This window comes from Triticum urartu, chromosome 5A (genome assembly GCF_056163025.1).
Source record: "Triticum urartu cultivar PI428250 chromosome 5A, HENAU_Tu73, whole genome shotgun sequence".
NCBI classification, from domain to species: Eukaryota; Viridiplantae; Streptophyta; class Magnoliopsida; order Poales; family Poaceae; genus Triticum; species Triticum urartu.
In genome coordinates, this window is record NC_141877.1 from 508,982,426 (window position 1) to 509,054,057 (window position 71,632).

The 71,632-nt window shown below is 47.2% G+C and overlaps 4 protein-coding genes across 6 annotated transcripts; 3 read left to right on the plus strand and 1 right to left on the minus strand.

Moving 5' to 3' along the window:
• Window positions 1-15,081: 15,081 nt before the first annotated feature.
• On the plus strand, window positions 15,082-15,868 carry LOC125507259 (putative germin-like protein 9-2). Its single transcript, XM_048671900.2, has one exon. It carries the CDS (start codon window positions 15,127-15,129, stop codon window positions 15,781-15,783), a length of 657 nt encoding a protein of 218 aa, XP_048527857.1. The 5' UTR covers window positions 15,082-15,126; the 3' UTR covers window positions 15,784-15,868.
• Window positions 15,869-15,995: 127 nt separating this feature from the next.
• HAP2 (hapless 2) lies at window positions 15,996-26,378 on the minus strand. 3 transcript variants are annotated; one of them, XM_048675310.2, is made up of 18 exons: window positions 26,050-26,378; window positions 25,819-25,962; window positions 25,170-25,258; window positions 24,806-24,845; window positions 21,265-21,322; window positions 21,120-21,180; window positions 19,470-19,548; window positions 18,939-19,073; window positions 18,666-18,863; window positions 18,453-18,533; window positions 18,273-18,373; window positions 18,093-18,210; window positions 17,724-17,756; window positions 17,469-17,580; window positions 17,287-17,375; window positions 16,890-17,008; window positions 16,693-16,793; window positions 15,996-16,603 (listed from the first exon to the last, which is right to left on the minus strand). In XM_048675310.2, the coding sequence occupies exons 1-18, from the start codon at window positions 26,257-26,259 to the stop codon at window positions 16,173-16,175; spliced, it is 2,199 nt and encodes a 732-aa protein (XP_048531267.1). In that variant the 5' UTR covers window positions 26,260-26,378; the 3' UTR covers window positions 15,996-16,172. The 3 variants fall into 3 exon arrangements, with proteins under 3 accessions (XP_048531267.1, XP_048531268.1, XP_048531269.1); XM_048675311.2 differs by having other exon boundaries at window positions 17,469-17,562; window positions 26,050-26,377; XM_048675312.2 differs by lacking the exon at window positions 25,819-25,962.
• A 1,274-nt stretch (window positions 26,379-27,652) lies between these two features.
• LOC125556484 (acyl transferase 1-like) lies at window positions 27,653-29,789 on the plus strand. The gene is made up of 2 exons (XM_048719212.2): window positions 27,653-28,197; window positions 28,679-29,789. Exons 1-2 carry the CDS (start codon window positions 27,661-27,663, stop codon window positions 29,594-29,596), a joined length of 1,455 nt encoding a protein of 484 aa, XP_048575169.2. The 5' UTR covers window positions 27,653-27,660; the 3' UTR covers window positions 29,597-29,789.
• Window positions 29,790-49,756: 19,967 nt separating this feature from the next.
• LOC125556485 (acyl transferase 1-like) lies at window positions 49,757-52,090 on the plus strand. Its single transcript, XM_048719213.2, has 2 exons — window positions 49,757-50,208; window positions 51,170-52,090. Exons 1-2 carry the CDS (start codon window positions 49,771-49,773, stop codon window positions 52,088-52,090), a joined length of 1,359 nt encoding a protein of 452 aa, XP_048575170.1. The 5' UTR covers window positions 49,757-49,770.
• Window positions 52,091-71,632: the final 19,542 nt, after the last annotated feature.

The following is a 71,632-nucleotide window of genomic DNA, read 5'->3' on the forward strand; positions in this document are numbered from 1 at the left end:
GCAGGGGGGCGCGCCCACCCCCTGGGCGCGCCCTCCACCCTCGTGGGCCCCTCGTGGCTCCCCTGACGTACTTCTTCCGCCTATATATCTCCATATACCCTAAAAACATCAGGGAGCACAATAGATCGGGAGTTCCGCCGCCAGAAGCCTCTGTAGCCTCCAAAAACCAATCTAGACCCGTTCTGGCACCCTGCCGGAGGGGGAAATCCCTCTCCGGTGGCCATCTTCATCATCCCCGTGCTCTCCATGACGAGGAGGGAGTAGTTCTCCCTCAGGGCTGAGGGTATGTACCAGTAGCTATGTGTTTGATCTCTCTCTCTCTCTCTCTCTCGTGTTCTTGAGGTGATATGATCTTGATGTATCGCGAGCTTTGCTATTATATTTGGATCCTATGATGTTTCTTCCCCCTCTACTCTCTTGTAATGGATTGAGTTTTCCCTTTGAAGTTATCTTATCGGATTGAGTCTTTAAAGATTTGAGAACACTTGATGTATGTCTTACCGTGCGTATCTGTGGTGACAATGGGATATCACGTGATTCACTTGATGTATATTTTGGTGATCAACTCGCGGGTTCCGCCCATGAACCTATGCATAGGGGTTGGCACACGTTTTCGTGGTGATTCTCCGATAGAAACTTTGGGGCACTCTATGAGGTTCTATGTGTTGGTTGAATAGATGAATCTGAGATTGTGTGATGCATATCGTATAATCATACCCTCAGATACTTGAGGTGACATTGGAGTATCTAGGTGACATTAGGGTTTTGTTTGATTTGTGTCTTAAGGTGTTATTCTAGTACGAACTCTAGGGCTGTTTGTGACACTTATAGGAATAGCCCAACGGATTGATTGGAAAGAATAACTTTGAGGTGGTTTCGTACCCTACCATAATCTCTTCGTTTTTTCTACGCTATTAGCGACTTTGGAGTGACTCTTTGTTGCATGTTGAGGGATAGTTATATGATCCAATTATGTTATTATTGTTGAGAGGACTTGCACTAGTGAATGTATGAACCCTAGGCCTTGTTTCCTAGCATTGCAATACTGTTTACGCTCACTTTTATCATTAGTTACCTTGCTGTTTTTATATTTTCAGATTACAAAAACCTTTATCTACTATCCATATACCACTTGTTTCACCATCTCTTCCCTGAACTAGTGCACCTATACAATTTACCATTGTATTGGGTGTGTTGGGGACACAAGAGACTCTTTGTTATTTGGTTGCAGGGTTGCTTGAGAGAGACCATCTTCATCCTACGCCTCCTACGGATTGATAAACCTTAGGTCATCCACTTGAGGGAAATTTGCTACTGTCCTACAAACCTCTGCACTTGGAGGCCCAACAATGTCTACAAGAAGAAGGTTGTGTAGTAGACATCACCCGTCCTCCGCCCTCCGCCTCCGTCCTCTGCCCCTGCCTCTGCCCCTCCGCCCCTCCTGTTCCCGTACGACACCGGCGCCCCCAGGCGCGCACTCCGGCGGCCGCGGCACCGGTCGTCCCACCTGCCATGGATGGCGATGGTTTCAAAGGGTGGGGTTCGCAGCCCTCTACAAGCGGCCCAGGTACCCACGCCGATCTCGACCTCAACTCGCAAGCTTTGTCGTCGGAAGGGTTCCCAAGGCTTGGGCCGTACGGAGCTTTCCTCTAGAGCGACAACGAGCAGCTCCTCCCTGGGGGCGACAGGGGCTCCGGGCTCCCTCACTATCGCCCACCACGTGCTGGAGCAGGAGATGGATGGGCGAATCCGTCGCCACCCTTCATTCGGCAACTGAACTTTGGTGGCTCCTCGTCAGCGGCAGCCGGTCGTGGAGGAGGAAATGGTAGCGTGTTCCTCAGCGGGTCATCCATGGGGGCATGCGGCGGCTCCTCATCAGCAGGTGCCGGTCGCGGAGCAGGCGGCGTCGTTCGACAGCAAGCTAACTCGGCCGCAGCGGCACCCGGCCGCCGTAACCAATGCACCGGCACGACGAGCCGTGGCAGTGGTGGCGGCTATCGCGTACCGCCTCCCCGGGCACCGCGGAGTGCCCTTCGTGGGCAAGCATCCGGCTCCGGCGCTCCCTTCGACAATGGTGATGAAGAATTGGAGGACGATGTGGAGGAGTTAGCGAGCTCCGGAGGTCCCCTGGTGAGCCAAAGCAATCGAGCCCACTGGAATGATGCTAATAGTACTTACTTGTTAGAATTGTGCATTCAGCAAACGTGCAGCAGGAACGTATAATGGTACAGTGATGAGTGGTGAAGGGTACCAAGCCGTTATCGACGGCTTACATGCTAGAAGGGGGTTGGTATATAGCCGTTTGCAGGTGAAGAACCAGATAGTCGTACTAAAAACACTTACACTTTCTGGCGATACATGCAAGTGCATACAGGGTTGGGGAGGAAACCAGATGGAACCATTGATGCCGACTCTGAGTTCTGGATAACACACACAGAGGTAGAATTTTCACTAAAGCTAGTTACTTGAATTTTGATGTGTGCTCTCAGATCTTAAATAGTTACTTTCGCAAAAATAATAATATCATAACTAGTTTATTTGTTCACTATCCCATAGAAGAAACCATACCTACGGAAGCTGCAGTGGGGTCCTCCAGCAAACGAGGAGTTGCTTGATCAACTGTTCAGAGGTTACATTATGGATGGAAGCACAACCTTTGTGCCTGGAGATGATTATGGTCAGAATCAAGGGCAAGATTTAGGTGCAGGAGAGGAAGAGGAGGAGTTTCAAGGGACACCTACAAGCAACCAAAGGAGCCAGAGATGCAAGAGGTCAACAAGCACTTCGAGCACTTTGACCAGTCCATTGAAGAAGAGCAAGAGCCCAATGGTGAAGATTATGAAGGACATAGCTAGTACCTTCAAGGAGTCTGTCGCAGCCAACACTAAGCAAATGCAGAAACGTGCAAATGAGAAGGCTGCATTTCCTACAAGCAACCAGAGGAGCCAGAGATGCAAGAGGTCAACAAGCACTTCGAGCACTTTGACCAGTCCATTGAAGAAGAGAAAGAGCCCAATGGTGAAGATTGTGAAGGACATAGCTAGTACCTTCAAGGAGTCTGTCGCAGCCAACACTAAACAAATGCAGAAATGTGCAAATGAGAAGGCTGCATTTTCTATGAAGAGGTGTCAGGAGCTAGCATTTGAGTGTGGCATTGAGCAAATAATTGACTCTGTCTATGCTCTGTCCAAGATGTTCGAAACTGAGTACCAAAGGGAGTTCTTCTGTGGCCTATTAACACACGAGCTTAGGTTGGGTTACTTCATGAAATGGCGTAGGGACAACAATTTGGAGTAGTTCTTCTGTGGCTGAATAGTTGCTTGGGAATATGTGTGTTAAAATGTTGAACCTATTTACATTGCTGTATGTTGAACCTATTTACATTGCTGTATGTTGAACCTATTTACATTGTTGTATGTTGAACCTATATGTGTTTGTGAGGTGTTGAACTATTATCTATGTTACGTTCGGGCAGAATTAATTTTATTTGGTGAACCTATTTTATATTATATGCGGGCCGAATTAATTTTATTTGGTTAAACTATTTTATAATATATGCATGCTGAATTATTTTTGTTTGCTTACACTCCTTCAAGTAGTATGCTATGTGCTAACAATTTGGTACATGTGTTTAAGCAGGAAGACAATCATGGCCCCATGACCGAGGAAGAATATGATGGAGGTAGCACAAGTGAGGATGAGATCATATCCATATGCCGCAACAATTTGGTGCAGTCCGGAAATTTAATCTTGCAGTTGGTTCCTATCTTGGGTATGTACTCTGATAACTACTTTGTGAAACTACCTAGGAGGGTCAGTGGATATTCTGGTTTGGATTGGGTGTAGGAGACACTAGCCCGAGATACCCAATGCTACAACATGTTTAGGGTTGAGAGTCCTTTGTTTAACAGGCTACATAATACTTTGGTGCAATCATATGGGTTGAAGTCCAGTAGAAAAATTACATCTGTAGAGGCTCTAGCTATGTTTTTATGGATTGTTGGATTACCACAGTCAGTTAGACAGGCTGAGAACCATTTTAGGAGGCCTATGGAGATAGTAAGTAGGACATTTAACAGAGTTTTGGCATGCCTCCTTAGGTTAGCACAGGACATAATTGTACCCAAGTGCCCAACATTTGCAGAGGTGCACCCAAACTTAGAAAATCCAGCATTCTGGCCACACTTCAATGACTACATATGATCTATAGATGGGACACATGTGAAGGTTGTGGTGGATAAGAGTAAGAGGGTTCCATACTTGAACATGCATAATGAAACCAGTCAGAATGTGCTTGCTGTTTGTGATTTCGACATGAGATTTACATTTGTGATGTCGGGATGGCCTGGTTCAGCACATGACATGAGAGTTTTCAAAGATGCCATAACTACTCATCGTCACAAATTTCCACATCCACCACCAGGTTTGCTACTTGAACCGTCTTGCACTAATTTTTATCCAGTTACACTTGTTCATCTTAGTCTCATTGTGTGCCTTTGACAATATGTAGGAAAGTATTATGTGGTTGATGCGGGGTACCCAAACCGCCCGGGCTACCTTTCACCATACATATGTACAAGGTACCATGTGGAGCAATGGCAAAACGGCCCGCCGCCACAAGGTATGAAAGAAACCTTCAACCGTGCACATGCCAAAGTTAGGAATGTCATTGAGCGATCCTTTGGAGTGTTGAAGATGAAATTTAGGATTTTGTTGAACAAGCCAAAATTTCCAGAGGACAAGCAAAGTAGAATTATTGTTGCTTGTATGGCTCTTCATAATTTCATTCGAGAGAGCAGAATTCCGGATAGGGAATTTGATGTATGTGATGCGGATGAAAACTATAATCCAATGCCTAGTTCTGCTGCATCTGCATGGACAGAAGACGAACCTCTTGTTGAAGATACCAACATGAATGACTTCCGTGAAGAGTTAGCTCATGCTCTGTTTCATGGAATGTGATTTTTTTTTTAAGTTTGATTGAGGACTTGTACGTTTAAGTGGGACGTCTCATTTGTATGGACAAAATAAAATCTTGGGTACTATCTCTCTGGTGCAAATAAGTTACTGCTATACAGTTTTGGTATTCTATTTTGAACACATCTTAGTTTTTTACTGTGAGCAATCTCTGTTTATTTGCATGTGTGTTGCTCCTCCGTCCGCTGATTTTTTTGCACCAGATAGTCGTCTCTCATGCAATGTGAATTATTCAGTACAGGTTATTTACATGATTTTTGGATTGAATCCATCCGGAGTCTACGTTAATAACTGGTTATATACTAACTTTGTGTCGTGCTACGATGATTTTTTTAGTGGAAGGATCAGATACCCAAATTTGAGATACATCGTTGCAAACTGACCATAATGTTTTGTATGGACAAAATAAAATTTATCATGTTTTTGATACTTGATTTGTAAAGATAATTTTTTATGTCATTTCTGAGCGGGAGGAGGCCACACAAGAGCCGACCACAATAAATCCGGCTGAAAAGAGGGCCAAATGATTGAGAAAGTGCATTTATTGTCAATCTAACCCTCTCATCCAAACACCACCAAAGTTAGAGTTAGTTCAGGGTTAGACACAAGTTAGAAACTAACTCTAATCTCTAAGTAAGTTAGAACCTCTAACTAAGTAAGAGTATCCAAACAGGGCCAAGATCAGCCAAAATTAGGCGTGCATCATAGGGGCTATCTTTTTCATCTGACTATGTCCAACTTTATCCAATACCAGTGTCCTATTCATCCGGGCACAAACCACCAGGTGCTATCTTTTCTATATATTATCAGCACATATTAAATTGTTTGAAACAATTACTGTGGTCTATGATATTTTTTCACAGGATCATTATTCCTTACAAAGGTGTCGCATAAAGGGTGCACGCCAGCATTATTTGTGCAAGTCGCTGCCCCCGCTACATCCGCACGCATGACTGACTCATCGTCCGTGTCCACGATTGTCTCGCCTGTGTCCGGGCCGTTTCCAACGCTGTGGCCGTCTCTCGTGACCACAACGGTTTACAACGCCACGGACGACTCGCCCGTCCGCTCTCACGGCTGGTTCACGCGACCGTGCCAGCTTACAACGAGGAGGACAACCTGCTCGTCCGCACCGGCTTACAACGCCGCAGCCGGTTCATTCATCTGCTCCCGTGGCCGACTCACCTGTGGTGATCATCAACTCCGCGGTGGATAATTTCTGGCCTAACATATCACGGTGAAATCTATCCAATCAATTTTTATTAATACATTTTTTATTCTTTAAAAGAACAAATTACTCCGACTTGCGATATTATTTATGCAGGAGCAATTGTTCATTGCAAAAGCTATGGCCGTGTCATGGATGTATAGCTCGCACCACCATTATAATGTGCTAGCATCTGGCCACACCATCAAGCTCAGTGAATATATCTGCAAGCCGACATTCTGCAAATCAGTTTACATCAACATGATGTGGTTAATTCGCCCGTCCGCACCGGCTTACAATGCCGCAGCCGACTCATCTATCCGAGCCGCCTCTGAAGCCGCGGTCGTCTTGGTCGTCCATCTCTCACGGCCTGGTCTACATCAACACACCGGCCGCACCTGTCTGCATGAGCTATTTATTGAGTATAAAGCCAGTCACTTCTCGGGTAGCCCGGTTTTCTTCCAACAACTCTGGAGTAAATTATCATATATTATCAGCCACCGTCTGCACTGGATGGCTCAAAAGTCGCTGCTACTGAAGTTTGTTTAACATCAACAACCAGCTAGCATGAACCGCTGGCCGGATTACTGACACAAATCATATGGAGTCATTTATAACCCGCCACGGTCGACTTCAAGTTCCTGTGGATTCACATCACATTGTCAACGCCAAGGATATACAATGAGTTTTGCGAAGATCATTAACTCGCCACTTTGCTTCCAACTTCAACATATGACACCGTTCCGCTATTCAGCTATATCCGGTTTATATCACAATCAAGTATGAAGAATCTCAAGCCAACTTCTCGAGTCGTCTTGAGACTCAGGGGCTAATGATGACATGACTCAGCAAATGTTGCCAGTTTTCAGCAAAATTCAAGAACACCGGGTCATTGAAAAAAAACCCGGCCCTGGAGGCAACAGCCCTATTTGTGAAAAAAATAAAATTGAAGGTTGTCAGAAAATTTCTGGCTTGAAAAAGTGATTAATAATCATAAAGTTCTGGCTCAATAGAAGAATTCCGGGTTATCAGGAAAGATTCCGGTTCAAAATCCGGTTCAAGGGAAAATTTGTCTCCTACAAAGCTCTGAAGCTCTCAATATCCAGTTTAAAATTCCGGCCCAAGAAGAATATTATCTCTCGCAAAGTTCAAGTTCTCAGAAAAATTAAAGGGACCAAAGAGTCTGTTGCACAGCACAACTCAAACATGGGTACCCAGCGAGCACAGCTCACAAACAAGTCACTTGGGGGCTTCCTGTTCAAAGTAGGTGTATTCACCAAAGAGAACATAGCGTTACTACCCTCTTGACGGGGTTATTTTGTTCAAACATAGGTGTATTCACCAAACAGGACATAACCCTTTCGGGTTATCTTGCCAGTATGCCAGCTGCTTCTCCATCAGTAATCCTGATTGACCCATCGAACTCTTAACAGTCATATCGGAACTTGTTCAGGTTAAAACGATGGATATCATGAGAGAGCACGGTTTTACGGATAGCAAGGATAAGCTCAGGCTATAAAGCCGCCTTCCTTGGAACTTGGATAAATCGGCCTGTGATGTCTGATAGCGACTCTGACCCCGCGTACTCCTGACAAGTCTATCTTTCAATAAGAACTGAACTTTTCCGAATTAAAATGTCGATTGGGTATTGTGAATGCCGGCTCACGGAAAGCGCATACCTTCCAGTGGCTAATGCTAGTTTCATTGAAGAAGATATTTTGGCTTGGCGGCCTATGAAAGCCTTGGATTTTTTCTGTTGTTGTTTGATTTGAATATATTTTTGAAAATTTTCTCTTTTGATAATACCTGGCTGAGAGCCATTAAGGTTTATAAAGCCTTCTGAGTTGTATATGACAATATCCGGTGTTTATTGACCCGGTCTGGTTTTGACTATAAGTCGCCAGTATGAGATAAAAATCCGGTGTTTATTAACCCGGCCTGGCTTTTGACTATAAGTCGCCAGTGTGATGAGAAATTAACCAGTGTTTATTAACCCGGCCTGGCTGTGGATTATAAATCTCCAGTTTATGATGATCTTATATACTTGGAAGCACTGTGCTCTAAGTTTTGGGATATTACCCCTTGCTGCATATGGCGTGATAAGCCGGCGGCGTGACTAAAGTGGACAGGGCGTTGTGCTCTATATCTTCAGGGTTATTACCCTTACTGGCATGATAAGCCAGCAATGTTCATAAGTATCACAGGATTTGCAGAGCTATGACTTACATAAATGATTAAGTTGAAGCTGATCGTCAAAAATTGAAAATGGTGTCTCAAAAGGGTTATCAATTATTGATTTTCACAAAGGCTATAAGCCGTCGGGTTACAAAAATCCTGGATTACAATCGATGCGCATTAAGTCGCCACGGGCCAAGAGCCACTGAGTATTTAAACTCCAGATTTACTTGTCAACCAATAAGGGATTCAAATTTTTAATAGCCAAACTTGGCTAGATTGTCATGATGATATTGAATGATTGAGGTTTTCATACCGGATTATATTATTCAAATCCTTAATAGCCAACATGGCTGGATTTTTATTATGGTTATCAATAACCAATATTATGATTGAGGTTTTCAAAGTCGCTTTAGCGTAATGACTATTATTTTATCAATGGATATGATTCATTCTATAATGGAAGGAATAGTCCCGAGTCGCTGCAGGCTTACGACCCGACACTTGGGGGCTACATTATTCAAGTTGAGATTACATCAAATATGCAAGTCTCATGTCGCTGCAAGAATGCACCATGACACTTGGGGGCTAATGCGAAGTCATTTTTAATGGCCTTATTAAAGACCTGACTCATCACATCATAATGAGCCGGCTCTTGGGGGCTACCAATTGCTCCTGTCAATAATTCAAGGTACACAAGTTTTATTCCATCATATTGAAGGGTCCACTGTTCAATTGGTAAAGCACAAAGTTCTTAACCTTGTGGACGTGGGTTCAAGCCCCATGATGGGGGTTACATCATATGATGTTCTTTTCAAAGAAGTATATATAAAGTCCCAGCTCAATATTATCTTACTAAGCCAGCCCTTGGGGGCTACACATTTTTGCTCAAATCTACATCTATAAAGTCCCTGCTCATTATTGCATAATGACCCGGCCCTTAGGGGATACACTGGTTGAAGTTTTTTGTGAGCATATGACAATTACAAGTCCCAGGCTATTGCAAGCATGACAACCCGGCACTTGGGGGCTACATATGTGGAATATTCAGTTTTTGACGGTTGAATGAGATGAACAACCTGGATTTCTTCAAAGGTTGCAACATTTATATTGTAGCAAGTCTTAAGTCATCACTTTGTTCTGCTCAAGACTTGGGGGCTACAAGTAATACGGATATAAGGGAGAAATATCTTGAAATTCTCAGTTTTGAGCAAACCAGATTGACCCGGCATCGGCAACAATCATGACCCGGAATCATCAGTTATTATAACCCGGCAATTTTGGAGATCATAGACATTTTAAAGCCGGCTGAATATCAGTTGCATATTTGAAGACCAATATTTTTGTCAAATCAGAGCATTGAAGGCCGACTCAAATGGATTCTTTATTTACAATATTTCTTCTACAAGTAAATTGATCATGGAGCTGGTCTATTGACCCATATTTTCTAGAAGAAAGGAAATGACAAGGACTTAAGGATGTTCAGGATCAGTTTAACATGGATAAAATCCAAATTAAACTGGGGGCTAATGTCGGGGATATACCCCGCGGTATGACCCGGCCGGATATATGACCCGGCCGGACTTGGCATTTCATTGGTAACTCGCCAGAGGATTGGCGACTTGTGTCTGGCGGTTCACTAGTGTGACGACTCACGAACCTGAAGACTCATTGGTGATCCGACGGGTGTTTCAGATGGAAGACAAGGCCCAAGGCCCAGAAGGCCGGTTTATGTTAATGATGGGCCGGTTTAAGAGGAAAGACATAAGGAACATTCTCCTACAAAAGGAAGGAAGACTAGGACTCCACTTGTAATAGAGTAATCCTAATCCTAATAGGACTAGTCATGTAAGCCGCCCCTTCAACATATATAAGGAGGGGCAGGGCACCCCAAGAGGGACAAGATTCAGAAGTTCCACGAGTTGGACAAGTTAGGTTTAGACACATAACTCAATAGCTCTCGAGATAGAGCTCCCTTATAATTGTGATCATCATCATCAATATCAATGAAGCAGGACGTAGACTTTTACCTCCACCATGAGGGGCCAAACCTGGGTAAAACCTCGCGTCTCTCGTTCCACTCAACCCCTTTCAAGCTACCACATAGATGCGTTGGCCTCGCGACTAAGTCCTGACACTAAGGACATTTGCCGTGACAATTCCACGACAACATCTATATATCTTATGTATGCATGTGTGTTTGTGCACTTGCAGCAAGCCATGCGTACATGCATATATTTTCAAAGTATAATTAAGGAAGAGCTATGTATGTATGATTCGCTATCATTACGTGCAATATATTAATTGCTGCTATAGTCAATGATGTTATCGTATGCAATACGAGCTGATTCAGATTGGCTCAATGGGGGTATAACCATGTCAGGTATAATCAAATAGGGTTAGACCTAGGGTTTTTCCCCGTAACTTGTGACCAGGTACTCGAGAAGCATCACCGAATCAAATTCATCATGTATTTTCGCCACCACTTTCTGCTATCCAAGCAGCTACATGCATATCATCGTCTTGATGTGAGATTCCACGCAAGCGAAGGCCATGCCAGCACAAGCATACAGTCAAGCTGTAACAAGTGACAATTGCCACCAAAGGCTCGAAATGACGAAAGTCGTGGTCGCCCATGTCACAAAGATTAGTGATAGAGGAAGGTCACCCACATCACCAAAATCTCAATTTTGGGCACTCCGGTTGTCTCATACTGTCCTCATGCTCCGCGTCTCTATTGTGGTGGCTGAATTGGTCGGCAAAACATACTCGTCGTTGCTGCAGGAACTGAAGGTCCAAGACCGTCCAACTTGCTGCGACAACTACCCAACAGCGCAAAACCATGGTGCCATCCATGCGCCTGAGCGGTGGACCGCCTCGTTCAGACACAGAAGGTCACCACCGTCGGCCTGCGGACCTGCAGAGGGATCACAACCATCGATGCCTCGCCACCAGAGAGATCGCCGGTTCGGCCAAAAACACCACCACCATTGTTGCATAGTCATACACTGTGCCTCAACTCGTCGTCTGTACATCGCATCTCACTGTTGAAGGGAGAGTAGAGACATCCCCACCCCCGACTTCATTGAATAGTGCTGGGACTTAGCCCAACCACTGGTCTAGCAGCGGCGATCCGGCGAGGGGAAGGGAGGATGGGGAGGTAGGAGGCGGCGACTATGCGGAAGGGAGGAGACGGACCGCGTTTAGATAGATACCATGCACATTTTTTTGTTAGATTTTAAAAGTGTGGTGGCTCTTCTATCTTTTATTTTATGATAATATAATAAATAGATAGACAGATAGACAAATGGATGCAGTGTTACATACTTGCATGTTGTTTGTGAATGTCGAGTATCGTGGTTATTAGGAAAAATGAGATAGACTAGGATTTATTCCGACTTGTCTTGTACTTCAAGTAGATCATGTACTTCTATATATATGCCCACGAGGCTCAAGCAATACAACAAACAATTCCACCAATCTCTCTCTTCCTTTTAACATGGTATCTATCGCAAGTCGATCCTAAACCCTAGCCGTCGCCGCTTCCGCAATTGCGCGCCGCCCCCGGGGCGGTCGGCCTCCATGATTGTCGCCGGGGGCCGCGCCGCCCGTACCTAGGGTTCGTCCGCCGGCCATGTTGGTCGACTGCCCTAAAGAGTCTTTTTCCTGAGCCCTTGCTCCGGGGTTTTCGCTCTCTTGCCGGTCGTTTTGATCGGCGTTTTTCTTTTTGGTTTTCCGATCTAATCTTGATCAGTTTGCGTTGCCCGCCGCCGCCGCCGACCCCATGCATCTCTACTCCAACCCCGGCGCGACCAGCCGGCCTCTCCTCCGACCCAGCATCCACGCGCGCCAAGGTGGCCCGTCAAGGCCAGCCGCCGTCCGCGTGTCGGTCCGTCCGTCGACCTGCCCCGGCCATCACCGCCCTGCTCCGATCGGGAAACCTGCATCGCTTCCACCCGGCGGCCTTGAGGGAGTCCTGGACTAAGGGGTCCTCGGGCGTCCGACCTATTGGACATGGGCCGGACTGATGGGCTGTGAAGATACAAAGACCGAAGGCTCTATCCGTGTCCGGATGGGACTCTCCTTGACGTGGAACGTAAACTTGGCGTCCAAATGTGAAGATTCCTTTCTCTGTAACCGACCTTATGTAACCCTAGATCCCTTCGGTGTCTATATAAACCGAAGGGATAGGTCCATAGGATATATCCTCATAATCATAGTCAGACAGACTAGACTTTTAGGGTTTAGCCATTACGATCTCGCGGTAGATCAACTCTTGTAATACTCATATTCATCAAGATAAATCAAGCAGGAAGTAGGGTATTACCTCCATAGAGATGGCCCGAACCTGGGTAAACATTGTGTCCCTTGTCTCCTGTTACCATCGGTCTTAGACGCACAGTTCGGGACCTCCTACCCGAGATCCACCGGTTTTGACACTGACAGGCCTCGCTCCATGCGGCGGCCAATCACAGCCACCGCTCGCGTGCCGTCCCGCCAATCGATTGACGCCACCCACCTTCGCCGCGTCTGCACGGCGGCCCGACAGTTTACCTCGCCGGCCTCGTCCTCGGTTGCGTCAGGACGGCTGCGTCATGCTTGTCGGATGCCTCAACTCGGGCGCCGCTGCTCCGTTGGTCGCTCTGGCCTCGCTGCCCGGGCGCCGACGCTGCTTTGGCAGCCCGGGTGCCGGTGCTGAGACACTCGTCCGCACGACGTCCCACGCCGTCCATCGTCGTCGGCCTCATCCCGGACTCCGCCGCCACCACGCCTCCATCGAGCAGCGTCCCCGACCTCCCACGCGATCAGCTTGCTCACCCGCTCGCTGCCGTGATCCGCCTCATCTACGTCACCCGACCAACCTGAACCCGTCGGTTGCGCGTGCCTCCGCAGGTACCGTGAAGATCGTCCCCGAGTTCAGCGCGCCCCTCCACCGATCGAGCAATGGGCTGCCGCTGCGTCGCCTCATCGGGCCGCAGCGCCGCCGCCCCGTGGTTCTCCTCGCGGCTGCATCGACTCGTGTGTCGCCGCCGCGTCGCCCCTACTGGCCGTAGTGCCGCGATACGTGGTCCCAATCGCCGCCCCGAGGTCGTCCCCGCAGTTGCACCGACTCGCGCGCCGCCTTTGCGTCGCCCCTTCGGGCCGCAGCGCCACAGCCTGCGGTCCCAGCCGCCACCCCGAGGTCTTGCCGCCGTCGCCCCAACCTGCCCGCCGCCACTGCCTCGCTCCTTCGGGCCGTAGCATCGCGGCCCGCGGTCCACTCCGCCGTCATGCGCGCCGACCTCCCGTGGTATGTGCCGCGTCGTCTCCCTTGGCGCGCGAACGCCACCGTCCGCACCGGTCTTCGTCACGCTACCAGGTTTCTTCGCCTACTTTGAGCACCGCCGCCACGTTCCTAACCTAGCCAACGCTGCTGCCATTAGGCCGCTGCCACCGCTCTTCTTTGGCCGCCGCCGCTACCCCCGTAGCCGCCGCTCGTCCACCTCCTTCGTCTATGTCCAGCACTAGCCCGTCGCGCGTCACCATCATCTACCCTGACCACTTAGTCTACTCCGACAACCGCGAGCGACATCGGCCCCACGTCGATTGGCGCCGCAACCGTCGTCGAGTCTTCTTCTCTGCTGGCCCTCCGACTTCTCCGACATGGCGTACAGCTCGTGCAGGTCCCTCGTCTCCGCATACCTGATACTGGCAACACCGGTGCGTGCCTTCATCCACGACGTGTCCCCGGGCCTGGCAAGCCTAGAGCGGCGCTTCGTCAACTTCGTCTTCGTCCGTCTACGCATGCCCGGTGCTGGCAACACCGATGCGTGCCTTCGTCTACGATGTGTCCCCGAGCTTGGCAACCCCGGCGCGACGCGTCGTCAACAACGTCTTCTTCCCGCGCACCACTACTTCGACACCACTGCGCCCATGCTAACTCGGCGCCTCCTTGCACCCGCAGCTCCACGGCGACTTCCTCAACACCGGCTACCCCGACTCGACATTGATCATGGAATTCTTCGCATGGCTACCTCGACCATGGCTCCACCACCCATGCTCTCGGCTACCTCGACAAACGGCACAAAGGGCTACCGCCTTACTTGAGCAACCTCGTCAGTTTCCACTCCAGCCACGCCTTCCGCGATGCGTCGACCGTTACGACTGTGGAGGGGTGTCTGTCGGCTTGCCTTCGGATTCTTCTTCAGTCTCACCGTCTGCGTCGCTACCGTTGTGACTGCGGGGGGATGTTGAGTATCGTGACTATTAGGAAAGACGAGGTAGATTAGGATTTGTTCTGGCTTGTCTTGTACTTAGATCATGTACTCCTATATATATGCCCACGAGACTCAAGCAATACAACGAACTATTCCACCAATCTCTCTCTCTCCTTTTAACAGTGAACAAGTCAGCAGCTCCGATTGATCAAGTTGAGAGTGATCGATAGACACTCACACATCCAAGTTTTCATCGCAATGGGAACAGAAATAAATACTACGCTGCATATTGTAGGTATATCCATATGCTTGGATACACCAAGAGTTGCATAACATCGGCCAGTTAATTCTTCCTCAGATGTGTGTCAAACTGTCAATTAGCGCTAGCTGGACACAGCTTGTTGCTCTGCAATACTCATACTTCGTCCTTGGTTTCTCAAACTCTTCATCACATCACTAGTTTTCCTCTTCTGTATAAATTGACAACACATCAAGTAGTTCAACATCTTCACCACAGCTCACAACCACAGCCTCCATCAATCAATCTCTTAGCACGGCTAAACATTTTCAATGGCGTCCATCAACAGCTACTACTCCTTGGTGTTGGTGGTGATTGCACTGACCTCGGCGCCGTTGACCGCCGTGGCTGGCGACCCTGACATCCTCAGCGACTTCATCGTGCCGACTTCCATGATCGGCATGCCACCGATGAACATCACCGGCGACTTCTTCACCTACACCGGCTTCAGCAACATTACCATGCCGATGCGGATGCCAGGGACGCAGAACTTCACGGTGACCAAGGCCACCATGATGGAATTCCCTGCGCTCAACGGGCAAAGTGTGGCCTACGCCATGCTCAAGTTCCCCTCCGAATCTGTGAACCCGCTGCACACCCACCCTCGCGCGGCCGAGCTGCTGCTCGTTCTTGACGGCACGCTCTCCGTCGGTTTCGTCGACACGGCCGGCAAGCTCTACACGCAGGACCTGGCCGCCGGCGACATGTTCGTGTTCCCCAAGGGCCTGGTGCACTACCAGTCCAACCCGGGGCAAAGCCCCGCCGTGGCGCTCTCCGCGTTCGGCAGCTCCGCGCCTGCCACCGTGTCCGTGCCCGTCAGCGTGTTCGGCACCGGCGTCGATGACGCCGTGCTCGCCAAGTCATTCAAGACCGACCTTCCTACCGTGCAGAAGCTCAAGGCGGCGCTCACTCCACCTCCCAAGAAGTGATTCATGTGAGATATATGCTCTTGTTGCTCTTCTTTTTCATGGGTGTATCGACGCCGCCATGAACTAATAAGGCTATGAGCTAGTGAGTGATGATGAAATAATCTCAGTGTTGTCAAGTATAGGCAACTACTCCTACTATGTAATACTATGCTAGTTGTGATGTCTGAGTCGTGATTGTGCGTGCTTACGAGATCCATCCGTTCCCAAATGCATTGTAAAATAACTTGACGCACGACTAAAAGCTCTTATGTAGTACTACTAGTACAACTTAACAGCACCAATCACAAATGAACACCGTGAATCACACAAGTCGCAACGAGTTCCTAATTTCCTTCAAGCGTCCTATATATATATATACCGGCATTGAGCCCGTTGATCACAACCATCTTCTACGCCGCCCGAGAGTGGTGGTGGCGGTGCTCGCGCTCACGGTCTTGTGCCCTCTCCCTCTCCCTCTGCGGCGCCTTGCCATGCCGGTGGTGCTTGTGCCCGGCGTCCCTGTGCTGCACGCCGAGCGCTGCTGCATGCCGGTGCTGCTCGCTGTCGTCGGGCTTGCCGCCCTGCCTGTGGAGGACGTGGTGGTGATGGTGGTGCTGCTGCTGCCCGGCCGCCCCGCTGCTATGCTTCTTGTGCGCGTGCGGGTGCTTGCTGTGGTGGTGGTGGTGGTGGTGGTGGTGGTGGGTGTGGGCGTGCGCGTGGTGGCCTCGGCCTCCCCGGTGCTTCGGGTGCGCGTCCTCCGGTGGCCCGAACACGTCCTCCCAGTAGTCGTACAGCGGGTCGAACATGCCCTTCTGGTGGAGCAGCCACAGCAGCACCGCGACTGCAACGCCAAAAACACGGAGAAAATGAGCATTGGCGCCGTGAACATGAAGAAAAATAGCCACCTGACGAAACGAAATGCTTACGGACCAGCGGGTAGCGTGGTGAGCAGCAGGCCGAACATGACGAGCCAGCCGATGCATATGTACTGGATGTGGCAGCTCAGGTCCAAGAAGCTCGTGCACTTGGTGCTGTTTCAGAGGGAGTGGAATAGATAGATGAGCTAAAATGATCAGAAAGAGTAAGAGGCACAGCCGGATCCGAATTACTACCGAAAACATTATTACCTGCATGATCTGCCGGTGAAGAAATCGATCACGCTGTCCCATGTGTTGCGCCACAAGGTTTCGATGGCTTCGACGAAACCCCTGATGCCACCCTTCTTATGCTGCTTCGGTGGGCCGATCTACATGGGTTTTAAGGGCAGTAAGCAATGTATGTAGCTCAGAGATTGGAACAGCACAACACAATTATTTGTCATGGTAAAAAGGGATCTGGATCGTGCGAAAACACAGATCTGTGATACTCTGACAAAAGTTTATCAAGGCAAGAGATACACTGACATCAAAGATTGGGATGAAACATTGTAGGCAACTCTAACTATCTCCCTGCGCTTGTTTTAACAGGAAACAAAAGCCAATGAATCCTAACAGGATCACTACAAGGGAACAAACATTTCAGAACCTGTGTTCCATTGTCAAGAACGGTGGCTGTAGTCGAGAACTGGCATTCTGCTCTGTCAAGTTCACTGAAATCTGACGCTTTCAAAATAGCTGCAATCCACCACAAACAAATCCCATGTTAATTCCTAAAACAGGACTTTGGATTTAAGGACAATGATGAGCTGTCTTTGGTTTCTAACTCACCCGAGCAGCGATATTTTGATGCTTGGTCTGATGAGGAACGCAAATAGAATGAGCGGATAACCACTTGGCCAGGTTTGATGATGAAGAATTGCTCCTGCAAATGAAATTGCTCCTGCGGTCAGGTTTCATGAGAAGAAACTGAATGAGCAAATAACCAAAGCAGGGAACTGTGCTGATGAATAATTAACTGAAATGAAGTGTTGCAGCTCGTCAATCAAATAAAAAGAGAAAATACCGAGACCGCAATAAATATACCTCCACATAACTGATGCCACTTAAGCAGTCGAACTGTAAAAAGAGTAAGGCAGTCATCAGAGTTCAGGAAAACTGAGGAGGCTAAGTAAATCATCTATTACATTATTAAACCAATCGCTTTATGTGTCAAATATATCCCAGTCGAACGATGTGGGCGCGTCCATGTGGGTATTCAGGGAATAGAAAGGTTATTCATGCAAGGACAACAAGGATGATGGGTAGGAAATCAATACATGCACCTATCATCTTCTTAGTAGAAAAGAAAATTAATGCAATTAATGAACTATCAAAAGGTAGTATTGTCTACAAATATATCAAAAGGTATTGCTTCCGTGCAAAGAAAATTATAATTTCCTTGGCGATGCATACCGTCAAGCTATATGAAGCTTCCAGTTTGCCAATGTTCTTAATTGTGACCTTGGAAGTACCAACTTGGCTTAAGGCTTCAAATGTAGGGACATTAATGTCAATTATTTTCCCTGGACTCCTGAAATTGACAAATCAGTGCAAGGTAAATGCAAAATAAAATTGCGTAATTATTATCAGTACCTCTGGTATACATAATTTATATCATCAGCACTCAGCTCTATCAGCAAATTAGTATTCAGACTTTCTGTGATTCCAATAGAGAATGAATGAGCTCCTGCATTCTGTGATGGGTATGTATCAAATGCTTTATCCAATGCTAGCATAAAAACAGGACTCAAGAATAAATGGTGGGAATATAACCGGGTGTTGGTTGATCCTATCAAATCTTCCCTGCACAATATACTGGGGCTCTTGGTTTCTGTATATTCGATTGTCGTCAGACTGAAAAAAAATGGTGAAATAAAAACTCAAGACTAAACAGTTACAATATTAGCAGATTGTGCTTCAGGAACAAGAAGCTCGACACTTATCCTTGCAAAAGAAAACTTAACACTTGCTAATGCACAACCTTACCTCCTTGAAATTCCAAAGCTGATTGTACAAACAGCTCCCAAATGGTGATCCACAGAGGTTAGGCTGGTTTCTGTAAGCTTCATACCCAACACCAATCTTGTTGCACTCAAGTCCATCTAATGTAAACCGGACTCTCTCCAACAGCATCCACCTGGAAAACTCATCGCCAAGAACTTGCGGTTGACCGTCACCACCAGCCTTCAATATTTCAGATATAGAAGGAAATTATGAAGTCACATGAGAGAAATACATGTATCATAATTTGCTGAATACCTCCCGTGGAGTCACAAGATAGAAGTCTTCAAATGTTGGCATACTATCATGACCAACATAGTCACCAATGAGATTTACCCTCAGAAAGTTATCTTTAGAAACAACTGTTTTATTCTCTGGACTAACAATAACCTCCTGCAGTGTAATGTCAAATTGTTAAAGGCGTACTGCTGTTGCATAAGTGCTTTGCATACTCGAAGTTGAAAACAGCAAACCAGATATAAGAACAGAAAAGTAGTCCTTTGGACGATACTTTGATTTGATAAATAAATAGAATATTGAGAATATTAGTCCTTAAAGGGGTACAAGATCAAACAATGAAAGCGCAGTGAGCCAAGGCTCCCAGACTTGATAGAACTCCAGTTACCAAAGGCATGTGAAAAATATAATATCATCATCAGGAGGATTGTATTTTGCTTGTGCCTATTCGTGCCAACATATTGTCAGCATGTACATAATCATGATAATTTCTTCAAGAGTCTGTATTCTATACTAGCCTTACAAGTAACAGTGCAGAATTTTAGTGTCTACCGTTACAGAAGAGCCTTTCTTTACTTGTACTCTGATGCTGTACCCAGTTGACCTTGTCCCAATTTCAAAAACATGATACCTGTTTATAAGCAATGGAGATACAGTGATACACAGATTTACTCAAATTTTGACCCGAATAATGATAAAAAAAACATGGAATGGTGTGAACAGCATATAAATTTGGCATGAGCATATACTCTCCAAGATTCTACTTAAAAATAAATAAATAAACTAGATCATGTTATGACCGGCCTGGCTTCTTCGATCGTCAGTGATCGGGACCCGGTGTTCACCGGCCATGTCTGGCGCGATCTCTTCCGGTTGGCGGGCGTGAAACTCCGCCTGAGCACAGCCTTCCATCCTCAGACGGACGGCCAGTCCGAGGTTGTCAACAAGGTGATTGCCATGTATTTGCGTTGTGTGACAGGTGATCATCCTCGCGCTTGGGTGGACTGGCTCTCATGGGCGGAGTACTGCTACAACACCTCCTTCCACTCCGCCCTGCACGCCACTCCTTTTGAGGTGGTCTATGGCCGACCGCCCCCGGCCATCATTCCGGTTGATTCGGCCACGGCTCGGACAGAGGTGGCGGGTGAGCTTCTGCGGCGCTGGGACGAGATGTTGGCCGAAGTCCGGCAACGCCTTCTTCAGGCTCAGCAGCTGGCCAAGCACTACTACGACGACCACCATCGCGAGGCGGAGTTCGCGGTGGGAGATTGGGTGTGGCTGCGTCTTCTTCACCGCTCTAAGCAGTCACTTCGCAAGCTGGGCCCTCGTTATGCCGGGCCTTTTCCTGTCTTGGAGCGCATCGGGAAGGTGGCTTACCGCCTTCAGCTTCCTGCCGGTGCCTGCATTCACGACGTCTTCCATGTGGGGCTGCTGAAGCCTTTCCGTGGGGAGCCACCTGCGGCCCCTTCGGCGCTGCCTCCCACCTTCGACGGGCGCATCCTTCCGGGACCGGAGAAGGTCTTGAAGGCCCAACTCCGTGGCGGGGTGTGGTACATGCTGATTCAGTGGGCTGGACTTCCGGAGGACGAGGCCACTTGGGAGCAGCGTGATGAGTTCCGCCAACACTATCCAGACTTTCAGCTCGAGGACGAGCTGTTTGCGCAGGTGGGGAGAGATGTTATGACCGGCCTGGCTTATGGCCGTAGAAAGCCCACTGGGCAATCTTAGTCCACAAGTTATCTTAGGTTAATTCATATGCAAGTTATCTAGGTTATAAATATATGCTGTAAGACTCTTTTTGAGATTAAGCAATAAGAATATTATCTCTATTGCCCGACTCCCAGAGGAGCCGGAACCCTAGCCGCCCCTGCCTCTTGCGCCGCTGCCGCCATCTTCACCTCCCGCGATGGCGCCCAGCCGCCGGCGCGGCCGCTCATCGCCTCGCCCAACCCCCTCCTTCCCTTACTGCTTACGTCCCAGGCCTGGTAGGGTACAAGCTCCTACCAGATCACCATTAATCCCCAAAATGTGAACTGCCTACTTGATGATGTTAGCAAAGGAAAAGAAAGTACTATGACCGTGTCAGACCGAAATAAGAAGTACAAGATATTAGGATATCGTGCCAATTCAAACTCAACAGGTGGAGTTCTTAAGACAATATTTGTAAATATTACAAAGATATCTCACAATTAATGCCCATACCAATCACCTGGAAAACGTACACAGTGAGCCGTATTAGCTTTGCCTTTAATCATTTTATCAACTGCAAGAAAGATGCATGTGAAAGGTGTGACACAATGTTATACTGAAAATGCAGGAATGCTAAAAAAACAATTTGTTAACTCACAAATTGATCCGCAAGACGAACCAACACGGCGATGAGGCCCACATGGACAACAAACCGGCTAGTGCAATGCAAAGTGTAGAGGAAACATTAGATTTACCGTGAAAAAGAGAGGAAACATTAGAATCATGAGATAATAGATCATAGCTACATGTAAAATACAATAACACAAACTAAGGGCGTGTTTGGTTGCCCGCATTAGGCCCAGCCTGGCCCGCGCGGGAAGAAAGTGGCCCGTTTGGTTGCCTGCGTTCACTGTGTGGCCTGCATCGCATGGAACTTAAAGCACATCCAGGCCAGGCCCAGGGGAAACGCCCGAATCGGCAGTAGCTCATGAGCCTGGCTCGGGCGAGGCAGGGGAGGGCAACACGCTTCTCCCCTCGCGCGAGCAGGGGAGATGGCGCGAGCTCGCCCGCGTCGCTGAAAACTCGGCGGGAGGATTTCGGCTCACCTCCCGCCGAGTCCACCCCTATTTAGCCCCTCCCTCACCGCCCCAACTCCCGCCACCATTCTCCCTCCGTTCGAGCTTTCCCGCCGACGCGCATCGGCACCGACGAGCAGGTAAGCGGCGCATCTTCATCGACCGGCGGTCCACGGCGTCGGCGCACTTCACCGGCCGGCGTTGATCTTCCACGATCGTCCCCCATCGTCCTCGAGCTGCAGCCATGGCCTCTGTGAGTTCAATCCCCCTTTCTCTCTGTTCCTTCTTGCTAGATCTGAGCTGCAGCTAGGGTTTGATCTAGATGCATGGTTCATTAGTGGTCTGATCTGTGAGCTGATATGGTTGATTGCTATGGTGCGGTTGCGATTTGTGGTAGGGCTAGATGTTCAAGCATGTGGTAGGCTAGATTAGTAGTAGAGTTTGAAGTTGAACCTTGTGCTTGTGTTGATTCGTGCTTAGATCTGTGATTTGTAGCTATTGGTGGTCCATTTGTAGCATGCTGTTTGTTGTAGATGTATGTTCCTGCTCATAGATTGTCAGCGATGAAGCATGTGCTTACTATGATAGTGATGAACCATGCACATGTATGCTTCTGCTTTCATGGATTGTCCGGTATGTTGTGTGCTATGCTTACTGTCAATGCGTGCTACGATTGTAGGACATGACCACGCAGACGCAAGATCTTAGTCAGGCCCTTGTCGTGTCCGACAGCCAGTTTGCTCCTTCATTTGTCGAGGACTCGCAGCCTATGTCCGAGATGGCACCTGATTGAGAGGTGTTCGCGTCTGATTCCCTCTATGTGCCAGTAGTGCTCGTTGAGCCAACTACTGCTGCTGTTGCTGCCGCTGCACTCAAGCTAGCAGCAGCAAAGGCAAAGAAGGATGGTAGGTCGAACAACATGAAGTGGCAGCCGTTCATGTCCACGTTCGTGTTGAACAAGATGTGTGAGCTCATCTCTAGTGGAGTTAGGACTGACAAGGGCTTCAAGGAGGTGCACTTGAACACTGTTGCGAAGCATGTGTTTGAGTTCTGTGGGCAAGAGGTGTCTGCCACCCAGGTGTACAACCACCTGAGGAAGTGGAGAAGTCGATGGATCCAAGTGTCCAAGCTGAGAGATCTGAGCGGCGCCTCATGGGATGAGAACACTTGCTCCATAGTTCTGGAGGCAGAGGACTACGCCGACCATGTCGCGGTTAGCTCACAGCCCTCTTCCTTTTCATACTGTCCACCATTGCCTACTCCTAATTGCAACTAACAACACTTGTGTTTCATTTTTAAGACCACCCAAGGGACGCTGAGTTCCTCAACACACCCATACAGAACTACAGCCAGATGCAACACATCTTCTCCTTCGGGCTGGCAACTGGGAAGCATGCCATGGGCTCGGGGGAGCCTCTTGGTTCTCCCATGCCAGACTTCCCTAGGACCCCGGACGTCGAGGTCCTTGATGGCCCTGACAAGCCCACTGCGAAGCCCTTCGACAAGCCATTTGAGCCCGTCCATGATAGGAAGAGGAAGAGAGGAGGCCTGATGGAGTAGATCAATGTCTTTTGCAGCATGACTGAGGCGATGAAGGAGGTGGCAACAGCCATCAGGGAGTGCAAGCCCCTCGGCGTCCACCCTGACCTGTATGGGCTGTCATGACCCAGGGTGGCTTCAACGACGAGGCTCTCATGGCAGCTCTCAGCCACCTGCTTGACAACAAGGCCCAGGGTGTTGGGTTCGTTGCCATGGCCGATGCTCACAAGGTGCTATGGCTCAGGAGCTGGCTGGGCAAGCACTACTACTAGAGTAGTGCTGCCTGTGAGCGTGCATGATCCCCGACGGGGATGGCGACGACGACGATGATGACGATGACGACGTACATTTTGTGTAGCTAGAGCTCAAAAACTATTTGATGGTCTGTATATTTTGGTGAGGTGGTATATACTAACCCCTCACGCTGATGGTGAACTTGCGGTGGTAGGACGCACCCTCTTTTGGATGTGGTGGTAGGTTAACACCAAGGTAGTGCTAGGAAGAACTTGCTATGACGTATGATCATGCATGCATGCTTTACTTCTTTTCTGCTCCATTGTTGTTTGTGTGCTACTTTGCTTGCTACTTGTGTGCTCCATTGATTTGCTGCTTCAACTCTTGCTCTTGTGCATTGCTAGGGCAAGTGGTATGCCATGTTCATCGGTAAGGTCCCAGGGGTTTATAGTTCATGGGAAGAAGCCAGTGCGCAAGTGGCATCGTATAGCAACAGCACCCATAGAGGGTTCAAGACTAGGCAGGCAGCAGAACAAGCTTACTCCGAGTGGGTGCGAAAGCACGACAGTAGTGTTGACAGTGGCAAGGTTGGAGTTGTCAAGGTGGATCGTCAGTTTGGGCTGAAGCTGAAGAACTTCATCATCTTCGCCCAGTTCATCGCCATTGCTGTGCTGTGGCGTTGGTGTGCTAGGTGTGGGTAAGCTCACCAACTAGGGTACAAGGTAAGCACAACATGTAGGCCGTATGCAACCAAACGCCGTGTTCATGTGCCGCTCGGGCCAATGCAGGCAACCAAACAAAGTGCACTTGCGTATTACCTAATGCAGGGATACTACATGCAGGCAACCAAACAACTTGCAGATGGTGTATTAGGGCCTGTTTTAGCTCAACCAGGCTGGGTTGAGAAGTGTATGCGATGCAGGAACTGTTCACAACAGCAACCAAACATGCCCTAAACGAGTATATGACATGCAGATGCATTCATTGCACAAGCACGTTGAAAAGAACTTCATATGTGCCTTTATTTTTCTCAAAAAAAAATCAATAAAGGGTGGATTTTATTGGTTCAAAATGGAGCATCAAGAGGATACAAACACTATGAGCACACACCCGGCCTCTGCATAGCTAGGATGCACAACAGCCAACACCAACACACGAACACAAAAACACACCGGCACCTAGCAAGTCATATAAGACCAAAGCTATGCGTAGGCGAGGAAAAAAAGGGGGAAAAGCCCCAAAGCCATCAGATCCGCGGTTTATTTGGTCAAAAACTGTTTGGTTCAATAATGCTACTACTCAAGACACTGAGATAATAAAATAAGGATGACAAAGGCCAGTGCGTTTCACCTCTGTCTGCTCAATTACGTGACCGTTCTGATCCCATAACCTAGCCATATTCATGAAATAGACATCATTAGTTTATACGACATTGAAAATATGTATAAAGAAGGATGCAGAAATCGAGGGAAAGTCTGACGATATGAATGGCCATGAGAGTAAATGGTATATGCTACACAAATGTATACGGCAAGGGTTATACTATTGTAATAAACTCGCACCAAAAGTGCTACAACACAGATTATAGCTGTCTAAAACTGAAATGGTGGGTCTGTGATTACGAAGACCTGCCAATTGGAATCCCTCCCAGAAATATTGACGAATGATGATGACAACCTATCAACTGGATCGAGTCCCAAAGTTTTTTTTTTACCTTTCACAAACTCCAACAACATCAGCACCAGCATCTGACTCACATTTATGTGTCTTGGTAAACATTTCCTCTGGTTTATAAGCAACATCCTGAAGAAACAAGCACAGACAATAAATCAGCTCCGAATTCACATGATTTGTTAGAGAGTATAGTGTTACTGGTAGGTAACAGTTGATATCAGTGATACGGCTAACTTTTCAGTGCAACAAGCCGCATATAAAAACAATCAGACAACAAAATGCTAAAAACATTTTCAGATGCAAATGGGGTTGCTATAACAAATGAGGAGATGCAGAACACGTAAGCATAAACGTTCCCACTCTAGCAATATCAGAACATACTGAATGGCATTCCAATATTTCGGTAGCTCTAAAACATTTAGGAAACCCGCTTCGTCGACTCCCTGTTTATCTATGATGTGTCCATTCCAAAACCTAGAACACGACATTTCAGCAACGCTACGATACGATAGGGCCGCAAAGTGATGGGAACGGGCAGCATTGTATGATGGCTGGAGGCTGTTTGGCTCTAAGTCTTGAAGTGGAAAGTGGCATCCTATTCCTACTAGCTATTCATAAGAAAAACCAGACTCCGGTCTGCTAGTCAGGGGGGGGGGGGGGGGGGGGGGGCACAGGCAGAGGGGCTTTACCCTCATGTAGCTGAGGGCGTAGAGCGCGTAGACGGCGGACTTGTTGATGGTGATGACGGGGGGATCCCGCACCGTCTGCATCGCCTGCGCATCGTTCTCCTCGACCTCCACCACCTGCGCCACCAGCGACGACTCGCCGCCGCTCTGAATCGAGCCCCCGAACACACACATCGTCAGTAAAAAAAACAAAACGCACGACTCCATCGGGGCTCGAGAGGAGGATAGGCTTACGGAGCCGCTGGGAACGGCGAGGTTGAGGACGAGCTTGCGGTCGCAGGCGAGGGCGCCGCCGGCCCCCGAGTCCAGGGCACAGCGCTCCAGGCGGGACTTGGAGAGGATCTCCACCCCGACGGCGGGCTCGACCAGGGCGGCCGCGGCGAGGAGGAGGAACACGGCGTGGTTACCAGGCCGGGAATGAGGGGGACGGGGACGAGGAGCCATCGGCGGTTGCCGTCGCGGTGGCGAAGGGCGAGCGGAGCGGGGTGGGGATGAGTCGCAGCAACTGTTTTTTTCTTTTCTTTTTGAGGCTGCAGCAACTGGTGGCGGAACCGCAGGCGCGCGCCTCCGCTTCGAAATGGATGGCGAAAACGTAACCGCTTGCGCGTCATGGGCCCCGAGGCTCTTGGGCTTGCGGTTGTCTCCGGCCCTCCGGGACTCCGGTTCCCCACTAGTTTTTCTTATATAGTTCTCAAACAAAAAAAACTAGTATTTTTTATTTTTTACCCCTAAAAACTATTTTTATTTTTATCTCAAAAAATTGGGATCCACACTAGAGACTACATTTAACACCTACAAAAAACTGGAGTCCACATTTTTCTCAAAAACAAAAAACTCTAGATTTCCTAAATAGAAAAAAAAACTACTTCTCTACACGTCGCCATAGGCCGTCTCCCCGCCTCCAATGCAAAAATTACATAGAAGTTTGTATAAAGAAAACAATAAACATCTCCAAAAAAGGCATCATTACTATTCTTAGGATCGTTTAGACAATTTTACAAAGCAATAAAAAGCAAGTTCCTAGGGGATTTTTCCCCCACAAAAGGTTTTTAGGGATTTTTTTTAGAAGAAAGGCTTTTAGGGATTTTCGGTATGTTCCCTATCAAAAGATAAAACACAGCCACTTGGTACATGGTCTAGGTTCTTCTCGATGAAAATACGGCGCTCTCTAGTCTCTACCATTGGCTGGAGAGCGAAACACTATGAATTCACTTAAAATACCGGACGCCGTGCGGGTTTAGCTAGTAGGTAATCTATATCGTGGAGAAGTCGAAGCCACCGCCCACCAGCCTGCGAGAGTGCGAGAGGCGGCAACGATGACATTCTTGGCGGCATGAATATGCGTGGCTTCTAGTGAGTCCTGACAACGATTTTCTCCCCGTTGTACTCGGATTAACGGGGCAAAATCTATTTTTTACACATATGAATCAAATAAACTCGACAAAAGATGATATTAAAAGTAGAGTCTATCCCCTACGTTTTCCTGTATATATGGTAATCGAAATGCTGCTTCGATCCATGCATGGCGTGTGGCGTGCCTGTGGCTGTGGCTATGGGCAGCTGCTACCTACCTACCTACCGCGCGCTGCTAGCTGATGACGGACGACTCAAAGTCGCGTAAGAATATGCGCGGCCGGCACGAACTGAAACCGATTCTCCAGCGGCGGGCGGGCGGGCTCACTTCACTTGTTCAAAGAGCTACAAACACTTGACAGCTTCAACGTTGTACACCGAGTTGGCTTTTGGCATCATGCCTTTGCCATCCTAGCTTGAACCAGTCACCATGACCATCGCCATGCATGTACTCCATCTACTCACCAGCTGGTGCCTATATATGTGTGCTCGATGCGCATGTCATGGCAAACCACACTGCTTCCACCTTCCCAGCGCAACGATCTCTCTAACGCACGTACACGCACCTTCGCCAAAACCAGTTCCGCCGCCATGGTGACGTTCACGGCACGCCGGAGCGAGCCCGAGCTGGTGCGCCCGGCGCGGCCGACGCCGCGTGAGACCAAGGCCCTCTCCGACCTCGACGACCAGTGGTCGCTGCGGTTCTACGAGTCCATCGTCGGCTTCTTCCGCAGCCCGCCGAGCGAAAGCGTCAAGCCGGGCAAGGTGGCCAAGGGCATTAAGGCGGCCGTGGCGGCGGCTCTGGTGTACTACTACCCCATGGCTGGCCGTCTCCGGAAGCTCCCCGAGGGAAACAAGCTGGTGGTGGACTGCACGGGGGAAGGCGTGATGTTTGTGGAGGCGATGGCAGACGTGCGGCTGGAGGACCTCGGCCAGCCGTTGGTGCCGCCGTACCCGTGCGTCGAGGAGTTCTTGGGGGACGCCGGTGACACCAGGGATGTGGTTGCCAAGCCTCTGCTCTTCCTGCAGGTAGCTAGTGTTTCTTAACCGTATTTGTTTCGTTTTCACTTGTGATCTTTCTGTAGTTTATTTATGAGAATTATTACGGGCATTAGTATGCGAGGAGTATTACTTTGAGGTTTTGGATGCATTATTATTTGCTGGGTAAAACTATAGGCATTTTTTTGCCAGGTATTTGTTTTTGTATTTTCTTGTTGTGTACTAGCAGCATATAGTTACAATCATATTCACTCCAATTATAAGGTGTTGTCAAGTAAAATGAATAAATTATTTATTCATCAACACTATGACTTAGTGTAAAAAAACTTTGTCCATGACACTCGCATCAAAATACAAATGAAAGCACATATGTATACTCCTATGTTACCATTTTAATTATAAAAATGAGTACATAAATATGAAGATGGATGACTTCAGTGGCCATCTTAATTATTTTCCTACCAGAGCATGTTACCATTCCTGATCTAACCCTATGTGTTGTATTTTGCAGGTGACACAACTCAAGTGTGGAGGATTTGTTATTGGGCTTCACATGTGCCATTGCATTGCTGATGGTTTTGGTATCCTCCAATTTATCAAATCCATAGCCGATTTTGCATGTGGTGAACTCATCCCAACCACATTGCCCGTGTGGAAACGAGATACCTTCAGAGCACGTATGCCACCCTCCATCACACATGTCTACCCAGCATATAAAACGTTTATTCATGGGTTGGACTGCACGGGAGATGATGTGATGCTATTAACTCCGCCAGAAAGCATGGAAGTGCAATATTTATTTTTTGGGCCGAAAGAAATAGCAATATTAAGGAGCCACCTCTCAGAACATCTTTCCAAATCCACCACAACTTTTGAGTTGCTTATGACGGTTATGTGGCGGTGTCGCACATTGGCACTTGGTTATGGATCTAGTCAGAAAGTGCGTATCATGTTTACTTTAAATACACGTGGGAGAAGCATTAATGGTGAAAGTGTTGTCCCACGTGGTTACTATGGAAATGCACATTTTTCTCCCATGGTCGAGATCACCGTCAATGAGCTTGTTACAAAGCCCTTGGAACATGTACTTGAGCTGATACACAAAGTCAAGGTAGGCACCACAAATGATTGCATGAAGTCAATGGTTGATTTGATGGCATTATGGCGAGAGGGTTCACCTTTCGGTATGGACAGAACATATGAAGTTAGTGATACAAAGTGGGTTGGAGGCAATGCACTAAAATTTGGCAGGGCCGAGCTAGTTGCTGCTGGCACACCACATGCTGGTGACTTCACTTCAAAGTTGATTAGCTATCATACCAAGTGCAAGAATAAAGACGGCGAGGACTCAACCGTGGTATCAATCTTACTACCTAAGCTTGCAATGGTGAAGTTTACGGAGGAGATGGCAATTTGGTTGAAGAAGTAGGAAAGAAATAACACAATAAGTCAGACGGTGTTATATTTATGTGTTGTTTTACTTTTAGGGTCACCTAATGTCTTGCTCCAAATATCCAGCAAAGTTGGTTGTGTGTTTCCATTAAATAGTTAGGAAAATAGGCAACATCCAATTTGGCCATGCTCTTTATATATATTGTCTCAATGGTTGTATTGTGAATTGTGATTTTTCCTACTTTTATTAACAATTATACATAATAGTATTTATCTTCATTACATATATTACAGTTGACAAGTATAATGGTGTGTCTGGGGACATGTTGCCCCGGTCCGATTCTTTCAACGGCTATGGTTTTGCTTCTGGCAAACTACTTTGGAGGTCCGTAAAGCTGTAGATCAGCGATGGAGTTGCATCGAGTTAGGGTGAAGAGGTGGTTTGTTTGCTTACCCTTTGGTGGCCACTTCGGTGGTGTCGAAGGAGAGTGACAGACGTTGGTATTTTGCATAGGATTTTCTATCTTTTCAGTCATGTAAGGTCGGTGCTTACATGCCTTGTAATTTGATCTTTATTCTATAAACGAGACATGTATTACCATGCAAAAAGAAAGTATAAATCCCACCTTTTGGCCATAATTTTAATGTTTCCATGTGAAATGATTTATTTACATGAAAGGAGCATGGTTTGGAAATTTCGTTAAAACATGAAAGTAGAAATAAAAAACAATTATATGTGCAAGTCACACTTGGATGTCAAAATAAAAAAGGAAAACAAGAAGTTCCATTGCCATCAATAGTGCTAGGTCATTCGTTTCCCTATAAGCGAAATGTAGCACCTTCATAGTTTTTCTATGAAAATGTCTGGTATGCTCAAGTCGAACATTCAAAAGGACGGTGAGAAGCAGCTCACCAAATTTTGCATGTTATATGTTTTTCCGTCTCCTCCCACGAATCATCAAGATATCAATTATGAGGAGGGAAGCTCGTCTTGATTGCTTCTACTAAGCAGGCAAGTTTTTCTAGAGATATTTAGAAGGGTCATTTTTTATATAAATTTAGAAGGAGATAATTCTCCCTAAGTTTTTGAAAAAAATGACATTCACTAGCAAAATGTTCGTGAGCTTTGAACTCCCTATTACAAAAGTGGGAAGCTTTATGATAATGTCGACCCTGAATTACAAATCCATCGACCATAAAGACTTCCTAACGGCTGGGATGCCATCCAAGACCAGTGCAATTGATGGTCCGGTTGTATCAATCAAGTCAACCATGTGCCACCAAGTGGTGTGCAAATCTCGGAGTATGGGCCTATCATCCAAGACCTTTTTAAGCAACGCAACAAAGAAGTACGGTCACAAGCCCTTCACATTGCACCATTACTATAAAGAACTTTGTGAAAATGAGAAGTGGATTAGGAGGAACTCCAAGACCACACTAAAGAGATCAAGGGGAGCATACCCGTTGAGGATGATGATGAGGGGGAATAAAAATGTTGGAAATATGCCCTAGAGGCAATAATAAATTGGTTATTATTATATTTCCTTGTTCATGATAATCGTTTATTATCCATGCTAGAATTGTATTGATAGGAAACTCAGATACATGTGTGGATACATAGACAACACCATGTCCCTAGTAAGCCTCTAGTTGACTAGCTCGTTGATCAATAGATGGTTACGGTTTCCTGACCATGGACATTGGATGTCGTTGATAACGGGATCACATCATTAGGAGAATGATGTGATGGACAAGACCCAATCCTAAGCATAGCACAAGATCGGGTAGTTCGTATGCTAAAGCTTTTCTAATGTCAAGTGTCATTTCCTTAGACCATGAGATTGTGCAACTCCCGGATACCGTAGGAGTGCTTTGGGTGTGCCAAACGTCACAACGTAACTGGGTGGCTATAAAGGTACACTACAGGTATCTCCGAAAGTGTCTATTGGGTTGGCACGAATCGAGACTGGGATTTGTCACTCCGTGTAAACGGAGAGGTATCTCTGGGCCCACTCGGTAAGACATCATCATAATGTGCACAATGTGATCAAGGAGTTGATCACGGGATGATGTGTTACAGAACGAGTAAAGAGACTTGCCGGTAACGAGATTGAACAAGGTATCGGGATACCGGCGATCGAATCTCGGGCAAGTACAATGCCGCTAGACAAAGGGAATTGTATACGGGATTGATTAAGTCCTTGACATCGTGGTTCATCCGATGAGATCATCATGGAACATGTGGGAGCCAACATGGGTATCCAGATCCCGCTGTTGGTTATTGACCGGAGAACGTCTCGGTCATGTCTGCATGTCTCCCGAACCCGTAGGGTCTACACACTTAAGGTTCGATGACGCTAGGGTTATAAAGGAAGTTTGTATGTGGTTATCGAAGGTAGTTCGGAGTCCCGTATGAGATCCCGGACGTCACGAGGAGTTCCGGAATGGTCCGGAGGTAAAGATTGATATATTGGACGAAGGGTTTTGGAGTCCGGGAGTGTTCCGGAGGTACCGGGTGATGACCAGCATGAGCGAAAGGTGTTTCAGAAGCCTCGGCAAGTGTTGGGGGGCTTCATGGGCCAAGGGAAGGGGGCAAACCAGCCCACTAAGGGGCTGTGCGCCCCCCTCACCTAATCCCACGTGACCAGGGGGTTTGGGGCGCCCTATCTAGGGTTCCCACCTCCTGGCTTGGGGGCCAAGTCACCCAAGGGGGAGATCCCATCTGCCCTGGCCGCCGCCCCCCCTAGGGGAAACCCTAGGGCGCCTCCCCCTCCCCCTTGCCCCTATATATAGTGGAGGTTTTGGGGCTGCCCAACACACGAGATGAGTTCCTCTCCCCGTTGGTGCAGCCCTACCTCTCTTTCTCCTCGTCTCCCGTGGTGCTTGGCGAAGCCCTGCAGGATTGCCACGCTCCTCCACCACCACCACGCCGTTGTGCTGCTGCTGGATGGAGTCTTCCTCAACCTCTCCCTCTCTCCTTGCTGGATCAAGGCATGGGAGATGTCACCGGGCTGTACGTGTGTTGAACGCGGAGGTGCCGTCCGTTCGGCACTAGGATCTCTGGTGATTTGGATCACGACGAGTACGACTCCATCAACCCCGTTCTCTTGAACGCTTCCGCTTAGCGATCTACAAGGGTATGTAGATGCACTCTCCTTCCCCTCGTCACGATCCAACCGATCAAGCACCGAAACTACGGCACCTCCGAGTTCGAGCACACGTTCAGCTCGATGACGATCCCCGGACTCCGATCCAGCAAAGTGTCGGGGAAGAGTTCCGTCAGCACGACGGCGTGGTGACGATCTTGATGAACTACAGCAGCAGGGCTTCGCCTAAACTTCGCTACAGTATTATCGAGGAATATGGTGGCAGGGGGCACCGCACACGGCTAAGGAATAGATCACGTGGATCAACTTGTGTGTTTCTAGGGTGCCTCTACCTCAGTATATAAAGGAGCCAAGGGGGGAGGGGGCGCCGGCCAAGGAGGAGGGCGCAGGAGGAGTCCTACTCCTTCCGGGAGTAGGACTCCCCTCCAATCCTATTCCAACTAGGATTCCCCAAAGGGGGAAAGAGGGAGAGGGGGGCCGGCCACCTTCTCCTAGTCCTAGTAGGACTAGGGGAGGGGGAAGTGGCGCAGCCACCTTGGGCTGCCCCTTTCTCCTTTCCACTAAGGCCCATGAAGGCCCATATGGCTCCCGGGGGGTTCCGGTAACCTCCCGGTAACCCGGTAAAATCCCGATTTCACCCGGAACACTTCCGATGTCCAAACATAGGCTTCCAATATATCAATCTTTACGTCTCGACCATTTCGAGACTCCTCGTCATGTCCGTGATCACATCCGGGACTCCGAACAACCTTCGGTACATCAAAATGCATAAACTCATAATATAACTGTCATCGTAACCTTAAGCGTGCGGACCCTACGGGTTCGAGAACAATGTAGACATGACCGAGACACGTCTCCGGTCAATAACCAATAGCGGGACCTGGATGCCCATATTGGCTCCTACATATTCTACGAAGATCTTTATCGGTCAGACCGCATAACAACATACGTTGTTCCCTTTGTCATCGGTATGTTACTTGCCCGAGATTCGATCGTCGGTATCCAATACCTAGTTCAATCTCGTTACCGGCAAGTCTCTTTACTCGTTCCGTAATACATCATCTCACAACTACCATATTAGTTGTAATGTTTGCAAGGCTTATGTGATGTGTATTACCGAGAGGGCCCAGAGATACCTCTCCGACAATCGGAGTGACAAATCCTAATCTCGAAATACGCCAACCCAACATCTACCTTTGGAGACACCTGTAATACTCCTTTATAATCACCCAGTAACGTTGTGACGTTTGGTAGCACCCAAAGTGTTCCTCCGGCAAACGGGAGTTGCATAATCTCATAGTCATAGGAACATGTATAAGTCATGAAGAAAGCAGTAGCAACATACTAAACGATCGGGTGCTAAGCTAATGGAATGGGTCATGTCAATCAGATCATTCAGCTAATGATGTGACCTCGTTAATCAAATAACAACTCATTGTTCATGGTTAGGAAACATAACCATCTTTGATTAACGAGCTAGTCGAGTAGAGGCATACTAGTGACACTTTGTTTGTCTATGTATTCACACATGTATTATGTTTCTGGTTAATACAATTCTAGCATGAATAATAAACATTTATCATGATTATAAGGAAATAAATAATAACTTTATTATTGCCTCTAGGGCATATTTCCTTCAGTCTCCCACTTGCACTAGAGTCAATAATCTAGATTACACTGTAATGATTCTAACACCTATGGAGCCTTGGTGCTGATCATGTTTTTCTCGTGGAAGAGCCTTAGTCAACGGGTCTGCAACATTCAGATCCGTATGTATCTTGCAAATCTCTATGTCTCCCACCTGGACTAGATCCCGGATGGAGTTGAAGCGTCTCTTGATGTGTTTGGTCCTTTTGTGAAATCTGGATTCCTTTGCCAAGGCAATTGCACCAGTATTGTCACAAAAAATTTTAATTGGACCCGATGCATTAGGTATGACACATAGATCGGATATGAACTCCTTCATCCAGACTCCTTCGTTCGCTGCTTCCGAAGCAGCTATGTACTCCGCTTCACATGTAGATCCCGCTACGACGCTTTGTTTAGAACTGCACCAACTGACAGCTCCACCGTTTAATGTAAACACGTATCCGGTTTGCGATTTAGAATCGTCCGGATTAGTGTCAAAGCTTGCATCAACGTAACCTTTTACGGTGAGCTCTTTGTCACCTCCATATACGAGAAACATATCCTTAGTCCTTTTCAGGTATTTCAGGATGTTCTTGACCGCTGTCCAGTGATCCATTCCTGGATTACTTTGGTACCTCCCTGCTAAACTTATAGCAAGGCACACATCAGGTCTGGTACACAGCATTGCATACATGATAGATCCTATGGCTGATGCATAGGGAACATCTTTCATATTCTCTCTATCTTCTGCAGTGGCCGGGCATTGAGTCTTACTCAATTTCACACCTTGTAACACAGGCAAGAACCCTTTCTTTGCTTGATCCATTTTGAACTTCTTCAAAATTTTGTCAAGGTATGTGCTTTGTGAAAGTCCAATTAAGCGTCTTGATCTATCTCTATAGATCTTAATGCCTAATATGTAAGCAGCTTCACCGAGGTCTTTCATTGAAAAACTTTTATTCAAGTATCCCTTTATGCTATCCAGAAATTCTATATCATTTCCAATCAGCAATATGTCATCCACATATAATATCAGAAATGCTATAGAGCTCCCACTCACTTTCTTGTAAATACAGGCTTCTCCGAAAGTATGTATAAAACCAAATGCTTTGATCACACTATCAAAACGTTTATTCCAACTCCGAGAGGCTTGCACCAGTCCATAAATGGATCGCTGGAGCTTGCACACTTTGTTAGCTCCCTTTGGATCGACAAAACCTTCCGATTGCATCATATACAACTCTTCTTCCAGAAATCCATTCAGGAATGCAGTTTTGACATCCATCTGCCAAATTTCATAATCATAAAATGCGGCAATCGCTAACATGATTCGGACGGACTTAAGCATCGCTACGGGTGAGAAGGTCTCATCATAGTCAATCCCTTGAACTTGCCGAAAACCTTTTGCGACAAGTCGAGCTTTGTAGACAGTAACATTACCATCAGCGTCAGTCTTCTTCTTAAAGATCCATTTATTCTCAATTGCTTGCCGATCATCGGGCAAGTCAACCAAAGTCCATACTTTGTTCTCATACATGGATCCCATCTCAGATTTCATGGCTTCAAGCCACTTTGCGGAATCTGGGCTCACCATCGCTTATTCATAGTTCGTAGGTTCATCATGATCTAGTAGCATGACTTCCAGAACAGGATTACCGTACCACTCTGGCGCGGATCTTACTCTGGTTGATCTACAAGGTTCAGTAGTATCTTGATCTGAAGTTTCATGATCATTATCATTGGCTTCCTCACTAACTGGTGTAGGTGTCACTGAAACAGTTTTCTGTGATGTACTACTTTCCAACAAGGGAGCAGGTACAGTTACCTCGTCAAGTTCTACTTTCCTCCCACTCACTTCTTTCGAGAGAAACTCCTTCTCTAGAAAGGATCCATTCTTAGCAACGAATGTCTTGCCTTCGGATCTGTGATAGAAGGTGTACCCAACAGTTTCCTTTGGGTATCCTATGAAGACACATTTCTCCGATTCGGGTTCGAGCTTATCAGGTTGAAGCTTTTTCACATAAGCATCGCAGCCCCAAACTTTAAGAAACGACAACTTTGGTTTCTTGCCAAACCACAGTTCATAAGGCGTCGTCTCAACGGATTTTGATGGTACCCTATTTAACGTGAATGCGGCCGTCTCTAGAGCGTATCCCCAAAATGATAGCGGTAAATCAGTAAGAGACATCATAGATCGCACCATATCTAGTAAGTACGATTACGACGTTCGGACACACCATTACGCTGTGGTGTTCCGGGTGGCGTGAGTTGTGAAACTATTCCACAATTTTTCAAATGTACACCAAACTCGTAACTCAAATATTCTCCTCCGCGATCAGATCGTAGAAACTTTATTTTCTTGTTACGATGATTTTCCACTTCACTCTGAAATTCTTTGAACTTTTCAAATGTTTCAGACTTATGTTTCATTAAGTAGATATATCCATATCTACTTAAATCATATGTGAAGGTGAGAAAATAACGATATCCGCCACGAGCCTCAATATTCATCGGACCACACACATCGGTATGTATGATTTCCAACAAATCTGTTGCTCTCTCCATAGTACAGGAGAACGGTGTTTTAGTCATCTTGCCTATGAGGCACGGTTCGCAAGTACCAAGTGATTCATAATCAAGTGGTTCCAAAAGTCCATCAGTGTGGAGTTTCTTCATGCGCTTTATACCGATATGACCTAAACGACAGTGCCACAAATAAGTTGCACTTTCATTATCAACTCTGCATCTTTTGGTTTCAACATTATGAATATGTGTATTACTACTATCGAGATTCAATAAGAATAGACCACTCTTCAAGGGTGCATGACCATAAAAGATATTACTCATATAAATAGAACAACCATTATTCTCTGATTTAAATGAATAACCGTCTCGCATTAAACAAGATCCAGATATAATGTTCATGCTCAACGCTGGCACCAAATAACAATTATTTAGGTCTAATATTAATCCCGAAGGTAGATGTAGAGGTAGCGTGCCGACCGCGATCACATCGACTTTGGAACCGTTTCCCACGCGCATCGTCACCTCGTCCTTTGCCAGTGCCCGCTTATTCCATAGTCCCTGTTTCGTGTTGCAAATATTAGCAACAGAACCAGTATCAAATACCCAGGTGCTACTGCGAGCTCTAGTAAGGTACACATCAATAACATGTATATCACATATACCTTTGTTCACCTTGCCATCCTTCTTATCCGCCAAATACTTGGGGCAGTTCCGCTTCCAGTGACCAGTCTGCTTGCAGTAGAAGCACTCAGTTTCAGGCTTAGGTCCAGACTTGGGTTTCTTCTCTTGAGCAGCAACTTGCTTGCCGTTCTTCTTGAAGTTCCCCTTCTTCTTCCCTTTGCCCTTTTTCTTGAAACTAGTGGTCTTGTTAACCATCAACACATGATGCTCCTTCTTGATTTCTACCTCCGCAGCTTTCAGCATTGCGAAGAGCTCGGGAATAGTCTTGTTCATCCCTTGCATATTATAGTTCATCACGAAGCTCTTGTAGCTTGGTGGCAGTGATTGGAGAATTCTGTAAATGACGCAATCATCTGGAAGATTAACTCCCAATTGAACCAAGTGATTATTATACCCAGACATTTTGAGTATATGCTCACTGACAGAACTGTTCTCCTCCATCTTGCAGCTATAGAACTTATTGGAGACTTCATATCTCTCAATCCGGGCATTTTCTTGAAATATTAACTTCAACTCCTGGAACATCTCATATGCTCCATGACGTTCAAAACGTCGTTGAAGTCCCGATTCTAAGCCGTAAAGCATGGCACACTGAACTATCGAGTAGTCATCAGCTTTGCTCTGCCAGACGTTCATAACATCTGGTGTTTCTCCAGTAGCAGGCCTGGCACCCAGCGGTGCTTCCAGGACGTAATTCTTCTGAGCAGCAATAAGGATAATCCTCAAGTTACGGACCCAGTCCGTGTAATTGCTACCATCATCTTTCAACTTTGCTTTCTCAAGGAACGCATTAAAATTCAACGGAACAACAGCACGAGCCATCTATCTACAATCAACATAAACAAGCAAGACACTATCAGGTACTAAGTTCATGATAAATTTAAGTTCAATTAATCATATTACTTAAGAACTCCCACTTAGATAGACATCCCTCTAATCTTCTAAGTGATTACGTGATCCAAATCAACTAAACCATGACCGATCATCACGTGAGATGGAGTAGTTTTCAATGGTGAACATCGTTTATGTTGATCATATCTACTATATGATTCACGCTCGACCTTTCGGTCTTCGTGTTCCGAGGCCATATCTGCATATGCTAGGCTCGTCAAGTTTAACCTGAGTATTCTGCTTGTGCAAAACTGGCTTGCACCCGTTGTAGATGGACGTAGAGCTTATCACACCCGATCATCACGTGGTGTCTGGGCACAACGAACTTTGGCAACGGTGCATACTCAGGGAGAACACTTCTTGATAATTTAGTGAGAGATCATCTTATAATGCTACCGTCAATCAAAGCAAGATAAGATGCATAAAAAGATAAACATCACATGCAATCAATATAAGTGATATGATATGGCCATCATCTTGTGCTTGTGATCTCCATCTCCGAAGCACCGTCATGATCACCATCGTCACCGGCGCGACACCTTGATCTCCATCGTAGCATCATTGTCGTCTCGCCAATCTTATGCTTCCACGACTATCACTACCGTTTAGTAATAAAGTAAAGCATTACATCGCGATTGCATTGCATACAATAAAACGACAACCATATGGCTCCTGCTAGTTGCCGATAACTTGGTTACAAAACATGATCATCTCATACAATAAAATTCAGCATCATGCCTTGACCATATCACATCACAACATGCCCTGCAAAAACAAGTTAGACGTCCTCTACTTTGTTGTTGCATGTTTTACATGGCTGCTACGGGCTTAAGTAAGAACCAATCTCACCTACGCATCAAAATCACAACGATAGTTTGTCAAATAGACTCCGTTTTAACCTTCGCAAGGACCGGGCATAGCCATACTTGGTTCAACTAAAGTTGGAGAGACAGTCGCCCGCAAGCCACCTATGTGCAAAGCACGTCGGGGGAACCGGTCTCGCGTAAGCGTACGCGTAATGTTGGTCCGGGTCGTCTCGTCCAACAATGCTGCCGAACCAAAGTATGACATGCTGGTAGGCAGTATGACTTGTATCATCCACAACTCACTTGTGTTCTACTCGTGCATATAACATCAACATAAATAACCTAGGCTCGGATGCCACTGTTGGGTTTCGTAGTAATTTCAAAAAATTTCCTACGCACACGCAAGATCATGTGATGCATAGCAACGAGGGGGAGAGCGTTGTCTATGTACCCAACGTAGACCGACTGCGGAAGCGCTGACACGACGTAGAGGAAGTAGTCGTACGTCTTCACGATCCAACCGATCAAGCACCGAAACTACGGCACCTCTGAGTTCGAGCACACGTTCAGCTCGATGACGATCCCCGGACTCCGATCCAGCAAAGTGTCGGGGAAGAGTTCCGTCAGCACGACGGTGTGGTGATGATCTTGATGAACTACAGCAGCAGGGCTTCGCCTAAACTCCGCTACAGTATTATCGAGGAATATGGTGGCAGGGGGCACCGCACACGACTAAGGAATAGATCACGTGGATCAACTTGTGTGTTTCTGGGGTGCCTCTACCTCAGTATATAAAGGAGCCAAGGGGGGAGGGGGCGCCGGCCAAGGAGGAGGGCGCAGGAGGAGTCCTACTCCTTCCGGGAGTAGGACTCCCCTCCAATCCTATTCCAACTAGGATTCCCCAAAGGGGGAAAGAGGGAGAGGGGGGCCGGCCACCTTCTCCTAGTCCTAGTAGGACTAGGGGAGGGGGAAGTGGCGCAGCCACCTTGGGCTGCCCCTTTCTCCTTTCCACTAAGGCCCATGAAGGCCCATATGGCTCCCGGGGGGTTCCGGTAACCTCCCGGTAACCCGGTAAAATCCCGATTTCACCCGAACACTTCCGATGTCCAAACATAGGCTTCCAATATATCAATCTTTACGTCTCGACCATTTCGAGACTCCTCGTCATGTCCGTGATCACATCCAGGACTCCGAACAACCTTCGGTACATCAAAATGCATAAACTCATAATATAACTGTCATCGTAACCTTAAGCGTGCGGACCCTACGGGTTCGAGAACAATGTAGACATGACCGAGACACGTCTCCGGTCAATAACCAATAGCGGGACCTGGATGCCCATATTGGCTCCTACATATTCTACGAAGATCTTTATCGGTCAGACCGCATAACAACATACGTTGTTCCCTTTGTCATCGGTATGTTACTTGCCCGAGATTCGATCGTCGGTATCCAATACCTAGTTCAATATCGTTACCGGCAAGTCTCTTTACTCGTTCCGTAATACATCATCTCACAACTACCATATTAGTTGTAATGTTTGCAAGGCTTATGTGATGTGTATTACCGAGAGGGCCCAGAGATACCTCTCCGACAATCGGAGTGACAAATCCTAATCTCGAAATACGCCAACCCAACATCTACCTTTGGAGACACCTGTAATGCTCCTTTATAATCACCCAGTAATGTTGTGACGTTTGGTAGCACCCAAAGTGTTCCTCCGGCAAACGGGAGTTGCATAATCTCATAGTCATAGGAACATGTATAAGTCATGAAGAAAGCAGTAGCAACATACTAAACGATCGGGTGCTAAGCTAATGGAATGGGTCATGTCAATCAGATCATTCAGCTAATGATGTGACCTCGTTAATCAAATAACAACTCATTGTTCATGGTTAGGAAACATAACCATCTTTGATTAACGAGCTAGTCGAGTAGAGGCATACTAGTGACACTTTGTTTGTCTATGTATTCACACATGTATTATGTTTCCGGTTAATACAATTCTAGCATGAATAATAAACATTTATCATGATTATAAGGAAATAAATAATAACTTTATTATTGCCTCTAGGGCATATTTCCTTCATCTCCTTGCTGGATCAAGGCATGGGAGATGTCACCGGGCTGTACGTGTGTTGAACGCGGAGGTGCCGTCCGTTCGGCACTAGGATCTCCGGTGATTTGGATCACGACGAGTACGACTCCATCAACCCCGTTCTCTTGAACGCTTCCACTTAGCGATCTACAAGGGTATGTGGATGCACTCTCCTTCCCCTCGTTGCTGGTCTCTCCATAGATAGATCTTGGTGACACGTAGGAAAATTTTGAATTTCTGCTACGTTCCCCAACAGTGGCATCATGAGCTAGGTCTATTGTGTAGATTCTATGCACGAGTAGAACACAAAGTAGTTGTGGGCGTTGATTTTGTTCAATATGCTTGCCGTTACTAGTCTTATCTTGATTCGGCGGCATCGTGGGATGAAGCGGCCCGGACCGACCTTACACGTACTCTTACGTGAGACTGGTTCCACCGACTGACATGCACTAGTTGCATAAGGTGGTTAGCGGGTGTCTGTCTCTCCCACTTTAGTCGGATCGGATTCGATGAAAAGGGTCCTTATGACGGGTAAATAGCAATTGGCATATCACGTTGTGGTTTTGCGTAGGTAAGAAACGTTCTTGCTAGAAACCCATAGCAGCCACGTAAAACATGCAAACAACAATTAGAGGACGTCTAACTTGTTTTTGCAGGGTATGCTATATGATGTGATATGGCCAAAGGATGTGATGAATGATATATGTGATGTATGAGATGATCATGTTCTTGTAATAGGAATCACGACTTGCATGTCGATGAGTATGACAACCGGCAGGAGCCATAGGAGTTGTCTTAATTTATTTATGACCTACGTGTCGACATAAACGTCATGTAATTACTTTACTTTATTGCTAACCGTTAGCTGTAGTAGTAGAAGTAATAGATGACGTGACAACTTCATGGAGACACGATGATGGAGATCATGGTGTCATGCCGGTGACAAGATGATCATGGAGCCCCAAGATGGAGATCAAAGGAGCTATATGATATTGGCCATATCATGTCACTATTATTTGATTGCATGTGATGTTTATCATGTTTATACATCTTGTTTACTTAGAACGACGGTAGTAAATAAGATGATCCCTCATTAAAATTTCAAGAAAGTGTTCCCCCTAACTGTGCACCGTTGCGACAGTTCGTTGTTTCGAAGCACCACGTGATGATCGGGTGTTAGATTCTTACGTTCACATACAATGGGTGTAAGACAGATTTACACACGCAAAACACTTAGGTTGACTTGACGAGCCTAGCATGTGTACAGACATGGCCTCGGAACACAGAAGACCGAAAGGTCGAGCATGAGTCGTATGGTAGATACGATCAACATGAAGATGTTCACCGATGTTGACTAGTCCGTCTCACGTGATGATCGGACACGGCCTAGTTGACTCGGATCATGTAATCACTTAGATGACTAGAGGGATGTCTATCTGAGTGGGAGTTCATAAGATGAACTTAATTATCCTGAACATAGTCAAAAGGTCTTCGCAAATTATGTTGTAGCTCGCGCTTCAGTTCTACTGTTTAGATATGTTCCTAGAGAAATTTAGTTGAAAGTTGATAGTAGAAATTATGCGGACTAGGTCCGTAAACTGAGGATTGTCCTCATTGCTTCATAGAAGGCTTATGTCCTTAATGCATCGCTCAGTGTGCTGAACCTCGTACATTGTCTGTGGATGTTGCGAACATCTGACATACACATTTTGATAACTACATGATAGTTCAGTTAAACGGTTTAGAATTGAGGCACCGAAGACGGTTTTGAAACGTCGCGAAACATATAAGATGTTTCGAGGGCTGAAATTGGGATTTCAGGCTCGTGCCCACGTCAAGAGGTATAAGACCTTCGACGATTTTTCTTAGCCTGCAAACTAAGGAGAAAAGCTCAATTGTTGAGCTTGTGCTCAGATTGTCTGAGTACAACAATCATTTGAATCGAGTGGGAGTTGATCTTCCAAATGAGATAGTGATGTTTCTCCGAAGTCATTACCACCAAGCTGCTAGAGCTTCGTGATGAACTATAATGTATCGGGGACATATATGATGATCCTTGAGATATTCGCGATGTTTGACACCACAAAAGTAGAAATCAAGAAGGAGCATCAATTGTTGATGGTTGGTGAAACCACTAGTTTCAAGAAGGGCAAGGGCGCGAAGGGATACTTCATGAAACGGCAATTCAGCTGCTGCTCTAGTGAAGAAACCCAAGGTTGAACCCAAACCCGAGACTGAGTGCTTCTGTAATAAGGGGAACAACCACTGGAGCAGAATTACCCTAGATACTTGGTAGATGAGAAGGCTGGCAAGGTCGATAGAAGTATATTGGATATACATTGTGTTAATATGTACTTTACTAGTACTCCTAGTAGCACCAGGGTATTAGATACCGGTTCGGTTGCTAAGTGTTAGTAACTCGAAATAAAAGCTATGGAATAAACGGAGACTAGCTAAAGGTGAGCTGACGATATGTGTTGGAAGTGTTTCCAAGGTCGATATGATCAAGCATCGCACGCTCCCTCTACCATCGAGATTGGTATTAAAACCTAAATAATTGTTATTTGGTGTTTGCGTTGAGCATAGACATGATTGGATTATGTCTATCGCAATACGGTTATTCATTTAAGGGGAATAATGGTTACTCTGTTTATTTGAATAATACCTTCAATGGTCTTACACCTAAAATGAATGGTTTATTGAATCTCGATCGTAGTGATACACATGTTCATGCCAAAAGATAGTAATGATAGTACCACCTACTTGTGGCACTGCCACGTAAGTCATATCGGTATAAAACGCATGAAGAAGCTCCATGTTGATGGATCTTTGGGCTCACTCGTTTTTGAAAAGTTTGAGACATGCAAACCATGTCTATTGGTGTATATGCATGAAGAAACTCCATGCAAATGGACCGTTTGGACTCACTTGATTTTGAATCACTTGAGACATGCAAATCATACCACATGGGCAAGATGACTGAAAGCCTCGTTTTCAGTAAAATGAAACTAGAAAGCAACTTGTTGGAAGTAATACATTTTGATGTGTGCAGTCCAATGAGTGCTGAGGCATGTAGTGGATATCGTTATGTTCTTACTTCACAGATGATTTGAGTAGATGTTGAGTATATTTACTTGATGAATCACGAGTCTGAATTATTGAAAGGTTCAAGTAATTTCAGTGTGAAGTTGAAAGATCGTCGTGACAAGAGGATAAAAGATCTATGATATGATCATAGAGATGAATATCTGAATTACGAGTTTGGCACAGAATTAAGACATTGTGGAAATTGTTTCACAACTAATACAGCCTGGAACACCATAGTGTGATGGTGTGTCCGAACATCATAACTGCACCCTATTGGATATGATGCATACCATGATGTCTCTTATCGAATTACCACGATAGTTTATGGGTTAGGCATTAGAGACAACCACATTCACTTTAAATAGGGCACCACGTAATTCCGATGAGATGACACCGTATGAACTATGGTTTAGAGAAACCTAAGCTGTCGTTTCTTAAAAGTTTGGGGCTGCGACGCTTATGTGAAAAAGTTTCAGGCTGATAAGCTCGAACCCAAAGCGGATAAATGCATCTTCATAGGACACCCAAAACAGTTGGGTATACCTCCTATCTCAGATCCGAAAGCGATAAGGGATTGTTTCTAGAATCGGGTCCTTTATCGAGGAAAAGTCTCTCTCGAAAGAATTGAGTGGGAGGATGGTGGAGACTTGATGAGGTTATTGAACCGTCACTTCAACTAGTGTATAGCAGGGCACAAAGAGTTGTTCCTGTGGCACCTACACCAATTGAAGTGGAAGCTTATGATATCGATCATGAGACTTCGGATCAAGTCACTCCCAAACCTCGTAGGATGACAAGGATACGTACTACTTCAGAGTGGTACGTAATCCTGTCTTGGAAGTCATGTTGCTAGACAACAATGAACCTACGAGTTATGGAGAAGCGATGGTGGGCCTGGATTCCGATAAATGGCTCGAGGCCATAAAATCTGAGAGAGGATCCATGTATGAAAACAAAGTGTAGACTTTGGCGGAACAGCTCGATGGTCGTAAGGCTGTTGAGTACAGATGGATTTTGAAAGGAAGACGGACAATGATGGTAAGCATCACCATTAAGAAAGCTCGACTTGTCGTTAAGAAGTTTCCCGACAAGTTCAAGGAGTTGACTACGATGAGACTTTCTCACTCGTAGCGATGCTAAGAGTCCGTTGGAATTATATTAGCGATTACTGCATTATTTATGAAATCTTGCAGATAGGATGTCAAAACATTGTTTGCTCGACGTTTTTTGAGGAAAGGTTGTATGTGATACAAACCGGAAGGTTTTGTCAATCCTGAAAGATGCTAATAAGTATGCAAAGGTCCAGTAATCCTTCTAGGGACTGGAGTAAGCATCTCGGAGTTGGAATGTATGCTTTGATGATGATCAAAGATTTTGGGTTTATACAAAGTTTATGAGAAACTTGTATTTCCAAAGAAGTGAGTGGGAGCACTATAGAATTTCTGATGAATATATGTTGTTGACATATTGTTGATCAGAAATTACGTAGAATTTCTGGAAAGCATATAGGGTTATTTGGAAAGTGTTTTTCAATGGAAAGCCTGGATTAAGCTACTTGAACATTGAGCATCAAGATCTATAAGGATAGATCAAAACGCTTAATGGTACTTTCAAATGAGCACATACCTTGACATGATCTTGAAGGTGTTCAAGATGGACCAGTCAAAGAAGGAGTTCTTGCCTGAGTTGTAAGGTATGAAGTTAAGACTTAAAGCTCGACCATGACAGAAGAGAGAGAAAGGACGAAGGTCGTCCCCTATGCTTAAGACATAGGCTCGACAGTATGCTATGCTGTGTACCGCACCTGAAGTGTGCCTTGCCATGAGTCAGTCAAGGGGTACAAGAGTGATCCAAGAATGGATCACAGGACAGCGGTCAAAGTTATCCTTAGTAACTAGTGGACTAAGGAATTTTCTCGATTATGGAGGTGGTAAAAGAGTTCGTCGTAAAGGGTTACGCCGATGCAAACTTTGACACCAATCCAGATTATTCTGAGTAGTAAACTGGATTCGTGTAGTAGAACAGTTATTTGGAATAGCTCCAAATGTAGCGTAGTGGTTGCATCTACAAGATGACATAAGAAATTTGCGAAGTACATACGGATCTGAATGTTGCAGACCCGTTGACTAAAACATCTCTCACAAGCAAAACATGATCAAACCCAGAACTCATTGAGTCTTAATCACATGATGATGTGAACTAGTTTAGTGACACTAGTAAACTCTTTGGATGTTGGTCACATGGCGATGTGACCTGTGAGTGTTAATCACATGACGATGTGAACTAGATTATTGACTCTAGTGCAAGTGGGAGACTGGTGGAAATATGCCCTAGAGGCAATAATAAATTGGTTATTATTATATTTCCTTGTTCATGATAATCGTTTATTATCCATGCTAGAATTGTATTGATAGGAAACTCAGATACATGTGTGGATACATAGACAACACTATGTCCCTAGTAAGCCTCTAGTTGACTAGCTCGTTGATCAATAGATGGTTACGGTTTCCTGACCATGGACATTGGATGTCGTTGATAACGGGATCACATCATTAGGAGAATGATGTGATGGACAAGACCCAATCCTAAGCATAGCATAAGATCGGGTAGTTCGTATGCTAAAGCTTTTCTAATGTCACGTATCATTTCCTTAGACCATGAGATTGTGCAACTCCCGGATATTGTAGGAGTGCTTTGGGTGTGCCAAACGTCACAACGTAACTGGGTGGCTATAAAGGTACACTACAGGTATCTCCGAAAGTGTCTGTTGGGTTGGCACGAATCGAGACTGGGATTTGTCACTCCGTGTAAACGAAGAGGTATCTCTGGGCCCACTCGGTAAGACATCATCATAATATGCACAATGTGATCAAGGAGTTGATCATGGGATGATGTGTTACGGAACAAGTAAAGAGACTTGCCGGTAACGAGATTGAACAAGGTATCGGGATACCGACGATCGAATCTCGGGCAAGTACAATGCCGCTAGACAAAGGGAATTGTATACGGGATTGATTAAGTCCTTGACATCGTGGTTCATCCGATGAGATCATCGTGGAACATGTGGGAGCCAACATGGGTATCCAGATCCCGCTGTTGGTTATTGACCGGAGAACGTCTCGGTCATGTATGCATGTCTCCCGAACCCGTAGGGTCTACACACTTAAGGTTCGATGACGCTAGGGTTATAAAGGAAGTTTGTATGTGGTTACCGAAGGTAGTTCGGAGTCCCGGATGAGATCCCGGACGTCACGAGGAGTTCCGGAATGGTCCGGAGGTAAAGATTGATATATTGGACGAAGGGTTTTGGAGTCCGGGAGTGTTCCGGAGGTACCGGGTGATGACCAGCATGAGCGAAAGGTGTTTCGGAAGCCCCGGCAAGTGTTGGGGGGCTTCATGGGCCAAGGGAAGGGGGCAAACCAGCCCACTAAGGGGCTGTGCGCCCCCCTCACCTAATCCCACGTGACCAGGGGGTTTGGGGCGCCCTATCTAGGGTTCCCACCTCCTGGCTTGGGGGCCAAGTCACCCAAGGGGGAGATCCCATCTGCCCTGGCCGCCGCCCCCCCTAGGGGAAACCCTAGGGCGCCTCCCCCTCCCCCTTGCCCCTATATATAGTGGAGGTTTTGGGGCTGCCCAACACACGAGATGAGTTCCTCTCCCCGTTGGTGCAGCCCTACCTCTCTTTCTCCTCGTCTCCCGTGGTGCTTGGCGAAGCCCTGCAGGATTGCCACGCTCCTCCACCACCACCACGCCGTTGTGCTGCTGCTGGATGGAGTCTTCCTCAACCTCTCCCTCTCTCCTTGCTGGATCAAGGCATGGGAGATGTCACCGGGCTGTACGTGTGTTGAACGCGGAGGTGCCGTCCGTTCGGCACTAGGATCTCTGGTGATTTGGATCACGACGAGTACGACTCCATCAACCCCGTTCTCTTGAACGCTTCCGCTTAGCGATCTACAAGGGTATGTAGATGCACTCTCCTTCCCCTCATTGCTGGTCTCTCCATAGATAAATCTTGGTGACACGTAGGAAAATTTTGAATTTCTGCTACGTTCCCCAACAAAAAATGCCAACAAAAGACCAAATGGCAACAAGATTGCAAAAGAGAGGAAGAGGAGAGGAGCATGTGGTGGCACTTACGAAGTAGGGCTTGTGTCCATGATTGAGACCAAGAAAGCCTTGGCACCCGAACGCAACAAAGAAAATGTGGCTAGATGGAATGAGCTCAAGTTGTTGGAGGACGAGAAATGGAGGTCAAAGTTGGCGGCTGAAGAGAGGAAGTTGAAGGTGAAGGAGCGTAGGCTTGCACTCGAGGAGTACAGGCTTGTGAAAAAGAGAAGGCCGAAGAAGGTGCTATCATGTTCATAAAGCCAATCACAATGGATTGCACGGTAAAAAAGTTTTGAGAGCTCACTAGCTCGTTGAGAGATCTTGACCCAAACGGAGGTCTTTTTTTGGAATGATGGTGGTAGCCGTGTGGATGCTCGTGGTGGCCGTGGACATCGGGGTGGTGGCCGTGTGGATGGGGGTTGTGGCCATGGAGATGGTGATGGACAAGGAGGAGATGGTGGTGGTGGTGTAGGTGGTGGTGGACTTGGAGGTAGTGATGATGAAGATTTGTGCATGTTGAATTTGAATCATTTGAATTAGTGAAATAACATGTTGTCTGGAATGTATGCGGCTAGGCTAAAAGAATTGAGGGAGGAAATATCCTCCTTCAAATATCAGGGATCGGTTAGGTTCGACCATCGATAGAGAAACAAAATTATCCTTCATTGAAGATACTTGACTGTATCCTCCTCTAAATTATAGGGGATCGATCAAAGATGCTCTAAGAACATACTTTTTTCGTTTCATATTAAGTGTCACTCAAACACATGTGTCTAGGTAAAAGAAATTAATTACTCTTGTTTAGTTTGATTTGATGAGCCGAAACAAGATGGCCTAGGTCAACATCACTGGGAGAGCGATGAGAAGACCGCGCAGTGGCCGGCGATGAACGGACCAAAGTTGGCGTGCTGTCGTGTACGCAGGCATCGCCGCGCCGGCACGACTTGATTCTCGAGAGCCCCGTACGAGAATCCAATCAGGTCAAACAACTTCACCTGCAGGTCGGCCGGCGCGACTTGATGATTCCCGTTCGTTCAAAGAGTTACGGCACTTCAACTCTGTACGCCCCGATCTACTCTTTCTTATCCTGCCATCCTTGAACCACTCGCCGTCGCCGTCGCTATCGCCACCGCCATGACTTCACCACTTCATCACCAGGTGAATGTGGCTATATATGCATGTATCCCCATCGCTCATGTCAAACAACAGCAACGAGTCGCCTTCCAGCCTTGCTGCCTCTCAAGTGCTAGCTACTCTCCCGCACACACTCAGCCGTGCCATGGTGACCTTCGCGGCGCGCCGGAGCGAGCCCGAGCTGGTGCGCCCGGCGCGGCCGACGCCGGCCGAAACCAAGGCCCTCTCCGACCTCGACGACCAGTGGTCGCTGCGGTTCTACGAGTCCATCGTCGGCTTCTTCCGCGGCCCGCCGGGAGAGAGCACCACGCCGGGCAAAGTGGCCAAGGGCATCAAGGCGGCCGTGGCGGGGGCTCTCGTGTACTACTACCCCATGGCCGGACGCCTGAGGAAGCTCCCCGACGGCAACAAGCTGGTGGTGGACTGCACGGGGGAAGGGGTGATGTTCGTGGAGGCCACAGCGGACGTGCGGCTGGAGGACCTCGGGCAGCCGCTGGTGCCGCCGTACCCGTGTGTCGAGGAGTTCTTGGGCGACGCCGGCAACACGAGAGATGTCATTGGCAAGCCTCTGCTCTTCCTGCAGGTAGCCAATCTTTCTTAACTGTACTTTGTTTCATTCTTTTTTATAGCTTATATGGGCGGTAATAAATCTTAGAATAATGGTACATCTACAAAGGTTTACTTAAAGATTTTATGTACAAACTGATGTGCAGGATTAGAATTGATAATAGAGGGATGAGGGCTCGGGCTCACCCCCACTTAAAAGGGCTTTGCCACATCTACGTAGGTATTCTATGCAAGGTTACTTAAGAGCTGATTTGGCATGCATTGATTGGAAGAGAAAATTGCACAGGCCCCACCCCCTGAAAATCAGGGAGGGGAGGGGGGGGGGGGGGAGGGTGGAGATAATTAGTTTGGAAGGTTAAGTAACCTTTGTAATTGGTCTTCGTAGGTCTAGTATTATTATGGGTCTTTTTCACCGGGTACAAGTTTCCAGAAAGTGAAAAGGTTGCTAGGAAATTCCAACTTACCATGGAGGAAAAGAAGTTGCTAGCGAGCTAGCTAGGGAGGTTTTGTTCCTTACGTACGTTTTCCATTCTAGTACTAGTGCATTGTTCCCTGGTTTATGTAAACTTTTATCATTCTCAAATTATTAACTAATTATTTTATATTTATGTTATGTTTAGATATTTAGTGTTGTATCTAAACTTAATTAATGATTGTACATATAATTTGATGGTAGTTTGCAAATATGAACTGATTTTTGCTGTAGTGAAATGTTTGCAAATATGAACTAAGATGGATCTAATATTTATATTATTTGCTGAGATCACACAAAATCAAAACAATTTGCGTTTTGACACTCAAATCTGATCAGCACCAGTACAAATAGAAAGTGTACTAATATAGAAAAGGGGAATGGCTAGTATGTTATCACCTTAATCAATTAATTCCATTACTACTAGAATTTCTAATTATATGTCTTATTGGGATATCATGCTACCATTCATGACTTCACCATATATGCATCATTTGTTTTGCAGGTGACACAACTCAAATGTGGAGGATTTGTCATTGGGCTTCACATGTGTCATTGCATTGCTGATGGTTTTGGCACCCTCCAATTTATAAAATCTATAGCTGATTTCGCATGTGGTGAACTTATCCCAACCACTTTGCCCGTGTGGAAAAGAGATATTTTCACAGCACGCATCCCACCCTCCGTCTCACATGTCTATCCGGCTTATAAACCATTTCTTCTTGGGTTAGACTGCAGAGGAGATGATGTGATGCTATCAACTCCACCAGAAACTATGGAAATGCAATATATATTCTTTGGACCAAAAGAGATAGATATTTTAAGAAGCCATATTCCAGGACATCTCTCCAAATCTACAACAACATTCGAACTGATTACTGCCGTCATGTGGCAATGCCGCACATTGGCATTAGGTTACGAATCTAATCAGAGAGTACGTGTCATGTTTGCTTTAAATGCACGTGGTAGAAGCATTAATGGGGAAAGCGTTGCCGTCCCACATGGTTACTATGGAAATGCACATTTCTCTCCCGTGGTTGAGGTCACAGTTGATGAGTTGTCTACAAAGCCGTTGGCTCATATACTTGAGCTAATGCGTAAAGTCAAGATGGACACCACGAAGGATTGTGTGAAGTCAATGGTGGATTTGATGGCATTATGGAGAGAGTGGTCACCGTTCTGCATGGACAGAACATACGAGGTTAGTGATACAAAGTGGGTTGGAGGCAATACCCTACAATTTGGGAAAGCTGAGCTGGTTGCTGCTGGTACACCACATGCAGGGGATTTCACTTCAAAGTTGATAAGCTATCATACAAAGTGCAAGAATCAAGACGGTGAAGACTCAATGGTGGTATCAATCTTATTGCCAAAATTGGCAATGGAGAAGTTCACAAAGGAGATGGCAATTTGGTTGAAGAAATAAAATGGATATGTAGAAAATATAATTAGTCTGTTTTACTTTGTAATTTTGTGAAGATTTAGCGTTAAGGTTGAAAAACATCGACCAAAAGTTGGTCGTGTACTACCATTAAACCACATAGGAAGGTAGACATCATACCACTTGTCGTATCATTGATGTATTGCCATATCATTGATGTATTGTCACATATGATAATTTTCATGTTTGTGCAAGAAAATATTAACTATAATGTTTATCTTTGGTACATTATTTCTTGAGACTCATGAGAAATGACTGAAAAGTTATTTTTCTCTATTTTGAGACCGCAAAACTGGTGAGGTACGCATGATTTGTTACGGACTTGCCCGGGTCATGCTTTTGTACCTAATACTCAATTCTACATACGCACTTCATGACACCTCAAATTTATTGGTTCTTAGTTAAAAAATGAAAGATCAAACAACACTATGCCACTTGCTTCTATAAGAAAAGTAATAGACAGTCAATGTAAATAAGTTAGCCTCGATCACCATACCGAATGAATGATGAATCATTCTACATAACATGTGTGATGAATCCGCTTTGTGGGATAATATGCACTTCTAGGCAAGCCAGACTTATTTATTTTTGCGACATATTTTAACGAATCTAGTAAATAAATAGCTAGTTTCACTAAAATATTTAGTTTGAACGCTAATAGGAGTGTCTTCGGTGTCACACATTATCCAGAATTAGAGCTAGCTAGCTAAAACATATATAATGGACTAAGTGTGTGAAGGAAATATGCCCTAGAGGCAATAATAAAGTTGTTATTTATATTTCCTTATATCATGATAAATGTTTATTATTCATGCTAGAATTATATTAACCGAAAACTTAGTACATGTGTGAATACATAGATAAAACAGAGTGTCCCTATTATGCCTCTACTTGATTAGGTCATTAATCAAAGATGCTTAAGTTTCCTGACCATAGACATGTGTTGTCATTTGATGAACGGGATCACATCATTAGAGAATGATGTGATGGACAAGACCCATCTGTTAGCTTAGCATTATGATCGTTTAGTTTTATTGCTATTGCTTTCTTCATGACTTATTCACATTCCTCTGACTATGAGATTATGCAACTCCAAAATACCGGAGGAACACTTTGTGTGCTATCAAACGTCACAACGTAACTGGGTGATTATAAAGATGCTCTACAGGTGTCTCTGATGGTGTTTGTTGAGTTGGTATAGACCAAGATTATGATTTGTCACTCCGAGTATCGGAGAGGTATCTCTGGGCCCTCTCGGTAATGCACATCACTATAAAGCCTTGCAAGCAATGTAACTAATGAGTTAGTTACGGGATGATGCATTACGGAACGAGTAAAGAGACTTGCCGGTAACGAGATTGAACTAGGTATGATGATACCGGCGATCGAATCTCGGGCAAGTAACATACCGATGACAAAGGGAATAATGTATGTTGTTATGCGGTTTGACCGATAAAGATCTTCGTAGAATATGTAGGAGCCAATATGAGCATCTAGGTTCCGCTATTGGTTATTGACTGGAGATGTGTCTCGGTCATGTCTACATAGTTCTCGAACCCGAAGGGTCCGCACGCTTAATGTTCAATCACGATTTGTATTATAAGTTATGTGATTTGATGACTGAAGTTTGTTCGGATCCTGGATGAGATCACGAACATGACGAGGAGTCTCGAAATGGTCGAGAGGTAAAGATTGATATACTGGAAGGTTATATACGGACACCGGAATGGTTCCGGCAAGGTTCGGGGATTTTTCAGAGTACCGGGAGGCTACCGGAACCCCCAGGGAAAGTTAATGGGCCTAATGGGCCATAGTGGAGGAGAGGAGGCAGGCCACGGGAGGAGGCGCGCGCCCCCTTTCCCCAATCCGAATTGGACAAGGGGAGGGGCGCGGCCCCCCTCTTTCCTTCTCCCTCTCTCTCCCTTCCCCTTTCCCCCTCTCTGTTGGAAGGAAAGGGGGGGCGAATCCTACTAGGAACGGAGTCCTAGTAGGAATCCCCCCCATGGCGTGCCCCCCTTGGGCCGGCCTCCTCCTCCCTCCCTCCTTTATATACGTGGGCAGGGGGCACCCCAAAGCACAACAGTTGTCTCTTAGACGTGAGTGGTGCCCCCCTCCACAGTTTACCACCTCGGTCATATTGTCGTAGTGCTTAGGCAAAGCCCTGCGCGGATCACATCACCAATACCGTCGTCACGCCTCGTGCTGACGGAACTCCCCCATGACCCTCTACTGGATCAAGAGCTCAAGAGACGTGATTGTGCTAAACGTGTGCTGAACACGGAGGTGCCGTATGTTCGGTACTTGGATCGGTTGGATCGTGAAGTTGTTCGACTACATCAATCGCGTTACTAAACGCTTCCGCTTTCGGTCTATGAGGGTACGTGGACACACTCTCCCGTCTCGTTGCTATGCTTCTCCTAGATAGATCTTGCGTGATCATAGGAAAATTTTGAATTACTGCATTCCCCAACAGTGGCATCCGAGCCAGGTCTATGCGTAGATGTTATATGCACGAGTAGAACACAATGAGTTGTGGGCGATAATAGTCATACTACTTAACACCAACATCTTACTTTGATTCGGCGGTATTGTTGGATGAAGCGGCCCAGACCGACAATACATGACCGCGTTCATGAGACTAGTTCTACCGACGTGCTTCGCACACAGGTGGCTGGCGGGTGTCTGTTTCTCCAACTTCAGTTGAATCGAGTTTGACTACAGCCGGTCGTTGTTGAAGGTTAAAACAACACACTTGACAAAAAATCGTTGTGGTTTTGATGCGTAGGTAAGAACGGTTCTTGCTAGAAGCCCGTAGCAGCCACATAAAACTTTCAACAACAAAGTAGATGACGTCTAACTTGTTTTTGCAGGGCATGTTGTGATGTGATATGGTCAAGACGTGATGAGATATAAATTGTTGCATGAGATGATCATGTTTTGTAAAAGTTATCGGCAACTGGCAGGAGCCTTATGGTTGTCGCTTTATTGTATGAAATGAAATCGCCATGTAATTGCTTTACTTTATCACTAAGCGGTAGCGATAGTCGTGGAAGCAATAGTTGGCGAGACTACAACGATGCTACGATGGAGATCAAGGTATCAAGCCGATGACAATGGAGATCACGACGGTGCTTTGGAGATGGAGATCAAAGGCACAAGATGATGATGGCCATATCATGTCACATATTTTGATTGCATGTGATGTTTATCCTTTATGCATCTTATTTTGCTTAGTACGGCGATAGCATTATAAGATGATCTCTCACTAAATTTCAAGGTATAAGTGTTCCCCCTGAGTATGCACCATTGCTATAGTTCGTCGTGCCGAGACACCACGTGATGATCGGGTGTGATAAGCTCTACATTCACATACAACGGGTGCAAGCCAGTTTTGCACGTGCAGAATACTCGGGTTAAACTTGACGAGCCTAGCATATGCAGATATGGCCTCGAAACACTGACACCGAAAGGTTGAATGTGAATCATATAGTAGATATGATCAACGTAGAGATGTTCACCATTGAAAACTACTCCATCTCATGTGATGATCGGACATGGTTTAGTTGATATGGATCACGTGATCATTTAGATGACTAGAGGGATGTCTATCTAAGTGGCAGTTCTTAAGTAATATGATTAATTTAACTTTAATTTATCATGAACTTCGTACCTGATAGGTTTTGCATGTCTATGTTGTTGTAGATCTATGGCCCGTGCTACCATCCCCTTGAATTTTAATGTGTTCCTAGAGAAAGCTAAGTTGAAAGATGATGGTAGCAACTACACGGACTGTGTCCGTAACTTGAGGATTATCCTCATTGCTGCACAGAAGAATTACGTCCTGGAAGCACCTCTAGGTACAAGACCCGCTACAGGAGCTACTCCGGACATTATGAATGTCTGGCAGAGCAAAGCTGATGACTGATGAAGCTATGTACCTAGGGTAGGGTCATGGATCTGTCCAACATACCCTCCCCAAGGACATCTCTACAAAGAATCAGAAGCAGTCGAAGAGAAACCATCATCAACTCGGACATGAAGATGTGCTCACTCGACCACCTTTAAGACACTCGACCACCTTGAAGACACTCGACCACCAGAAGATGAGAAGCCCTCCACTCTGTAACAGTCAGGACATAAACCGTAGCTTTATGGGCATTTACACCACTTTATTGCAGACGTTACCAGTAACGCCCCTCCTTTATGAGCTTGAACCTTGTGTAACAGAGGGGAGCTGGGGTCCTGGTGTACTCTATATAAGCCGCCCGCCTCCTCTGGGACAAGGGTTCGCACTTTCTGTAGTTCACACACATATATTCAGTCGACCGCCTCTGGGCTCCGAGACGTAGGGTTGTTACTTCCTCCGAGAAGGGCCTGAACTCGTAAACTCGTGTGTACAACTCCTCCATAGCTAGGATCTTGCCTCTACATTCTTACCCCCCTACTCTACTGTCAATCTTAGAACCACGACATTTGGCACCCACCTTGGGGCAGGTGTCTTAGCGACTTGTTGGAGAAGTTGCAATTTTTCCAATCCCTTTCATCATGGTTTCAGGCAGAGGTTTGGCTAAGGGCCGCGAGATCCGTCTCGGCGCGCTCGTGTTTGTCACCGACGACTCCGCTTGGCTTCAGGAGGCACCACTCGACGCCGACGCGCTCCCCGCCCGCGGGGCGACACACTCTCGCGCGTGCGTTCACGCCGTCCTCCTGCGGCAACCGTCGACCCAGTACCAGTCGACTCCAGCGGCTTTCCCCCTCCCTGCGACCCACCGGAGCAAACGCTCCGGTTGGTCGAGGCTTCAGCGATGGGTGAAGCATGCGGTGGCCCACCAGTCGGCCACCCCTCAAGTCGCGGCGATCGAGCCTGACGAAACTCTCTACGGCCTGTTCGATCTGTCGACTGGCTCCGTAGAGACCGCATCCGAGTGCGACAGCAGCGACCCGACGGCGGAAGTTTTGATGGTCAACGGACCACGCAGTCCTCCTGGCTTCAACCGTGAAGACGGAGGCGACGGGAACGGCGATCCGTCGCGCGTTCACGAGGAGTACTACCCCGAACCCCTCTCCTCGCAGCAGAGGGAGGAACTTCGCCGCGGAAACATGGATGCATTGCATACTCCTATGGTTGGAGAAACCCCCAAGGCCCAGGCCTTGGAGCAGGCGCGCTTGGCCAATCTAGCTGAGCGCACTCGACTGGAGAACCTCCAGCGCGCGCTCGACGATCGCCCTCGGCAGCGCGCTCCCGAATCCAATCGACGCCAACCTTTTCCTCCTCCGACTCAGGTATACCGAACCCCGATCCAGAATCTGGCAACTGCCGCCCGGATAGCGGAGTCGATCCAACCCTCCCAGTCAGAAGCTGGTCGAGGCCTGGTGCAGATCCGAGCCTTGCTCCGGGCAGCGGGAGAACAGAATACGATTGTATCTCAGTCGCGGAATAGGATCCACAGCAGATCCGTGATTGCAGACACAGTTCAGTCGGCCCATAGCCCAAGATCGCCTCCGAGGCATGAGGGACGTGGGGATCGACGAGATCAGTACAGAAACCGAGAGCAGTATGATCACCGAGTCGATCGTGATGACCGCCGTCGAGTGCCCATGCCTCCCCCGAGGAGCGGGTCGTACGTGCCTCGACAACATGAAGACAGACGCCCTCACAGTGTTGGGCGAGGTGTTCCAGTCGACCCCAGGGAGCCAGGCTTTGATGCGAGATCTATTCTCGTGCAGGGCTTGGTCGACAGAAACAGAGCTCACCAAGAGGGCCATGACAGAGATCCACAAACTAGCAACAGGGTGCATGTCTCTGGTCCAGAATGCTTCAGCAGAGATATCAGAGCCGCGGTGACTCCCCCCAACTTCAGGTTGGTGTCTGGAGTTAGTAAGTTCACCGGAGAGTCCAAGCCTGACACTTGGCTTGAAGACTACCGAGTGGCTGTCCAGATTGGTGGCGGCAATGATGAAGTGGCCATGAAACACCTTCCTCTGATGTTGGAGGGCTCGGCTAGAGCATGGCTGAATCAGTTAGCGCCTGGCAGCATCTATACTTGGGAAGATCTCGCCCGAGTGTTTGTCAGGACATTCGAGGGCACTTGCAAACGGCCGACAGGTTTGACAGAATTACAGTGTTGTGTTCAGAAGCCGAATGAAACTTTGAGGGATTATATCCAGAGAGGATCACCCTACACCACACGGTAGAATATGTGTCAGATCATCAGGAAATTTGTGCCTTTAAGGAAGGCGTCAGGTATAGGGAGTTGAATATGAAATTCGGCCGGACAGGAAATATGACTCTGGCTCGGATGATGGAAATTGCCACCAAGTATGCCAATGGTGAAGAAAAAGAGCGACTCCGGAGCGGCAAGCACAAAGCAGTCGCCCACGAAGCCGGAGGAGGAAACTCCGGTCGGAAACAGAAGCGCAAGGCCGAGCCAGCTGCTCCGGGTGAAGCCTTGGCTGTGGTTGAAGGAAAGTTCAAGGGGAAGCCCAAAGGGCCATGGAGCCCCAAGAAAGTAAAAGATCGGGATGGGAATGACGTGTTGGATTTGTCGTGCCATATCCACACCACAAAAGATGAAGAAGGCAACTTCATTTACCCGAAGCACACCACTCGGCAGTGTCGCCTCCTAATCCAGCAGTTCCGAGAGAAACAGCCCAAGGAAAAGGAGAAGGAGACAGACAAGGCTGAGGATGAGGGTGAGGATGATGATGGTTATCCCCACGTGAATTCCACTCTGATGATTTTTGCTGATGTTGAGAGCAAAAGTCGATTGAAAGTCATCAACAGGGAAGTGAACATGGTCGCTTCGGTGACACCCAGTTACTTGAAGTGGTCGCAGACTGCCATTACTTTCGACCAGTCTGATCATCCAGCGCACATCGCCACTCCTGGGAGGCAAGCACTAGTGGTCGACCCGGTGGTCGAAGGCACCCGACTGACAAAGTTCCTAATGGACGGTGGCAGTGGCCTGAACATACTGTATGTAGAAACGTTGAAAGGAATGGGCATTCTGATGTCCAGACTCAACGAAAGCCATATGAGTTTCCATGGGGTCATTCCAGGCAAGAAGGCTGCATCCCTCAGTCAAATTGCACTCGACGTGGTTTTCGGTGATTCCAAAAATTACCGCAAAGAGAAGTTGACGTTTGAAGTTGTGGATTTCCAGAGTGCTTATCATGCAATTCTGGGCAGGCCAGCTTATGCACGATTTATGGCTCGACCATGTTACGTGTACCTCAAACTGAAGATGCCTGGTCCCAGAGGAGTGATCACTATCTCTGGTAACCGGAAGAAGGCAAAAGAATGCTTCCAGAAGGGCTCAAAGATCGCCAATGCCCAGATGGCCGTGGTAGAATTGCAAGAATACCAGAAAAATGCAGATCTGAGGGACTTGCTGCGAGCCAAGAAGCCAGCTACAGATTCAGCATTCCAGTCGTCTGGTGAAATGAAGTCGATTCACATTCACCCAACAGATCCCAATGCAGCTCCGACTCACATTTCAACTACACTCGACTCCAAATAGGAAGAAGCGCTCATCCAGTTCCTCCATGAGAACTGGGACATCTTTGCATGGAAGCCTTCTGACATGCCAGGTGTTCCCAGGGGACTGGCTGAGCATCGTTTGCGAGTTGACCCGAAGGTGAAACCAGTCAAAGAGCATCTTCGACGGTCAGCCGTCCAGAAAAGAAAGGCAATCGGCGAAGAGGTGGCTCGGCTTTTGGTAGCTGAGTTTATCCGAGAGATTTACCACTCCGAGTGGTTAGCCAATGTTGTCATGGTCCCAAAGAAAGATGACTCACTTCGCATGTGTATTGATTTCAAGCATATCAATCGGTCCTGCCCGAAAGATCACTTCCCTCTCCCTCACATCGATCAGATAGTCGACTCGACTACGGGGTGCGAGCATTTGTCCTTTTTGGACGCCTACTCCGGGTACCACCAGATCCGTCTGTACGGGCCCGACGAAATAAAGACAGCTTTTATGACCCCGTTTGGGTGCTTCTGTTATGTCACAATGCCATTCGGTTTGAAGAACACCGGAGCCACATTCATGCGGATGATTCAGAAGTGCCTGCTCACTCAGATCAGTCGGAATGTGGAAGCATACATGGATGACATTGTGGTCAAGTCATGTAAAGGTTCCGACCTACTAACTGACCTTGCTAAAACCTTTGCCAACCTCAGAAGGTACAATATCAAGCTCAATCCATCAAAGTGCACGTTTGGAGTTCCAGGCGAAAAGTTACTCGGTTTTCTTGTTTCCGAACAAGGAATCGATGCTAACCCAGAGAAAGTAGGCGCTATACTCCGAATGAAACGCCCTGTGCGTGTGCATGATATCCCGAAGCTTACTGGTTGCTTGGCCGCCCTAAGTCGATTCATTTCTCGCCTCGATGAAAAGGCGCTGCCTCTTTACCGACTGATGAAGAAATCAGACAAGTTCGAGTGGACCCCAGGAGCGGATGTAGCATTTGCAGAGCTAAAAGCCCTGCTTTCCACCCAGCCAGTGCTTGCTGCTCCAATCAGCAAAGAGCCTCTATTGCTTTATATAGCAGCCACTGGACAAGTCGTCAGTACAGTACTTATGGTCGAGCGGGAAGAAGAAGGAAAAGCTTATAAGGTTCAACGCCCAGTTTATTATATTTCTGGAGTCCTGACCCCGTCAAAGCAGAGATATCCTCATTATCAGAAGCTTGTCTATGGGATTTACATGACCACGAAGAAAGTTGCACACTATTTCTTGGATCACTCTGTTACAGTCGTCAGCGACGCTCCATTGTCAGAGATTCTACATAACAGAGATGCAACTGGTCGAGTGGCCAAATGGCTATTGAACTCCTTCCCTTGGATATCAAGTTTGAGGCAAAGAAAGCTATCAAGTCCCAAGCAATAGCAGATTTCCTCGCCGAGTGGATCAAACAGCAACTGCCGACTCAAGTTCACTCTGAGCACTGGACCATGTTCTTTGACGGATCCCAGATGCTGAACGGTTCTGGTGCTAGAGTAGTTCTGGTATCCCCCGAGGAGACAGGCTTAGTTATGTCCTCCAGATTCACTTTGATTCCTCCAACAATGAAGCAGAATATGAAGCACTCCTGTATGGGTTGCGCATGGCCATCTCACTCGGCGTCCGTCGCCTCATGGTCTATGGCGACTCAGATTTGGTAGTTCATCAAGTGATGAAGGAGTGGGACGTCAGAAGCCCAGCCATGACTGGTTACTGCAACGCGGTGAGAAAGCTTGAGAAGAAGTTTGAGGGGTTAGAACTCCACCACATACCCCGACTGAAAAATCAAGCATCCGATAATTTGGCAAAGATAGGTTCCAAGAGAGGAGCCATTCCCAGCAATGTATTTTTGGAGCATATTCACTCGCCGATAGTTCAGGAAGATCCTTTTACTGAAGAGCCCCCGCAACCTAAGAGCGCCACAGATCCGACTGAAGTCGAGGTCCCAGCCATGGTCGACCTGATCATGGAGGTTCTAGCCATTACTCCCGACTGGACGGTTCCCTACATTGCGTACATCCTCAGGAAAGAACTCCCAGAGGATGAAGAAGAGACTCGACAGATCGTCCGTCGATCTAAGGCCTTTACTGTGATAAGAGGGCAGCTGTTCAGGGAAAGCGTGACTGGAGTCGGTCAGAAATGCATAACACCAGAAGAAGGTCGAATGATCCTCAATGACATCCACTCGGGGACCTGTGGTCATCATGCGTCCTCTCGGGCCATCGTGGCTAAAGCATACCAAGCTGGATTCTATTGGCCACAAGCAAATGAAATGGCGAAAGATATAGTCGACAGATGTGAAGGCTGCCAATTTTACTCCGACACGTCTCACAAGCCAGCGTCAGCCCTGAAGACCATCCCCCTACTTTGGCCCTTTGCTATTTGGGGACTGGATATGGTTGGACCACTGAGAACTAGCAGGAGCGGCTTCACTCATGTGCTCGTTGTAGTCGACAAGTTTACCAAATGGATCGAAGCTAAGCCTATCAAGAACCTTGATGCTAGCACCGCTGTCAGTTTTATCAGAGAATTGACATTCAGATATGGAGTCCCACACAGCATCATCACGGACAACGGATCGAACTTCGATTCCAATGAGTTCAGAGCTTTCTGCGCCTCTTAGGGCACTCGAGTCGACTATGCTTCTGTCGCTCACCCGCAGTCGAACGGACAAGCAGAAAGAGCCAATGGCCTAATTCTCAAAGGACTGAAACCCCGACTGATGCGTGATCTCAAACACAGCAGGCGCTTGGGTTGATGAACTTCCGTCAGTTCTGTGGGGATTAAGGACAACTCCTAATCGGTCGACCAGACGAACTCCTTTCTTCTTAGTCTATGGAGCCGAAGCTGTCTTGCCAAGTGACCTGCTCCACAATGCACCCCGAGTTGAGCTCTTCTCCGAAGAGGAAGCAGAGCAGGCCCGGCAAGATTCAGTCGATATCTTAGAGGAGGAAAGAGAGATGGCCTTGATCCGCTCGACCATCTATCAGCAAGACTTGCGTCGATTCCTCGCCAGAAATGTGAGGGGTCGAGCCTTTCAAGAAGGAGACCTAGTTCTTCGAGTGGATCAACAGAAACCACAAAAGCTTGCCCTGACTTGGGAGGGCCCCTTCATCATCACCAAAGTTATCCACAACGGAGCATACCATCTTTACAGTATTGAGCATCAGAAAGACGAGCCACGGGCTTAGAACGCGGAGCTGCTCCGCCCCTTTTATACTTAAGCACTCATTCGAATAAAATGTAATAGGAAACACCTTTGTAATTTGTTTATCAAAGACAAGAGCTTATGGTCCTATCATTCGATTGTTGTGATCTTATTTACTTCTGAAATCCCCCAGTGGGTGGGCTTAGTCGCAATCCGTTTCGCCTAAGTTTGAAAGAAAATCCTACCGAGTGGAGAGCAATCCTCCCACTCGGAGGCTTAGCTGCAGTCCGGTACTCGCCTGAGTTCTCTCACTAGGAGACTTAGCTGCAGTCTAGTACTCGCCTAAGTTTGAAAAAAATCCTACCGAGTGGAGAGCAATCCTCCCACTTGGGGGCTTAGCTGCAGTCCGGTACTCGCCTAAGTTCTCTCACTAGGAGACTTAGCTGCAGTCCAGTACTCGCCTAAGTTTGAAAAAATCCTACCGAGTGGAGAACAATCCTCCCACTCGGGGGCTTAGCTGCAGTCCGGTACTCGCCTAAGTTTGAAAAAATCCTACCAACTGGAGAATAATCCTCCCAATCGGAGGCTTAGCTGCAGTCCAGTACTCGCCTAAGTTCTCTCACTAGAAGACTTAGCTGCAGTCCAGTACTCGCCTAAGTTTGAAAAAATCCTACCGAGTGAAGAGCAATCCTCCCACTCGAGGTCTTGGCTGCAGTCCAGGACTCGCGTAAGTTCTCTCACTAGGAGACTTAGCTGCAGTCCAGTACTCGCCTAAGTTTGAAAAAATCCTACCGAGTGGAGAGCAATCCTCCCACTCGGGGGCTTAGCTACAGTCCAGGACTCGCCTAAGTTCTCTCACTAGGAGACTTAGCTGCAGTCCAGTACTCGCCTAAGTTTGAAAAAATCCTACCGAGTGGAGAGCAATCCTCCCACTCGGGGGCTTAGCTGCAGTCCAGGACTCGCCTAAGTTCTCTCACTAGGAGACTTAGCTGCAGTCCAGTACTCGCCTAAGTTTGAAAAAACCCTACCGAGTGGAGAGCAATCCTCCCACTCGGGGGCTTAGCTGCAGTCCAGTACTCGCCTAAGTTCTCTCACTAAGAGACTTAGCTGCAGTCCAGTACTCGCCTAAGTTTGAAAAAATCCTACCGAGTGGAGAGCAATCCTCCCACTCGGAGGCTTAGCTGCCGTCCAACACTCGCCTAAGTTCTCTCACTAGGAGACTTAGCTGCAGTCCAGCACTCGCCTAAGTTTGAAAAGATCCTACTGAGTGGAGAGCAACCCCCCCACTCGGAGGCTTAGCTGCAGTCCAGCACTCGCCTAAGTTCTCTCACTAGGAGACTTAGCTGCAGTCCTGTACTCGCCTAAGTTTGAAAAAATCCTACCGAGTGGAGAGCAATCCTCCCACTCGGGGGCTTAGTTGCAGTCCGGTACTCGCCTAAGTTCTCTCACTAGGAGACTTAGCTGCAGTCCAGTACTCGCCTGAGTCCGAAACATACCCCTATCCGCAAGGACGACGAGGTGTAGGTCGACTGCAACCTTCTCCTTCTGAGCTACGGCACAAGTACAACGTCCGCTCCATCCCTATCCGCAAGGACGACGAGGTGCAGGTCGACTGCAACCTTCTCCCTCAGAGCTACGACACAAGTACAACGTTCGCTCCATCCCTATCTGCAAGGACGACGAGGTGCAGGTCGACTGCAACCTTCTCCTTCGGAACTACGGCACAAGTACAACGTCCGCTCCATCCTTATCCGCAAGGACGACGAGGTGCAGGTCGACTGCAGCCTTCTCCTTCGGAGCTACGACACAAGTAGAACGTCCGCTCCATCCCTATCCACAAGGACGACGAAGCACAGGTCGACTGGAGCCGCCACCTCAGAGCTGCGTCTCCAGCGCAAAGACTACACCAAGCATTGGGCAAAGTCCATTCGAAGGCAAACACAAGCACATTCGGAGATAAACCAAATTCAGATAAAACCTAAAAGTTCCAAGCAGCAAATCAAAAGTACTCGGGCATCAAGCCTGAAGGAGTTCAACGGTTACAGCAATCACTCGGCATTCTGAGGCAAATTTAAAGCAAATTCAAGTTTCATAAGTTTGTTCACTCGGCCAGAGGAGGGCTGGCAGGCGCCACGAATGAGTCCAGATCGATCCCATCCACGATCCGAGTGGTGGCAGCAATAAAAGTCTCCATGAAGGACTGGAAGTCATGCTTTTTGGTGTTAGCAACTTTGATCGCAGCCAGCTTGTCTTCACGAGCTTCCTTGCAATGGACTCGCACCAAGGACAGCGCCACGTCAGCACCACACCAGGCGGAGGATTTCTTCCATTCTTACACTCGGTCAGGGATCTTGTTCAGTCGAGTCATCAGGGATTCCAGGTCATTCTGAAGCGTCGCCCCCGGCCAAAGCGATGAGTTGATTCAGGAGACTACCTCCTTCAGGCGCGTGAGGTAGCTTGTGGCGCTGGCGATACAGGACTCCAGTCAGAGCACGTTCATTGCAGTTTCGTCGCAGACTGGAGAAGCGATAGGGTCCAGATCCATCTCGACCCTTCCAGTTTCCTCGTCGAAGTCTTGACAGAATTATGCAGCAAAAAATTAGTCAATCGACCGAGCAAGATCTGATCGCAAGCATCAACACAGTCGGATTAAAAGAAATACCTTCCAGCGTGAGATAAAGCTTCTTGGCAAGAGTCCTCAGATAAGCTTCCGTGTCATTCCTCTTGCGGATCGCAGACTCTAGCTTTTCATTCAAGACGACCTTGTCCTTCTTCAGACTGGTCACTTCGCGGTTAGCTTCCTTAAGACAAGATTTCAGTTTGGTCACCTCTCCTTCCAGCGTTCCGATTTAAGCAAGCTTCTGGTCTACGAGAGCAGTTTTATCTTGTGCTGCTTTTTGCGCGGCGGCGAGGTACGAGTCCTTCTTCTCCAGAGCCAACTTCATTTTCTCTGCAAAAGAAACAATCGAATCAAAGAATAGATCAAAGAAATGTATTGAAAGTCAGCCGACAGTCAGTTACCTTCCATACCAGCGGCTTCGTCTTGAGCTTTCTTCAGATTCTGCTGGGCTAATTCCAAGTCGAGGTTGAGTTGCCTCTGCTTATCCTCAAGTTCAGCAAACTTAGAAATAAGAGTGCAAGACTTCTGCAGAAGGCCATAGACGGACCAGTCAATAAGATCAAAGGTTGTTTACTTCCGAGTGAATAAAACCTAAAGAAGTTCGCTTAGACCCCAGCCGACTGCACACAATCAACTGCGGTCTCAGGGGCTACACCCAGCGGGTGCACTTGGTGTGCCCCCGCTGACTAAGACTCAACTCAAAAAGAAAAACTGCTCAGACCCCAGCCGACTGCTAGCAGTCGACTGCGGTCTCGGGGACTAAACCCAGTGGGTGCACTTGGCGTGCCCCCACCGGTTCAGATCCCACTCGCCCAGACCAAGTGGAAGAACGAAACTACTCGACCGGTCCGCCTGAGTCGTGTGTAAGGAGTAAAAAAGAAAGGAAAGAAGAACTCAGACCCCAGTCGACTGCCAGCAGTCGACCGCGGTCTCGGGGGCTACACCCAGTGGGTGCACTTGACGTGCCCCCACCGGTTCTGATCCCACTCGCCCAGACCGAGTAGAAGAGAGAAACTACCAAAATCAACAAAACACCTAGTGGGTGCTCTAATTCGACGCAAACAACAAGAGATTGTGTAGAAGAAGATTTCTCGAGTAACATTTCCTCATAGAGCAAAAACAGTCAGAAAGTCTACTTACCTAGACATTGGCTTGAAGAGCAGCGTTGGCGTCGTAGGCAGCCTGGCTGTTCTCATGCACTGTCTTCACCCGCTCCATCATCATGTCAGCTTGTCGGATGGCTTCCACAACCGCTTCTGACTGGTTGTCCGAGACGGGGTAGCTGGTGAAAAAGTTAGCAGACGACCCAGGTGCGGCGGCTTGGAGCTCCGTGGCATGGAGTTGGACAGCTGAAGGAATCACAGGTGCAGTCGACGGTGCGGGATGCCCACTCGACAATGGTGCAGCGAAGGTCACAGAGGCCATGCCCGCGTATTCAGGTTGACGGACGGGAGGTGTTGTAGTTGGTTCTTGCCGAGCCATCCTGCCAGCTGCTACCTTCTTGCTCTTCCTGGGCTGAAGAGCCACATCTTCATTGTCATCTGGAAGATCAATGATGTTGGGTGGAGCTGCAAGGCAGATCATTCGACCCCAAGTGAACCACTAGAATGCAATCGACCAAAGAATCAAGAACAAAATCGCAAGAGTTGATACCTGGGTTGGAGGTTACCGCATCTTCCATTTCCTCGTCCCAGTACTGGAAAGAAGAGGCCCCTGACGTAGCAGCACTGCAAAGACCCGCATTCAATCGGTTACGTCCGGTTAATCGAGTCGACGAAAAGGACAAGTCAGATGGTTACCCGGAGATAGTAGGAACAGTCACTTTGATCCTGGGCAAAGCTTTTGGCAGTTTGGAGGAGGTGGCTTTCGGCGCTTTCGGCGCTGGGGGCGGCGCAACTTTAGAATGCTTTGGAGCCTTCTTAGTCAACGTTGGGCAAGACGTCCTGGGACGCTTCGAAGACTGACCAATCGGCGCGGCCACCAAGTCCGGTGCACTCGCCGGGTCGTGAGCGTGTTTGGATCTCCTCTCCCTGCGAGGAGGCGAGTCGACTTCTTCGTCATCAGTCGATTCGTCACTCTCCTCGTCTTCCTCGGCATCCGAATGCTCCTCGCCGCTCTCGCCACCGCTCCCTTCTTCCTTGGCGTCTTGGTCCTGCACTCCGTTGGGCATTGAGTACATGTCGATGAGGGCCTGAAAGGACAATGATCAAAGGAAATTCAATTGACCATAAACAAGATATCACTCGGTGAATCAGAAAGATACTTGATAAGACAGAATTATACCTGCTCCGGCTGGTGCGAGTTGTCGAATGGAATCACCCTCCTAGACCCCGAGGGTTGTCTTTGTTGCTGGTGATCCCCATCAACCACTTCTCCAAGGTATCCTCGCTGACATCCTCCGGGTGGATCCGAGTGGAATCCTCGAGCCCAGAGTACATCCACATCAGATGATCACGCGCCTGGAGAGGTTGGATGCGTCGACCGAGAAACACCTCCAGCAGGTCCGTCCCGGTCACCCCGTCGCGGACAAGCTGGACGACCCGCTCGACCAGCACCTTGACCTGCGCCTTCTCTTTTGGAACTACCTTTAGGGGGGCGGGCTTCTCCACTCGAGCCAAGGAAATGGAGGAAGTGTAGTCGACTGACCCAGGGTCGGCTGATCTTTGCAGTAGAACCAAGTCGACTGCCAGCCCGGACCGAGTCGGGAAGAATCATGGCTGGGAAAGTACTCTTGCTCCTCGTCTGGATCCCCAGACCCCCGCACATCTGAATCACTTGTGTCTTCTCGTCACTCGACTTGGCCTTTTTGACCGACTGGGAGCGGCAGGTGAAGATGTGTTTGAAAAGACCCCAGTGCGGTCGACGGCCCAAGAAGTTTTCACACATCGACACAAAAGCGGCCAGATAGACTATGGTGTTTGGAGTGAAATGGTGGAATTGAGCCCCAAAGAAGTTCAAAAAACCCCGGAAGAAAGGATGGGGAGGCAGTGAGAATCTGTGATCTACGTGGGTGGCGAGGAGAACATAGTCACGCTCCCTTGGCTGCGGCTCGGTTTCGTTCCCCGGGAGCCGTGCCGACTTGTGGGGGATCGGTCACCCCTCCACCAGGACGTCGAGGTCGTCCTGTGTGATTGTCGAGCGGATCCAGTCGCCCTGGATCCAGCCCGGCGGCAGGCCGGATCTCGACGAGGACCCGCCCCGGCTGGTCTGCTTGCCCTTCGCCTTCGCGGTCGCCTTCTTCGCGCGCTCCAGCGCCACCGTCTTCTCTTTCCCCATGGCGACGGATCGAGCTCGAGCGAGAGTCCGACGACGAGAGCAGAAGCGAGCGCGGCGGAGAGATTGGGAGAAGAAGAGAGAATGGGAGCGCACGGGGCAGAGGCCTGGTCCGGGGCCTTTTATAAGGTCGTCGACCGAGTGACTGACTGGTGGACCCAGGCAATCTAAACAAATCACGCAACAGTCGCGCGCGTAGTACGTGGCGAAAAATGTGGAGTGGGGATCGAGGAGACTTGCCTAATCCATCCTGATAACCTCGGTTCCGTCCGTCTGGCGCACTTCCCAAAATTCGAATCCCGCGAGATCCGCGGAGAGCAGAACAACCTGTCAGACTGAAGACAAACATCCTCTACATCATCATTCGGAATCCTACCGTGAAAATTGACTCGACAAAAACCAAGAATGGACCAAGGCGACTGAGAAAGGAGTCGACGTCCTCACCTAAACTCATTGTTCCAGAACAAGATATACTCATACACAAAGAATGGGTCAGAAGTGTTCGCAACTCCTTCCCAACTCAAACCCTGATCCATTCGGGGGCTAATGATGAAGCTATGTACCTAGGGTAGGGTCATGGATCTGTCCAACATACCCTCCCCAAGGACATCTCTACAAAGAATCAGAAGCAGTCGAAGAGAAACCATCATCCACTCGGACATGAAGATGTGCTCACTCGACCACCTTGAAGACACTCGACCACCTTGAAGACACCCGACCACCAGAAGATGAGAAGCCCTCCACTCTGTAACGGTCAGGACATAAACCGTAGCTTTATGGGCATTTACACCACTTTATTGCAGACGTTACCAGTAACGCCCCTCCTTTATGAGCATTGAACCTTGTGTAACAGAGGGGAGCTGGGGTCCTGGCATACTCTATATAAGCCGCCCCCTCCTCTGGGACAAGGGTTCGCACTTTCTATAATTCACACACATATATTCAGTCAACCGCCTCTGGGCTCCGAGACGTAGGGCTGTTACTTCCTCCGAGAAGGGCATGAACTCGTAAAGTCGTGTGTACAACTCCTCCATAGCTAGGATCTTGCCTCTACATTCTTACCCCCTACTCTACTGTCAGTCTTAGAACCACGACAATGACTACTCTATAGTTCAGTGTTCCATGCTTTATGGCTTAGAATCAGGACTTCAAAGATGTTTTGAACGTCATGGAGCATATGAGATGTTCCAAGAGTTGAAGTTAATATTTCAAGCAAATGCCCGAGTTGAGAGATATGAAGTCTCCAATAAGTTCTATAGCTGCAAGATGGAGGAGAATAGTTCTATCAGTGAACACATACTCAAAATGTCTGGGTACCATAACCACTTGACTCAACTGGGAGTTTAATCTTCCCGATGATAGTGTCATTGACAGATTTCTTCAATCACTGCCACCACGCTATAAAGGCTTCGTGATGAACTATAATATGCAAGGGATGGAAAAGACAATTCCTGAGCTCTTTGCGATGCTAAAGGCTGCGGAGGTAGAAATCAAGAAGGAGCATCAAGTATTGATGGTTAACAAGACCACTAGTTTGAAGAAAAAGGGCAAAGGGAAGAAAAGGAATTTCAAGAAGAACGGCAAGCAAGTTGCTGCTCAAGTGAAGAAACCCAAGTCTGGACCTAAGCTTGAGACTGAGTGCTTCTACTGCAAAGGGACTGGTCACTGGAAGCGGAACTGCCCCAAGTATTTGGCGGATAAAAAGGATGGCAAAGTGAAAGGTATATTTGATATACATGTTATTGATGTGTACCTTACTAATGCTCGTAGTAGTGCATGGGTATTTGATACTTGTTCTGTTGCTCACATTTGCAACTCGAAATAGGGGCTACAGATTAAACGAAGATTGCCTAAGTACGAGGTGACGATGCACGTGGGAAATGGTTCCAAAGTCCACCTACCTCTACATATACCGTCGGGATTAGTTTTAGACCTAAATAATTGTTATTTGGTGCCTGCGTTGAGCATGGACATTATATCTGGATCTTGTTTGGTGCGAGACGGTTATTCATTTAAATCAGAGAATAATGGTTGTTCTATTTATATGAGTAATATATTTTATGGTCATGCACCCTTGATGAGTGGTCTATTTTTGTTGAATCTCGATTGAAGTGATACACATATTCATAATATTGAAGCCAAAAGATGCAAAGTTAATAATGATAGTGCAACTTATTTGTGGCACTGCCGTTTAGGTCATATTGGTGTAAAGCACATGAAGAAACTCCATGCTGATGAGCTTTTGGAATCACTTGATGCTTGCGAACCATGCCGCATGGGCAAGATGACTAAGACTCCGTTCTCCGGAACAATGGAGCGAGCAACTGACTTATTGGAAATAATACATACTGATGTATGCAGTCCGATGAGTGTTGAGGCTCGCAGCGGGTATCGTTATTTTCTAACATTCACAGATGATTTGAGCAGATATAGGTATATCTACTTAATGAAACATAAGTCTGAAACATTTGAAAAGTTCAAAGAATTTCAGAGTGAAGTGGACAATCATCGTAACAAGAAAATAAAGTTTCTATGATCTAATCGTGGAGGTGAATATTTGAGTTATGCGTTTGGTCTTCTTTTGAAACAATGTGAAATAGTTTCGCAATTTACGCCACCTGGAACACCACAGCATAATGGTGTGTCCGAACGTCGTAAGTGTACTTTATTAGATATGGTGCGATCTATGATGTCTCTTACCGATTTACCACTATTGTTTTGGGGTTATGCTTTAGAGACGGTTGTATTCACGTTAAATAGGGAACCATATAAATCCGTTGAGACAACACACTACAAAAAAGACACATCCGTGACATTTTGGGCCGAACGAATTTTTTTCTGTCATACATATGACACTTCTATGACGATAATTGTGACAAAACCCGGTATCATCATAGATGTGGTGGGCTCCTACTTCTATGACAAAAAATCATGACAGAAAATGGGCTTTTCGTCCTGGGCGGGCCGGAGACGCAGCTGCA

Excerpts from the sequence above, each read along its gene's own strand:
- LOC125507259 (XM_048671900.2), top strand. The coding sequence starts at position 15,127 with ATGGCGTCCATCAACAGCTACTACTCCTTGGTGTTGGTGGTGATTGCA.
- HAP2 (XM_048675310.2), bottom strand. The coding sequence starts at position 26,259 with ATGGCTCCTCGTCCCCGTCCCCCTCATTCCCGGCCTGGTAACCACGCC. Across the intron at positions 21,323-24,805 it reads ACGTAATTGAGCAGACAGAG|CCGGTTTGTTGTCCATGTGG; the intron begins GTGAAACGCACT and ends GCATTGCACTAG. Across the intron at positions 18,864-18,938 it reads ATCTTGTGACTCCACGGGAG|GCTGGTGGTGACGGTCAACC; the intron begins GTATTCAGCAAA and ends GAAATATTGAAG.
- LOC125556484 (XM_048719212.2), top strand. The coding sequence starts at position 27,661 with ATGCGCATGTCATGGCAAACCACACTGCTTCCACCTTCCCAGCGCAAC. Across the intron at positions 28,198-28,678 it reads AGCCTCTGCTCTTCCTGCAG|GTGACACAACTCAAGTGTGG; the intron begins GTAGCTAGTGTT and ends TGTATTTTGCAG.
- LOC125556485 (XM_048719213.2), top strand. The coding sequence starts at position 49,771 with ATGGTGACCTTCGCGGCGCGCCGGAGCGAGCCCGAGCTGGTGCGCCCG. Across the intron at positions 50,209-51,169 it reads AGCCTCTGCTCTTCCTGCAG|GTGACACAACTCAAATGTGG; the intron begins GTAGCCAATCTT and ends TTTGTTTTGCAG.